The 60,948-nt window shown below is 43.9% G+C and overlaps 1 protein-coding gene across 2 annotated transcripts; it reads left to right on the forward strand.

The window, feature by feature from the left end:
• Positions 1-20,557: 20,557 nt before the first annotated feature.
• Positions 20,558-60,436, forward strand: LOC119374789 (uncharacterized). 2 transcript variants are annotated; one of them, XM_037644982.2, is made up of 10 exons: positions 20,558-20,748; positions 23,147-23,272; positions 24,536-24,658; positions 25,816-25,911; positions 32,240-32,321; positions 35,608-35,729; positions 43,222-43,334; positions 45,910-45,996; positions 50,830-51,015; positions 60,293-60,436. In XM_037644982.2, exons 3-9 carry the CDS (start codon positions 24,587-24,589, stop codon positions 51,008-51,010), a joined length of 753 nt encoding a protein of 250 aa, XP_037500910.1. In that variant the 5' UTR covers positions 20,558-20,748; positions 23,147-23,272; positions 24,536-24,586; the 3' UTR covers positions 51,011-51,015; positions 60,293-60,436. The 2 variants fall into 2 exon arrangements, with proteins under 2 accessions (XP_037500910.1, XP_037500904.1); XM_037644976.2 differs by lacking the exon at positions 60,293-60,436 and having other exon boundaries at positions 50,830-51,111.
• The last annotated feature ends 512 nt before the right edge of the window (positions 60,437-60,948 follow it).

Below are 60,948 nucleotides of genomic sequence, written 5' to 3' on the forward strand. Positions count from 1 at the left end.
CTCAATAACATCTTCCGGAATAGGCACCGCCGCTTCTTCAATGTTTTCGTCGCGAATGCCCATGTCTTTTGAAGGTAGCGCCTTTTCCGTGACAATGTAGGTCAAAGCAGCTGTGACGGCTCCCCTCTGTGACGTTGTAAATATGCGTGGCTCACCAAACATGTTCTGCTGTGGCAGCTGGGGTTCTCTAACGTGCACCTAAATCTCAGCACACGGGCCTCAGGCATTTTCGCCTCCATCGAATTTATATAAGGTGGTCGGGTCTTAAAAATATTGTCGTTGCTAGTAGCGCTGTGTGTGCGTCTTCTATTGCCGAGTGCCGAGAAAGGCAGAATGTCCCCACACGCACCTGCAGTGTACTTCCTTCACCGCTTGCTACAACCGAAAGAAGTAATTAGCACGAGAAATTGGCCGGGCACCGCTGGTTTAAAACACGAAGCGCATGCGGCGACACGCGCTTTGGGCGGTTGGCTCGCGACGCCCTCACGCGGAGCGCGCCGTCGTGACTGTACAGAAAAAGTTCCATTGTACTCCCGGCGGCTGCTCAGGCAGCTCAGGCCGTAAGGGAAGGAGCGAGCGCGCGCCTCTAAGCGAGCGCGCGCCTCTAAACCGGCCGTGGTAAGCAGCGCGCGTTTTCCTTTCTTTCCACCGCGTTGCCTCTCGCTTCTGTGCACGTGCAGAGCTCTCGCGGTGCACTTGCGGCGTCTCACAATGTACCGCTTGCAGTGCGGCTTCAAAAGGATTTTCAAGCTTGACTGGCACTTCCGAAGAGCAAACTTGATAAAATGAGAAAGGCTCGTCAATCACGTTAATGGTGAAGAGCAGACGATCGACGACAACGACGCCCGACTCAAAGCGAAATGCATTTCCCAAGTCGCGATTACACCGTGTAGGATGTATACCTCGAGGTAAGTCTCATTCTGTCATGTTAAAGATGAATAATGGTCCACATGCACTCCGAAATGAAGCCGTACACGCTATCGATGTTCTGCGGTGTGGACTACGAATCATATGATTGTTGTTTTGATATGGCATGCTTACAGTAGCAGCCGTGTACTTTCGTGAACAAACGTTTGCGGCGTGCGAAAAAAAAAAATTATACGGCCATGGCACTGTTTCCTGAGAAGGTTAGAGTCAAGTCCTCCATGCCGCTGGAGAATCACCCGCCGATTAAGACGCGAGGCAGAGCTGAGCTTTAACCACTGTGAAGCAAGATGAACTGCTCGCCTCGTTTTTTCGGCTCTCGCGTCATGCTTGCAGTCTCTTTTTATGATATCGACTTGGCAGGCGTATAAAAGCTTGCTGAAAATGCTCAGACGTCCGTTCCGGCGTGATAAAGCAGCCTTCCCGACGCGTGAATTGCAGGCGCCGAACTTCTGACAATGTGCCGAGTTCAGTTGAATTGAACCAACCGCGCAACGCTAACGGTATAACGGGTGAACGTTCAACAACGACGGGTAGGTCTCACGAACACGGGGAATCAAAACACAAAGTTGCTTCACCTACAACCGTAACTGGACTTTCACAATGCGAGAAGACAGCGAGTAATCATCACTGTAGTCGCTGCGTGCATGCGCCGCGTTACTTACCGATTCAGGTAATCGAAACGAACGAAAGCGATGGACTCAGACAGTCAAAATAGAAGGCGAGACAGCGCTGTCAGCTATCCACGCTTGCCGCCTTTATTTCTCGTGCGACACGCCCGGGAACCGATACAGGTTCACACGTGAATTGTGTGCCTTGGTGTTGTCTGCACTGTTGTGGCATGCCACTAAACCGCAATACTTCGGACCTCGCTTGCGCTTCCGCGGGGTCGCTTCTGCCATCGCAGAAATGGGCAGCCTCGCACAGCAAGCCTCTCGGTTCAATGTGCCGAGCTGACGGCCCCCAGTTACCCCAGTTACCCGCACCGACAGAAGAACGCGTGCGCACGTACGCATGTGCGCTACCGTACCGTGAAAGGGGCTGAGCCGGCCGCGCATGCACTCCAGAGCTTTCCGACAGAGCCGCAGCGCGGCCAGCGCGGCGCTGTCGTCGCGCCGCAAACTTGAGCTTCGGTTCCCTATAGTTGTACCCATAGCGGTGCATGCAGAATGAAGTTTTCGAAATGTGACAGCAGCGCAAGAAGCACAGCCTAACGAGCATAAAGAGCCAAATTGGTTCCGGCTCCGGCTAGAATCCAATGCGACTCGCGCGTGTCCCCTCGTCTCTAGAACGTGCATGCTTGGCAGGGCTATCGCCGGAGGAACCGGTGTGGAGCACGCGTCTCACCCAGACAACGGGACATTGCCTCAATTCCAAGGCAATATCGACCGACTTCTTTCCAGGCGTATACTACCCGGGCACAGCCAGCAGCCGCCAACGAGCTATGGCGGTCACTGCTCGAGTACTTGACTGACCCTGAGGCTCCAGCCATTGGCATCAGGCTTCATGTCGGGCGTGACAGCCAGAGCATCAGATCGCAAGACGCACATTAATTATTATGCCTCCCCATTTTACTGCACTCCCTTTCTTTCTATCCCATTCCTCCCCCGATCATTTACCGCAGGCCTCTATGGGCAAAAACGTGAATAAAGACGCTTTAACAACAGCACCCTTTTCCACGCCTCTACTGCGCTGCTGCTCACGCAAATGGCGTAAAGGCAAAATGGACGCACAATTCGCTCGCTCGCGTGCTTCGTTATTTTATTCACTTACACGAACGCCGCAAAGATGATTGTGGACGAGGCGTAGCTTGCGCACTCACTAATCTTTTTTTCTATATTTTGCGAAGCATATATATATAAGTTTATAGATACAGCTGAAACTCGATCTATAACGAAGTGATTGGGACGCTCGAATTATTTCGTTAAATCGGAATGTTCGTAAAATCGAGAAAGGGATTTTTCGGCTCTTCAAAATCTCAAATTGTAACGTAGCGACAACCAAAAGCTGCCAGGTCATTGTTATTACCACCAATCTACTCCTGCGCGTGTTAAAATGCGCGAGGGTGGCCCGAGGGCGGCCCTGACATGGAGCCTCCCATGTCGGGGCGATGCAGGCCAGAAAGACGGTTACGTGAAGCAATGACGGGCGAACGATATACGGAGGACGCGGAGAACGAATGGAGTGATTGTGCGAGCAGGACGAGCCAGAAAGTTGCAAAAAGTCGATTAGTACCATGAAATTAGTGCCATGGTTAGTGCCATGAAACTAAAGCTATAGGGCCGTGTGAGTAGGGCACCTAGACGTTTTAATGCGATAGTGTTAGGGCGCACGCTCGATGAAAAACCCGTGTCTGCAAAACTGGAAGCAAATCACCGCTTTTTACTCAGGTATTTCTAGGAAAACTTCGTTGAATAGGGTTTGACGGCCAAGCATAGTTCGGTAATTCAGGTTGATGGTAACACTGAGCCCTATATTTGCTGGGGAATCGAATTTTTTTCGTTAGATCGTGAACTTCGTAAAATCGGGTTTCGTTAGATCGAGTTTTAACTGTACTTTAAAATATTTTTCCCGCTGCTTTGCGAGCGCTAATTGTTTCCATTTTTCTTTCAGACAGCCAAATTCAATGTCAGTTATATTAGGGTGATTTTGAAACAAATTAGTCATATCAAAGCAAACAGGCAGATTCTTCAGCGAGACAGACGACTACGATGTAAATGCGCACACGGGACAGGACATGTACTCACCCCCCGCTGTTCATTTTAAAGGAGTGTAGACACCAAAATCTTCTATGGAAGGTTTATTATTTCATGTGGAAGGCCATTGATTGGGCGCCCTCATGACGACCGTCAGTTGCACGATAACATCCCTAGTAATTTAATGCTATACGCAATTTACATGGCGCATTTCACGATTTCGAAAATTCCCGCCAAGTCGACAGGAATAAGTATCACGTGATGGCAACGTAATGAGGAGTACCACATTAGCAAACTGATGAGGCGTATGCTACATTTCACACGCGTGCCTCCGCTTTGCGAAACGCGCAGCAGCGCCTCCCGGCAAAGCGACCACGTCATCGTCGCTATAGACCATTTTCATAATCCGCAAGTAGCTTCCGTGTGCTGCGTATTCGTCCAACTAATGGCGGCACCTGTCGTCCTTCAAATGGAGACGAGATCTTATAGTTGCACGTGCTGCGGCTTGTATACTATGCACGTTTATGTCAAGAGAGCTGCGTGTACATTTTCCGCATCATAGCGCAATCAAACCGCGCTTGAACACGTGCGAACACGGGCTAACTGCATCGCAGGAAAGCTATAGTTTTGCAATTATGAAAAGGGTCTGACGAATCCGTCCATGAGCGTCCACCTGCACACGAGCAAGTGGAGGTGGAAAACCAGTGCATTTTTGATCCCTTGGCATCGAACACTGCTGGGGTCGCGGCAGTGGTTCGGCCGCTATATTCCCTCAACAAAGTCGTCGTATAATATGTGCCGAACATGTCTCCAACGTCACATCGTTTGCAGCTCTCACATGACGTTTTCGCTGATGGTTATCGCGGCAAGTCTGGAAAAGGAGCCACATTTCGTTGCTGGACTTCAAGATTGAAATAAATTACCTCTAAATCGTCTAATTCATCACATGATTTCTTGCAAGCACGCAAGCTCATGCTGTAGTCATTTACCGTCCGGTGTTGTGTGTCTACACTCGTTTAAATACGATCGTCAAGCGCATACAAATACACATACATATGTCTATTTCAGGCAAGAATCTACTTATTTAATGTGATGTACCAACTATATAATTGCCAAGCCAGTTCTTCTCTAGTCATAATAAATATGCAACGTTTCCTATTCAGTTAACGTGTCGCGCTGCTAAACTCGAGGACGCGGGTTCGATTCCCAGCACGGCACCTGCATTTTGATGAGAGCGTAGAGTGAGAACAGCCGTGTGTGTAGATTTAGGTGAACATCAAAGAACTCCAGGTGGTAATAATTAATGAGGAGTCCTTCACTATATATGGCGTGCTGCAGGATCATATCGTGGTTTGGAACGTTAAACCCAGTTATGAACATTTTCTATTCGTGTTGACGCGCCGCGAGCGAAGGCCGTCCACAAGAAAACCATCCACAGCAACAAGGACCACAAAGTCGAGTTATTGCTTTAAAAAAAAAACGAAAAAGAAAAACGAACGTAGAAGACATGCGGCTTCGACAGGCTGAAAAGAAGGGGGTGCTTCGTTTTTCTAACCACCGGAAACTGCGCTGGCCACTGTTTCTGGCCACATTACCTTGTTCCAGTGGATTCCCGGACACTGCGGCAGATGCGGAGATTAAAAAGCGGATCTGGCTACTCATAGGGGTTTATATTTAAAGAATATTTTACTAAACCAGTCACATCAGCAATGACAAAGAAGTGCGCCTACATGGAAAAGAATCGATTATGTAATCTTTCGCCTCAAGATCCCTTTCTCCGTTCAATAGACCCGGGCTTAAAATCAATGCTTTCCGCATAACCTTCCTCGTCACCGTGAGACGCTCTATCATCGACTATGGGGCATTAGAAACAGTGGAACATGTTGTGTTAGAATGCCAGGGACACTGTGAAGAAAGAACCTGTCTCCAAAGTAGAATGTGCTCAACTTCCCGAGTACTTCTATATACCTCGGAAAAATACTTGGTGCTATACCCGCTCCTTCACAACAACGTCAAATTTTCACGTTTTTTTTTCATGTTCCTCGAGGACATTAACTTAATTGATAAACTCTAAAATGGCATACATCACAACCGCTACGTTTAATATCTCACTGTTATATATACCAAATTTTTCCTACCACGACCATATGTATTATCTTCTCTTTTTCTCTCTCTACCTTTCCTGCCCTCCTGCCTCTAGGCTCTTTCTCTCCCCACCCATTCCTCTTACAGATTAGCATGTAGGTGCGTTATATACGCTGGCAGAATTCTGTGTGCTTCAATAAAGAGCTTTCTCTATATATATTGCTACTGAACCGGGAGGTCCACAGAACGCGCGAGACACGCGTAACAAGTGTATGAGCTGCAGGCGGGGACCTCATATATGTGACTACAATAAAAAAAGCTGTTCTAATATTCTGTTCTACCTTGCTTGCTGTAGAGAAGTAGAGGTATATATCGCCTCGCCTACTCCATTTCTCCACGTTCTGCAGCGCGCGCACACACACACACACACACACACACACACACACACACACACACACACACACACACACACACACACACACACACACACACACACACACACACAAGGAAATGGTTACTCACAAACAAAAATAAACAAGTAAAGAAAAACGCATAGCAAACTGAAACAAGTGAAGAAACAAAGTTGGAGGCGACCTTGACTTGGTGTCTGGTAGCGACACTCGCCCGTGGGCGTTCGTGTGCCACGGTGTATTCTATGAGTTCGTGTTTCGTCGCTCTGCCTTAGCGGATTTCAGAGGCCACGTAGAAAGAAGCGCGTGGTTGAGATCTGCTCCGCCAGGTGCCGCAACGATCCCAACTGCTCGCGAGAAAAGCATCTGCTTCTGTCAATGCACTCATTCAATTAATTTTCAATAATTATCCTGACAGGTAATTGGTCCTTATCTTATACTCCGATATTACTGTCACGGACGAACCATGGGAGAGAGCCAGGAGTCCATGTCTTCAACGAAACCAGGCCAAAGAGACGCCCTCTTCGTCTTCCACTCCTACGCGTGTACGTGCCACAGCGGATGGCTCATAACGATGGCATGTGGCGTTATGTATCCAATATAACTTAAGTTGAGCCACCACCATTTCGTACCAGTTTTATTTTAAACGCGGAACATTTCTTAGCGAACCAAAGACCGTATCTATCTATCTATCTATCTATCTATCTATCTATCTATCTATCTATCTATCTATCTATCTATCTATCTATCTATCTATCTATCTATCTATCTATCTATCTATCTATCTATCTAGCCGCCTACGTCTTGGCGCTCTCATGGTCGTCTCCTTAGCTTGGTACACACCAAAAGTGACATAAAAAGACGTGGACGTATGACGGACGCGATTCGCAGGTCATGACATGAATAACGTGACTTCCCTGTCGCGGACATCATAAAATCTGTTTCACTAGTCACGCGCGGCACATACACACATACCGCGGCCCATGGTGTGCGGGTATGCGCCACAAGTGATTCACAGTTTATGTCAACCCAGACTTTATAAATCTTAACCCGACAGTGTGAAGGAGCCCGTGGCACAGAAAATGTGGTGCAGGGGTTGGCGGTGTTTTCGATGCGTTAAATACCCCTAGAGAAGCACATAATAAAAAAATGCCTCCACCTCCCCGAAGGGAATCGTGAGGAAATGCGAATGCATTTCTTGCGCCGAGAGTACACGGCGCAGTAATCGCTTCACTCCATTTATATATACGTGCGAGCGAGCGGACGGGAGAGTGGGGCGCAGGGAGGAGAGAGAGCGAACGGCGAGAGAAGGAGCGGCGAAGCACTGCACCTACCCTCTCCTACACTCTCTCCACACACGCGGGAGCTCCACCGAGCTCCCGCGATGCGAGCGCGCTCAGACGCCAGAGCGCACTCCTCCTCTCCACTCACTCTCCGCTACTCCGCCCGCACCACCTGCTCCGGTTGCTAGGGGCGAGGATAAGCGCGCGCGCTCGCAGCTGTTGCTATGGGAGAGGGAGTGAGAGCGGAGAGATAACACCTGCCGGCGCGCGGACACCGAGAGACGCCTGACATGCCCCGACTAATAAATGCATTCGCATTTAAAATCACGGCTCGAGCCGTAATCGAACCCGGCATTCTGCATGAAAGTCAAGTATTCTACCACGGAGCCACAACAGTGCTTCCAATTGTTTCGGAAAAAGGCCTCATGCAAGCGTCATGTCAGGACAACGCCAATTGGTGTAGCAGTGTCGATTATCCGCCTTCATATCAATGTAACAAACATTACCTCAAGCAATAGTCAAGCGTAGGGCGAATACGCTTACGATCGCTACGTATGATATGCACATCATCGCCTCGTAGCGTGCACTTCGAGGCGATGAAAGTGACGTCGTGAGTGCCGACGTTACGACGTTACGTCGTACTATGAGCTACCTTTCATACGCCAGATCGGTGATATACCGCCAGGTGATACACCGCCAGATCGGTGTGCTTATACCGGCGTGGCCGGTATAAGCACACGATATGCGCACAACTACTTAATTTACATGAAAACGTCGAACCACCTCGTCAAAAATCCGGCATATAATAACACTAATAATTGTTGAGATTTAACGTACCAAAACCACGATATGATTACGAGGGACGCCGTAGTGGAGGGCTCCGGAAATTTTGACCACCTGGGGTTCTTTAATGTGCACCTAAATCTAAATACACGGGCATCAAGCATTTTCACCTCCACCGAAATTGCGGCCGCCACGGCCAGGAATCGATCCCGCGACTTTCGGGTCAGCAGTCGAGCACCGTAACCACTAGCAAAAATCCGGCATAGGCCGCTACACGCTGTCTGCTTCGCATAAAATTGATCCCCACAGTGCGTGGAATCTGCCGGATTTTTTTTTTAGACGACTTTGTCCTAATATTTAAAAAACCGGAAGTAAGTGCTGGACCGGAAGTGCTTGGAAGAGAAACAGGAGTGTCACTCTGTGCTCGCCGCTCAAAAAGACATGGCAGTTGGACAGTTCGCCAACAAAAGTTCGCTTTGGAGCGTTCACACGCACACATTTCTGTCCAAGTTCCACCCACACATTATAGCTGTTACCCACACATTATAGCTGCTCATCACACAAGAGTAGAAGCTTGGGCGAGTTGGTTTTGGTTCATGACGACAGCGCGCGAAGATAGGAAAAAAGGGACGGAGCAGAAAAAGAACGCTGTCTTCCAAATGATCTTTATTTTGCAGAGGAACAAAATATATATGTGCAGGAAAACGATAAGTGCAAGCCTAACCAATACATCGACAAGTCAAATCACTTTTTAGCACTTGTCCAACCCGCCCAAGTAATCACGTTCAAGCCGTGACCGTGCAAGGGATATGGGGTGTTTACGCAGCCGTCGCCTATAGCTTGTATATTGAACATATTGAAGCACCGCGCAACCACGACGCGGACCAAGAGGAAAGAGGAACAAACCACAGCGCTGTGGTTTGTCCCTCTTTTCTCTTGGTCCCCGTCGTGTTTGCGCTGTGTTTCACTATGTTCAAGAACTGTCACCAATTGGCCCAGCTTTCAATTCTGCTATAGCTTGTATACCTTCTCCGCCTCTATAAACTCACAGGTTGGCTGCGACCAAGGAAGTTGCTGCGACCCGTGCCTTGCCACTACCGCACACTGATGAAAAAGAGCGCTGCAACAGCATGTCGCGGCAATGAATGCCAAGGTGCCCCTGCACAGCGCTCTTTTTCTACTCTGTCCCTTTTTCACCATGTTCGCGCGTTGTGTTATACGCCGCCAGACTCATCATAAGCGCTTATCTAGACCAGTGTCCACGAAGAAGCATTTTAGAAAGGTTTTCGCCTTTTGCTGAAGATGCTTTTTAGGCCACGGTCCAAGTAATTTTTGTAATGTGAAGGGGCCGCTTGTCCAAACTTGCTAGTTTTACGGCGGAGCTGTAGATAACAAGGCAATTCGTAACTCCGCGAAAAGTCACCTATGCAACGGAAAATTATCATCATCATCACGAACGACATTTATCTTGAAATATGAAAAAAAAAAGACACCGTGGCCACCCAAACTGAGCTCGAACGGTACAGCTGCTGAATGGGTGAATTGGTTGACGTGACTGCGACTCTCAAAATAATATGAAATATGAACATATCGTAACTCCGCGAACCGTTAGCAATTGCACACTCAAAAGAAGAAACCTCTAGCAAGAGTACGTGTGTCACAGAAATAGCAGGCATGTGCCACAGAAATTAAGCAGACCCCACTATTCACCGTTGGTTCACTAAAAATGAATTGCCACACGCAAGCGAGATACCGCAAGTTAAGCAAGGAAAAGTTGGACTCGCTTCTACAATCCTGGATGCCCGGCATGCCCGCGACCAGGTCGGTGGGCTGGACCTGCCCCGGTCCCGACGAGGATCTGGCTCTCACTCACTCACTCACTCACTCACTCACTTACTCACTCACTCACTCACTCACTCACTCACTCACTCACTCACTCACTCACTCGCTCGCTCACTCACTCACTCACTCACTCACTCACTCACTCACTCACTCACTCACTCACTCACTCACTCACTCACTCACTAACTCGCTCGCTCGCTCACTCACTCACTCACTCACTCACTCACTCACTCACTCACTCACTCACTCACTCACTCACTCACTCACTCACTCACTCACTCACTCACTCACTCACTCACTCACTCACTCACTCACCACGTGTGTTGGACAACATTACGGAGATAGCTAAGGCCATCGCAGAGGAAGACAAGGACGTCGAGGCATAGAGATCCCACGGGCGCCAAATGCCAACGTATGTCACACACACAAATTGGGCAAACCCCACTAATCGCCAATGCATGGTAAGCTAAAATGTCGAGAAATGAAGAATGCGTCAAAAAGACTCTTGCTGCTCAAATGGCTCCTCAAGATCGTGTGCTACACAGCTTCGCTGGTCATCGACCCTCACAGAGTGTAATATGGCTCATGTATTTTTTTCCTCTTTCTTCTTTCGTCTGCGTACTTTGCGCATTCCAGAAGAATGTGACCAACATATTCTTCCTCGACGTACTTCCGCGTAATTTAAAAAAAAACTAAAAGGAAAAAAGCCTTGGAAGAACATACGAAAACGTGAGCCACTTCGTATGAACACTTTGCATATGAATGGGAATTGAAATAGGCACACAAATATTGACAACGTATTTTAAGGACTGACTCTGAAGGTGATTCATGTCAGTACTTTTTTGCTACTTTCTATAGCAGAGGGACATAAGCACTTTCCTGTACTTGTGGCCCAAATATTTAGGACCCTGGGGCGACTCGATACTGTCATTTAATATCGAAAACTGAAAGGGTTAAATTTATTTGATTATACACTGCCAAATGCGAGATGCATGCCTGCACTAACAGAGTTATTCTCTTGTTTAGCGTTAGCGCTGTTACCTTGTTACAATGTTCAGCTGCTACGTATCAGTATCTGCTCTCGTAAATAATTTACGCAGGAAAAGGTTGCCCATATATTCTACTTTATAGCTGTATTTAATGACTCTCAGCTTTCTACACGTTTCTACTTGTATGAGCTTATACGCTTGACAGAAGCACCTACAGGGAGCGTTTTTGGTGCGCATTGCTTGAAAGTAGTGTAGTTTAATTCATGGCCTTTGGAGCCTATATTGTCCTCTTTTATTCATACAAAAAGCAATTTCATGAAAAACATAACTGCTATAGCTTGGCGAAAGCAAAACAATTTCCTGATCCGCGTTGCTTTGTGCTATGCTATGAATTCATGCCATTCATTACCGCATGAAAAAAAAATGTTCCAAAAGCAAGGGAACTCGCACTGCACCTTTTTTTATCACCGCCTTTACTAAACAATAAATTATGACAAAAACACAGACTCCTTGACATGCGAGTGGCATCGTCAGTACACAAATGGCAACAAGACTACCGCATGTTTTGCGCGCAGGCATGTGCCTTCTATTGTTATGAAGCATGCTGTTCCGTGTTAATGAAACAAGTGACGACAGCTTCACCACCTATGCATCATGCGATTTGTGCCATTTGTGTCATATATCACGCAGCACGATTTTAAAAAAACGAGGAACGTCGTTGCGCGAAGCACACCTAGTGCATATTATTCCCAGTACACCGTAGCAACCTGTACTAACTTTTTCGCTAATGAGGTTTAGTTAATTAGTCCTAATTATGTTTCTAACTCGACAAGTACTCACCTAATCATTAAAATGTCAATGAGGCATATGTAGGCATGCTCAAATGAGATCTAACTGCGCTATTTTCGACAGCGTACTAATTGCGGGCTCGCTTTTTTTTTTTTTTTTTTTGCTAATAAAGAAAGCCCGCGAAATCTGAAAAATGACGCGCGACTAGACTGCAGCGCACATCAGGAAGCAGCGTCCTCAAACAGGATCACTGTGAGGTAGCAAGTCAAGACTACGTAGTACGCACTCACCTTTTGCGGGTGGGAGCGTAGTCACGTGTTATGAGTGAGTGAGTGAGTCAATAAACGTTTATTTGGTCCAGCAAAACGCGATTAATCGCGCACCCGGCTAATCCCACGACGGGACCGACAGGTCTAGCCTGCCGGCCCGATCACGGGCGCGCTGGACGGCCAGGATTTGGTCCTCATAGACGGCACTTCGTAGGAGCGCGTCCCACTCTTCCTTGGTGAACTTCGGGCCCAACGACCCGCACTCCCAGAGCATGTGAGAACAGAGATAAAGTAGCAGCCTCGCCATAGGCTGCGCAAGAACTATTCGGGTGAATTTCCGGATATATGTTTTCATATTTCGCGTGCTTTCTTTATCAGCCGGAAATAATGAGCACGTAATTGGTACGTTGCTGAAAATAGCGCAGTTAGATGTAATTTGAGCATGACTACATATGCCTGATTCGGTGAGTACTTGTCGAGTTAACAAAAAAATAGTATTGGCTACTACAGTAATAATAATATCTGGGGTTTAACGTCCCATAACCACGATATGATTATGAGAGACGCCGTAGTGGAGGGCTCCGGAAATTTCGACCACCTGGGGTTCTTTAACGTGCACCTAAAGCTAAGTACACGGGCCTCAAACATTTTCACCTCCATCGAAAATGCGGCCGCCGCGGCCGGGATTCGATCCCGCGACCTTCGGGTCAGCAGTCGAGCGCCATAACCACTAGACCACCGTGGCGGGGTTTGGCTACTACAGTGTAGTGGGAACAATATGCACTAGTTGTGCTTCGCGTAACTTCGTCACTCCTTTTTTTAAATCGTGCTGCGTGATAGCTACGACGCCCTGTATATATGTCATGCCCTGTCATTTATGTTCGTCGTACACTTGTGTCATACCACGCAAATTTCGGTGTATGTAAAGTAAACGATACGACCACGAGAACACAAAGACGGAACCGGATGTTAGATAGATAGATAGATAGATAGATAGATAGATAGATAGATAGATAGATAGATAGATAGATAGATAGATAGATAGATAGATAGATAGATAGATTCAAAGCATTCTTTGTTTGCACAATATCATCATCATCGTCGTCGTCGTCGTCGTCGTCGTCAGCCTGTCCATTATCCACTGCAGGATGAAGGCCTCTCCCAATGATCCATAACCCAACCTGTCTGGACACACCTAACTCGTTGCCGTCCTGCAGGGGCGTAGCCACGTTAGGGCACACCGGGCCCGTGCCCCCCCCCCCCCCCGAATTGTTTTTTGCCATAGCATACAGAGCAGAAAATGACACTCGACCACATCTGCCTGCTCGTCCCCACTACAGATCAAGGAGGTGCCCCCCCCCCCCCCCCCCCCGAAAAAAATTTCTGCCTACGCCCCTGCCGTCCTGCAGGCCGCGCTTTTCGTCTCTTGATAACCATTTCGTCACGCTCTAAGTGACCATCGGTTATCTGTGCTTCTCACGACGTGATGTGCCCAGGTCCTTTTTTTTATGTCAACTAGTATATCGGCTACCTTCGTCTGTTCTCTGATCCTCTCTGCTGCCTTCCTATCACTTAGTACTATGCCTATCATTTTTCGTTCCATCACACGTTGCGTTTTCACGAGTTCCTTTGTTATCCTCCAAGCTATGCACTGCAGCCCATACATGTCAGAACATGCAAAATGCAATGGCTGAACACTTTCGGGTTTGTTATAGTATGGAGAGCTGGGCGAGTTGGTTTGAAAGGGGTCATGAAGCACCCCTTGGGCTGATTGAAAAAACACATCCTGCGGAAAGCTGACACGGCTATGAACTGCTCTGCCAAATATTACAGTCGTGCGCGCCGCGTAATGGCCACAAGCGGAGCGCGAAGTTGCCGTTTCCCCAGGCACCCTCTTTTCAAACAGAGGCCGGTTCTCACTCTCGTCGGTGGGCGGGGCGTCGGTCCGCTGTACGTCGCAAGACCCATAGCATGCTTATTGGCCGATAGCCGACGTAAATCGAGAGCGGCGTTCGGATCAGATGCGCTTCTTGCCGCGGGGTGCCGCCCCTTGCCGGCGCCGCACTCCTCAGTACACGGTAGCCGCACTCGCGCAAGCGAATCACAGCGGGAGAGCGATCGCGTTTCATGACGCGCGCTGGCGTAACTTCTTTCCCCCATGCCATCCCTCCCTGTCTAGCTTCCAGTGCGCTCGCCGGCACGAGAAAAGAGAGAAAGCGCTGGGAGCGTGCGCCAAACCCCCGTAACTCCGCTGATTCTTGACGGATTCGAGAAATTTTTGCGGCAATCGATTCGGGAGGCAGTACACTCCGATACTGAGGCCATTAGATCATTACTTGGAAAAGTGGTTCATGACCCCTTGAAGACATTGTTGGAAACATTTTGGCGCGCACACAATGGACGAAATGTTTCCAATAATGTACTTTCGGGTTTAGTGACAGTGGTCGGTTGTCGGCCACGAGTTGAGAACGTCTACCGCATGTGCACCAGCCGTTCCTTCCTTGTTCTTCTTTTGTATGAGTGGGCTCCCCTGCTAGTACTTAACCTTGATATATATGCATACTCCATGTATGGATTCTGTCTGTCGCGAACACTCGCTCTTTCGCCGGACCACTTAGCATCAACTGTCTTGTCACTCTTCTGCAAATTCATCTTCAACCCTTCTTTAACACTTGCTCTCTTTAGGTCTTCAATCATGTTTTGCCATTCGTCGCCGTCATTGCTGAAGAGTACAATTTCATCTCCAAACTGTAAGTTACTGGGGTACTCTCCGTTAATCATTATCCCTATTTCTTCCCAATCTAGTCGTTTGAATGCTTTTTCCTAACACGCAGTGAATAACAATCAAGAGATTTATCTCCTTGTCTGACCACTTTCTCAATCGGGATTTTCCTGCTTTTCTTGAGGAGTAGCAGGGTAGCTGTGAAATCCCTGTCGATATTAACGACGATATTCACGTGTATTTCAAATACCCCTTAGCGACCCAATATGTCGACAAAACTGCTGGCATCCGTACCGAGTCAAACGCCTTTTCATATTCCATGAATGTAGTGGTGCGAATATTCGAGTTTCGAATTGGAATCGAATACATAATACCTAATCGAATAATTCGATTCGCCTTTCGAATAGATATAGTATTCGTAGTTTCGAATAATTCGACAGGACGAATATCCAACTCGCGACAAAGGCCAATGGTGCAACTTGGTTAGGGTGGGGCGGCTAAAACTATAATGCTAATGTCAGTAGGCATTTCGTTAAAGCTTTCGCCGATATCCTGGTTCAAAAGCGAGTGCGTGTTTATTCTAAAGGAGATTATGTCATTTCCGCACGCAAAAAAACAGATGAGAAAACTGTCAAACTTTTTACAACTTCGCTTCCGAAACGAAGGCACGGACTTCTTGCGCAATTCGGTCGCGCATGTCGCAAGCGCCGTAAAACGTCCCGATTATGGCCCGCGATACCCTCGGTGATTGGTCTCACACGTTAAAATTTGTTCACGCTGTGCAGTCGCCACCGCTGCACCGCAGCACTCGTTTAGAAACTCCCATCGTTTCGGCGCGCAGTTAAAACGCTGCTGTGAACGGGCGCCCGCAGATTTTTGGGCCTGGAGCACTCATGACAATGAAGCACAACATTACCGTTGTCAAATGAGCCGTATTGCGCGACAAAAAAAAAAAATTGCTACCGTGCACCCCTCTGTTAGCCGTTATAAGAGTGCCGCTGCTGACTGGAATGGCGACTCTTCTATAGACTTGCCTGCGCGCCCATAAAAGCTGAAAAAAAGAAAACCCTCCCGAACAAGCGCGTAATGAAGCTGTCACCACACCGTATAGCGTAAGCGTGGTGACATTTCGTTTCATTTCTTTGTTCTTTCTTTCAGTTTTAAATAAAACCTTTTGTATTCTATATTCGATTAGATATTCGATATTATTGGCCACTATTCGGCACTATTCGATTCGAACCCGATTCGAGATGAAATTTGACTCTTCGCGCGCCCCTACATGAATGACATGTAAAGGGGTGTCTGCATGCAACTGATTTCTCAATTATTTGATTGATCACATGAAGGTTATTGTAGTGTATACCTCTTCTGAAGATAGCTCGTTCTCCAGGTTGATTAAATCTAAGTGTGTTTCTTTATCCTATTCGAAGTTATCTTCGTCAGTATTTGGTATAATGATGAAACTGGGCTGATCTGTCTGTAATTCTTCAAATCTTTTACGTCTCCCTTCTCGTGCTTCTTAAATATAAAATATCTAAATCGGCTGTTATGCTATCTTCTCCAGCCACTTTTCCACACGGGAGGGCCTTTCTGACCTCACTGATGTCACATATAACACTTGTGTCACGTTCAACTAGCACCCCCGGTAGGGTGATTTATACTTAAATTGTGCAGTTAAGAGTAGAAGTCCTCTACCACCGTCACTGTCACTGAAATTGTTAATAATATTGTCCTGTTTATCTTTCACTGCACGCTTTGTGGTTCCTCCAACCGAGAGTTTTCTCTTGGCTGCCTTGATGGGGCCGCCCTTTTTTACTGCTGCATCCGTCTCTTTGAGATTATAGTTCCATATGTCACTGTGTTTGCTTTTGTTTATCAGCTCTGACAGTTCGGTAAATTCTAGCTTATCTCCTGACATAGTTACTTCTACCTGTTGTGCCTTTAACGGTATGAGAGTGCTTGCTTACTTCTTGTCTTGGCACTTTGCCTCCATTACAGTTTCTGCTTCAGAAATCGGTTTTGTTCATATGCTTTTCATTTTCTTCTTGTTCTAAAGTATTGTATTTTTTGCCCTCAAGTGCAATCCTAAATTCCTCTCTTTTTACCTTGATTGTATTCAGCGTGGCCTGTTTTTTAGTGTTCAATTTTGTTCTTGCTCCCTGTAGGTTGGGTGTGATGCTCGCTCTCTCGGTTTGTCTTCGTGGTCTTCTGCATATTCATCTTCAGCAGTGCTTTGACGCTTTCTGTGTTTAGGTCTTTTCAATCTTTTTTTTTTTGTTATTCGGGTCGTCGCCGTCATTGCTGAAGAGCACTATATATCGTCTGCAAGGCGCAAGTTGCTGAGATATTCTCCGTTAACCTTTATTGCTATTATTGCGATAGCAATTATATGGACACTCTCCAGAGGTTTTTGCCGTTGGCGTCATCGTCGCCGTTATGTTCCGCATGAAGTGCAAATCGATAACATCCCCCTGCGCATCGTATGTTCTACCCGCGGATAAAAGCGCGCGAGCGGTGGCGACGAACGCAGCTGAAGCAGAGATCAAACGATCCGGCCCATCTCCGTCGCTCGGAGGGCGCATGCGATAACATCACCCGCGTGTGAGGCCTGCCGTCGATTACTACTCAAGCAGAGAGGAGACGCCCCGCCCGCCCATCTTGAACGAGCAGGAAGGGACGGCGGGGGGGGGGGGGGGGGGAGGTCGCTCGAGCAGCTGCTGTGAACTTCGATTCTAAGGGTGCGGTCGCGGTCGCGATCGCTGGCGCGCGCGCTACCTCGGCAGGCTACGCTCTAAACGCGAAGAGACTGTGCGAAATCCGCTTCTCTCCCTAGAGCGGCCGTATTCTCTTACACCAGCGTTTTGTAGAGTTACGCGAGACTGGATCTAAAATAGTTAGCTGCCAGGTTTACTTCGTATAACATTAGAATTTGTTGCTATCGCATTCATTGCTTCGCCCTTGCGGTGAAACTGTGATTTTTTCTTCTTCCCAATCTAATCATTTATATACTTCTACCAAACATGCAGTGAGTAACAATGGAGGGATTGTATTTCCTTGTCGGACCCCTTTATCGATCGAGATTTTCATGCTTTTCTTGAGGAGGAGCAGGGTAACTGTGGAATCTCTGTAGACGTTGGCTATATGGTATTCATGTACGTTTCAAGTATTCCTTGCCGACGCAATGCTTCCAGAACTGCTGGTAGATACAGATCGACTTCGCATGACGAACAACTTCTTCAAGCATGTAAACTGGAGGTGGATATGGAAATGCCCTAACAGAGAAAAAAAACGAAATAGATTTCATAATGCACAGGGATATCCAAGCACAATATGGGACATATAAAGTAGTAAGAAAGATAAAAAGGAGTGATAATGAGTTGGCGAGGGAGAAGATCACACTCAACCTGCACAGAGCATTAACAAAACTAATCACTAAAAAGCAGGTCAACTTAGATGTAATCAGGTTAAAAGAGGAAGGTTAAGAACAAATACAATGTTTTAGAGCAAGAAGAAAATGAAGAAATAGAGGATACGAACGAAAGGCATGAAGTAAGCTTGTTCTCCCAAACTACTACAAAGGCTTATTATAGAGGCCGCGACAGCAGCGACCTTCATATGCAAAAAGGTGCTAGATTTTTGGATTGATAAAGAAGCGACAGCAGGAGAAAGTTCCTACCTCGAGAGATAATATAGAATTTACTCAGCCCTCAAAGATGATCAACAAAAGTAAACTTACACCATCTTCGACAAATCGCACCGGTGCGCACCGGGTCGAACAGGCGCTTCGGCGATTATACGAGGCGGCGCACCAGGGCCGCCAGGTGCCATTTGATGAGGATGGCATCAGTGACATACGAAACTATAGCGCCAAAAAGATGAAGGCACATGGTAAATAAATAAATAAATAAATAAATAAATCTGTGCGGGAAGGACCACAATGCACTCAGCAAGACATATAACGATATTATGAACAATTTCAATGACATTGTGAATATGATAGAAAGACTTCTGCTGTGAACTGTGCAGTTCAAATACTGGGCGAAATTAGAGTCGAACATAACACCGAAGTTCTGTGCGTAACTGCAACGATTTACCAATGACCTTTAAAAACGCCAATATTTTCTTGCAGTCAAAAAAAAAAGAAAAAAAAACACGACATGATATGTTTCGCATTTAAAAATATTTAGCAGTCACTAAGTTTAACGCTCGCCAGGTATATGCTCCGCATGGTATGTATAATTCTCTGGTCGTCGTATTGAAGGTGCCTAGAGTAAACTAGAACTCAATCACAGTAGACCTGAACTGAACGGCAGCAAAGAGCGGCGAAGCATGTAGGGAAATGTGTTTCACCTCCACTAACGTGAAACCTGGAGAGGGGTGAAGCATGCAGTATGCGCCGGTGTTTCCCACAGCAAAATCGCTGCTAATGCGCAATGAGAGACAGAGAAAGAAGAAGAGGAAGAAGAAGGGCCTGACCGAGGTAATTCGCCACATTGTCTTGAGAGAGATTTCTTTGATGAGACACTAGTGGTGCCAAGTCTGAAACCGGGCATGTAGGGAAGGGTGTTTCAGCTCCACTAACGTCGTCGGAAAACTGCGTCGGAATGCAGGTTACCCTAAGGTGCTTCTTCTTCTTCTTCCCTACATGCCCGGTTTCAGTTCCCTACGGCATGTAGGGAAGGGTGTTTCAGCTCCACTAACGTCGTCGGCTATTTGCTGGGCTATCTGTTGCCTTTTTCATTTTTAGTGGACCGGTGGCGAGTAAAGTACCATCACTTTGCAGATATGCTTCAAGAAGTGGTGTTTCAAATAGATGACTTTACCGTAGAGACCCACGTTTGTGTCTCTGGTTTTAGATACGATATCTTGAGCGCCTTGGTAAATTTCGTCGGGGATTCTGACACCGCTGCTGAGCCAAACATAATGTTTTAGGCATTAACGACGACCGGTGGCGAGTAGTGGGACCCAATTTTTAAGGCGCATACTCTTGATGACGACGGCATGACACGCCGAAAAGCTACAGTGTAGAAAAGCCGAGACTACCGAGACCCTAAGGTGTTTGATGATGATGATGATGCTCTTGGAATGATTGGCACCTACCCACTCAGGGGGATCGGCCAAGAGTCGGGCGGATCATAAAATCTGAAATTTTTAAGTGCTAATAGACGTTACAGTATCAATTAGAATGAAGGGTTTTTTTAAAATGAATTCCAGTTTTAGAGTAGACCGTGTTGCATAACCTCCCAAATGGTCAAAATGATTCTGTGATTATGACAATTTAAAAATTATTAGCGGTTGGTGTGTCGAATAAGACGATTTGATTCGCATATGAATTTCTCGATAGTGCCCCAGCACAGAAGCGACAGAAGCCCCAAATGACTGGCAGATCAAGGTGCCGCATTACAATTTCGATCGTTCGTTTTCTGAGAGGAAAACCGTCGGCATTCCAGCAAGAAATGTTCGATTGTTTCTGCCTCATTGCAAAAGGAACATGTAGGAGAGATCGCCAGACCAGCTCTGTAAGAGTTGGGATCCTACATCGCAATCTTGTCATTGCTACTTCTGTCTGCCTTGTTTTACACCATTTTCTGCTCCAAGGGAACTGAAGGTGCTGATAATCTGGTGATGAAGCGAGACTTGGAGTAAGCAATGATCAGAGTTCTGAGCAATGATAAAGGTGTTTCGCGGTTTCGCTCCTAAAAAACAAGCCCGCCAGGAATAATCGCTACCGACGCCAGCGCCAGCGTTTCGTCTAGCGAGTAACGGTAGCGCAGATGTTCTCCGGTAGCGCCCGATCATCGCCATCAACAGATCGCCATCGCTACCGGGGCGTTTAAATTTTGACAAGTGGAAAGCCCTTTGCGTGTAGACTGGATCGACGCATTCCGCTTGCTGGTTTAATGACACAGTGACACAGGCCTCGGCATGGATTCCCCTATGGAAGCTCTCATCAAAGGTAAGCCGTTTGCGGTGCCATCAAACTCCCGACATTATGGAGTTGCATAATGGAAGTCAGTGTCTGACATACAGTTTAAACTCGATTAACGAAGTGATCGGGACCCGCGAATTCGTTTGTTAAATCGGAAACTTTGTAAAACCGAGAGAACGACAAATCTATTGCCTAGTGAAAAAGCTCGTGATTTTCGCCTGCGCGCGCTTCTTGAGCAGCGGGCAGTGAAATCAAAGCGTCCTCGGCACCCAAGTGTGCCCGAGCAAACCGCCACAGAAGGTCGACGGCCTCCATCACCTGGCTTGGTGTGGCCACGGGAGCTTCGACAGTATCCGGATCGTTCGTATCTTCGGACTCGTCGTCGAGAGCTGTTGTGTCAGTGTCCGCGCCTACTTCGGCATTCACGAAGTCATCGAAGTTCTGGTCTGCGGCCACCTCGTCACGCCGACAAAGCGCTTCCCAACAACTGGGGGATGCCTCTTCAGTTTGTTTTTCATGTGTTTTCTGGCTACGCTGGTTTAAGACATTGCGTCGCAGTAAGTGCTACCTACCCACATAGGTCGGCAAAAAATGTGGAGCTCACTCAGACTCACTCATGAAATATATTTTGCCCTTAGAGCTCACTCGGACTCAGACTCACCAAAAATTTTCCTCAACCGGACTCACTCGAACTCAGACTCCCTGAAATATTTCTCAGTCTGACTCACTCGGACTCAAAGTCACCAAAATATTACTCACTCGGACTCATTCAGACTCACGGCTCTGAGTCTCAGTGAGTCTGAGTGAGTTGACTCGTGAGTCCGTTAGCGTATAATTAGCTTTTTCGACCATGGTTTCATTGCTCTTTAAAACCAATACTTCGCATAATTGGTGCTCCACTTGGTGCCTTTTGATCTCGTGCCTTCATATATGAGTTATCAGTGGTTGCAATCTAGTAAGGACATTTTTATTGAAAGGGATGACTCACATGAGAAATTTTTATCAAGAACTTCCTGTAAAAGAGTTTGCGGGAGCGAGGTCAACCTGCCCCCCCCCCCCCCCCTCCCTCCCCCCTTTCTACATAACTCACGCCTCTGATTAATAAATACTGAGCTGGTGTGTGAACGCTAGTGCTTTGAAGTATGTGTGAGACGGCGGGAGTATAAACGTGGGCCTACATACGGCTGATAGTAATGCTGAAGTTGTGTAGATAGAACCATAGGTCTGCAAAAAAGTGTGGAGATCACTCGGACTCACTCAAGAAATATATTTTGTGCTTAGGGCTCACTAGGACTCAAGACTCACTAAAATTTTTCTCAGCCAGACTCACTCGGACTCACTCGGACTCAAGCTCACCAAAATATTACTCTCCCGGACTCACTCAAACTCAGACTCACCATGATCTGAGCTTGAGTGAGTAGACTCAGGAGTGAGTTTGCCGACCTGTGCCTACCCATCACTGTAGCTTTTTTCCCCTATATAGTAGTTTCACATTTTATGTGGCTGCACACGGGGGATTTAATGGTGGTGCCAGGCCTTCATGATTACGGTCCAATGTTGATATCCATGGTGCTTATTCCCAGACACATTATATCAAATAGTTTTAGAGTTGGGTGCCCAGGTCTAGGTTTCGTCGGTCTTAGGTAAGCGCTCAAATTTTAGAATAGGGCACCCGATGCTTACGCAGTGGCGACAACCCAAGCTGATTGCATTAGCACTGCTCTGGGTACCGTATTCTAAAACCTTCAAAAGTCGGGTACAACTTAGGAAGTACATAGAGGCCCCACCCAGATGACTGAAGCGTGGCAGCCGATCATATCCGCAACTAAAGAAATAGTCCCACTCATGCACAGCCAATGTTCTCCAAAGGTGGGGGTCACCGGGCGTTCGGCACATGATGTCACTCTGGAGTGCATGCTCATTGGGACAGGCTTGTGTACATCCGCCTTTGAAGAGTAAATGCTGCAGACTATTTAAGTTGCTGAATACCTGTCCATAATGACGTGCTGTTTAATTGCACTCAATACTTGCGCAAATTCCAATTTCCCGCATCGCATGACGAAGTGAGCATGAACTGCCAAGAAAATTTCTTTAAAGCAACACTGCCAGCTTCCGGGGAAATATCCACTCCCTTTTAATTAATTTCCATGTGGTGAGCTCATAGATTAAGTCTCCGGTCGTACATGTTAAACAGGAGCTTACAGCTTCCTAATTCTGTATTGTTGTGTTCTTGAACATGCTTGAAATATAAAATAGATGAAAATTAAAGAAAAGGGGCACCGTGCAAGCTATATGTCATTAACTCCTGGCTCTACATGAACTGAGGCAAAAATCACTGCAAGTGTTTCCAACATTTTTATTCTGTGCTTCTACATTGTCCTGCCTAGTGTTATCTTTAACTAATGCTCTTGTTTTCTGTTCGTAGCGATGATGATGGGCCGCCCTGATAAGGCCGAGGACCCTGGCTCTCAGTTTTCACACTTTGCTTGAAGACCTAAAGACAGCAGCGCCTCACCTTCTCAAATCGGACACTTACCAAGAGTTGAAAAGGGTATGTAGCTGTGGTACAAGTGTTTTTCTCTGCATGGACAGAAGAATGCTTGTAGGAATGTTTTGCTTCAATAGAAGCTTGTTGTAAATGAGTGTCTTTCCTATCCACGAATTTTCTTCTTTCTAAACTACTTCAGTGCTCACTTTCGTGAAAGGGACATCACTTACATGTTTGCCTGTGATGCCTTAGTAGCCAGCTGTCACCAGAGGCTTAGGTGCGCTCACCCCTGCCACTTTCCTGTTACCACACCTTCTGTGTCACTCATCCTGAGCAAAAAGCTCTCTACATTTTTTTACAGTGATGAAAATAAATTTGCACTTAGAAGTCCTTTTTTTTTCTGCATTTAACACAGTTGTGCTGAATGTGCCACCCTGGTAAACTTGCTCCATGCACCAGTTGTGAAGCTCTGAGCGTGTAACACAAATCCTTCCGAGCTGACAGCTGTCAGCATGCATATCATCTGAGAAGTTTGCCCATTTGAAGAGCTCTGTGGGCCCCCAACCTATATCTGACTGCTGTGTCACCAGCGATTCTACCTTGGGATGCATGCACATTTCTTACGCAACTGCATGTTTAACAGCTATCAATATTTAGGAAGTATGTATTATTGAGCTCTAATTTGATATTATTTTCCACATCCTTGAGTAATAGAGTAGTGATTAGTACTGTGCAGTAACTATAACTAGTGCAGTAGTTTATTTCAAGAAGAAAAATATGTATAAAACATCACTGCAAGTGCAAACATTATTTAAAAAAAAGAATTCAGCATTTAAATAAAACGACGTTGCTGCCACACAGCAGTGTAATTCAGAATCGCAAGTTGGGCTAGTTGGTGGATGTTCTTCGTAAAATAATTGACAACGCAACGGGTTAAACACTGACAGAAAGAAGAAAAGGACACCGCGCTGAAGTTCAGCGCGGTGTCCTTTTCTTCTTTCTGTCTGTGTTTAACCCGTCGCGCTATCAATTATTTTCAGATGAACAGCAGTGTAATTTTCTGAGTAGTAACAATTTCTTTTCTAAGCAGTCACTGGTGGTGCCTGCATAAAACAAAATTTTCACATTCTTGCTTAGAAGATCTGGTTTGTTATGTAGATTACAGAATCTTACTGCTTATGTTCATGGTTGTGGGAGTAATCTCCTGCAGCCATATCTGAATTATCAAAATTTTTGTCGCAAGTTTCAGGTGATGATGCAACTTTTTGAAGAAGCTGCCAGTTTCCCAAGTCATAATTCTGCTGTGTCTTTATTTGTGTTTTAAAGGCTGAACTTGATGCTGCAGAAGCACAACAACGATATGAAGCAGCTCACGAGATGAAGTGTGTGTGGAAGGACATTCAGCACTCCTGCCACAACAAAGATGGTTTGCAACTGATTGACAGTAGTGTATGGAAATGAAATCATTTTCTTCTTTTAGTAATGTTCATGGTACTGCTACTTGCCGCTGCAAAATGTAATGTGAGGCTCTCTACTTGAAAGAGTGATAAAAAGTGGATTAGCACAAGTTATGCACTCTGTGCCCTCTATTCACTAGTGTTAAAAATGTGAGCAAGTGTATTGCACTGGTAGCTGCAATTTAGTCATAAAGCAAAGTTTCCAGGGGGGCCAACCCGTTTTGACAGTTTTATTTCTTCTTATGTTTTCTCAGTGGCTCAAGTGCTGCTTTACTTCCATTATCACTGGAACCGTCTGGTTATAAGAACAAGCACTAGCCAAGTGAAAGGAATCCTTACATTATGCAGACCCAAAGTGAATAAATTGTGCATCATGTGCACATTGGAAAATGTTGTGCACAATTTTCGCAAGATATTTTGCAGATTGTGTAAAAATCATTGTAGCAACACAGCTATCTGACCTAGTTAAAATCAGTTCATGCTTATGAAGTGCGAAAAACGCACGGGGACGAAGTAGAGATACACACAGGACAAGTGCTTTCTAACATCTGGTTTTATTATGAGAAAACTCAGACTTCTTATACAAACAGATCTGAGCAAAGCATTTCTTGAACAACATCAGTACACATAGCGAAACACGTGAAATGATGTAATGCTCACAAAAATGCGGACAGTAGCAATCTCTCTTTGTCCAATATGGCAATGGAAAGATGACTTACACACTGATCTTCGTGGTGCATAGGCATCATGTGGTGATGTTTTCCAATGCCATTGCAGTGCCAGAACGCACAGCTTAGTGGACAGAAGAAAAATTGAGCCGTGGCCGGAAAAGATGCTTATGGTACATTCGGCTGGGTGGATGCACCCAGCCACATGTACCATAAGTTAAAGGGAATTTCAAATGTGTGCATATATTTCTGTATCAATAAAACTGTTGAGTGGGCATTGTGTGAACTCAAAATTCTTCTTTTCTAAGTTTAAAGTTGGCTTTACTGACTTCATTTAGTGATTATGCTGGGTAATGTGCTTTTTTCTTGGCAGGAGGTATATCAAGGCATTATTCATCAAATTATCGTTCATTATTCTGACATGTGCTTGCACGTTGCAGATGTATTGCTCATTGTTTACTGAAATTGACTTTTTTTATAGTATCACAAAGAAGCTGAGAAGGTGCAGGCTGCAATTGTGCTTTCTGAAGACCCAGTTGGAAGGCTTTTGGGTCTGGAAGATTGTGACCTAGATGAGGCAAGTTGATCTTGTTTAAACTTTGCACTTTTGTGCTATTTTGGGTTGCCATTGTTGGACCTTACCACATGATGTGCCACATATGATGCCAAACATCTTACTTGCAAAAGGGTGAGGAAATAAGATGTTAAAATTTTGGCTATGATCTGTCATATCTGGCATTTTAGCTACAGCTGGTGTCATGTCTGCAGCAACTATAGCTCTAAAATAAATAAATCCTTGAGTTTTTGTTTTCCTTCTGAAATATGCTTGGTAGTAGTGAGGCATGCTGCTTGCAAAATGCCAGTGCGAACTTAAGTTCTAAGGTTCTTACCACTGAAAAAAAAAAGACTCCAGACCAGCACGTAACACGCAGCACAGTCTCAGCGTAAGCTGGAGGAGCGGCCTTCTAGGAGCCTGTTGTAAACTCTTCTCAGGCACTTAACACAAGCACTGAGCATAGAAAGTAGCGGTTTGATGTCCGCACATTTATCTAAATACCATCAGGTGTGCTTTGTGATTGGAAAAGTTTGTTGTGAAGGATGCCACGGACCATTTGGATGCCACGGCCATTTTGATGCCACGGACCATTTGGTGTGCAGTGTCACAGGGTCCAGATAACACCATGGCAAGATAGTGGCAAACAAGGGAAATGGTAGTCTGTTCACTGCTGTCAATGCCTTAAAGTTCCCACGTTAACCGGTTTATAGAGAAAGCTATAGCTGGGACACTGGTGTTGAATTGTGGCACAGCCCTTTATATCGGTTAGGCAGCTTTAAAGTGCCCCCGCCCTCCCCATTTTGAATTTCATATGACATGACACATGGAGTTATTTGACACGTTCTTGATGCTGCTGATGAGGACCGTGATGATAAATTGTGGCTGAGCACTTTGTATTGGGCGGTCAGCTTTTAAAGCGCACACCCATTACGCATTTCATTTGGCGTGACACCTGATGCAATACCATGCACCTGCCACACGATGCTTGCAACTGCTTAGCTGAACATGAGACCCCTTGGGCGATAGAAAGTCGCTATTAATGCTACTCTTGCTGATAACGAATTGTAGCGTAGCTGTTTGAAATGGGCAGGCAAGTTTAATGCGCAGGGAAGCTGTGCAGTTGAACTGCGTTGACACTTGCTGCAAAACTATGCAACTGCAATGTGTGCACCTATGTTGTGTGCACATGTGGCCCCTCATGAGGTGGGAGGCCATTGCTGATGGTGCTGCTGCTACTGATGATGATGAATTATGGTACAGCCTTTTCTAATAGGCAGGATTAAATCATTCATCGATTGCACATTTCACATGGAGTGACACTTGGGTATTTACTATGCAACTGTAGGGCAATATTTGCGTTCGTGTAGCTGCACATGTTGGTGCTACGGCCTATGATAATGATGAATCATGGATGAGCCCTTTGTAATGGGTGGGCAGCTTAAGAAGCACCCCTTGGGCTTGTTGAAAAAAACACATCCTGTGGAAAGCTTACACGGCTATGAACTGCTCTGCCAAATATTACAGTTGTGCGCGCCGCGTAAAGGCCACAAGCGGAGCGCGAAGTTGCCATTTTCTCAGGCGCCCTCTTTTCAAACAGAGGCCGAATCTCACTCTCGTCGGTGGGCGGGGCGTCTGCCCGTTGACGTCGCGGATCTGCCTGTTTACGTCGCAAGAGACATAGCATGCTTATTGGCCGATGGCCGACGTAAATCTAGAGCGGTGTTCGGATCAGATGCGCTTCTTGCTATGGGGTGCCGCCATTTGCCGGCGCCGCACTCCTGAGTACACGGTAGCCGCACTAGCGCATGTGAATCACAGCAGGAGAGCGATCGCGTTTCATGACGCGCACTGACGTAACTTCTTTCCCCCGTACCTTCCCTCCCTGTGTAGCTTCCAGTGCGCTCGTTGGCACGAGAAAAGAGAGAAAGCTCTGAAAGCGTGCGCCAAACCCCCGTAACTCCGCTCATCCTTGAAGGATTCGAGAAATTTTTGCGGCAATCGATTCGGGAGGCAGTATACTCCGATACTGAGGTCATTAGATCATTACTTGGAAAAGTGGTTCATGACCCCTTTAAAGGATCCACTCGTGAAGCAATTCACCTGGTGTGATATGTGGTGCAATACTATGCATCAACCGTTCACTCTGTGAGGAAAGCATTTTAATGCATCATCTGTGATACAGCATGCACTTGTGGGTTTTTAGAGCGCAGCTCTTAGGTGCCCATTCCTGCGTTGAGCGGCATCGCTGTTGTTGGCTGGCATCAGCGTAACTGAGAGTGAACGAGGACGAAGGAGAGTGAACGCGGAGTCTAGATATCACAAAGTACTGGTCTCTAACCTCGCTTTCTCCCTCCGTCACGCGCGCTGGCCCCTCGGACAGAGCTCGCACGTATGCAGGGCTGGCACGTGCACTGCGGCTGGCTTTGCTTGTTGTAATGGGGCTGTCGGCGTTTCGCTTGGTTCACGACGCCTGCAATGCACAGAGTGGTGTGTGTAGCACTCAAGTGCTGGCAGTTTCTGTGGCAATATGTAGTGAATGTTACATTGCTACAACTGTGGAGAGCCAAAACTGCAAACACAGTTGGTGTTGCCCCAACATGAATCTGCACTCAGAATTTGCATTAGGCAGTGTTGTAATTGTTGGTGAATTTTTTGGCTTGGGAGAACAAATCGCTTTCATTGGTAGAAAACAAATTTGCTAGTGGATTGATGTATTGCACAGTGTATCATGTTTAGAGCCACTGTTCTGCTGCTCATATAAAAAAAAGTATGGGCACCATCAGTTGGTGCTGCTGTCAGTGCTCATTCTGAGCACTAATAGCAGCAAGTTGAGGGGACTCTCATAGAAGGCTTTTTTGCTCCAGCTCTTAATGGCCGAGTAAATGTAACTGACAATACAAGTTGCAGTGATAGATTAATGTTTGAGAACATCTAAAATGGCAATATCATCTACAACAGCACTTTAATAATGGAGAAGTTAAGGTGGTCATGAACCACCCCTTGGACATGGTCAGAAAACACGTCCTGCAGAAAGCAGACACTGCTATGAACATTTCAGCCAAATCTTGCAGTTGTTCATTAGGGTGGCTTGTTGGGCAAGTTGGTACATTGTTCTTCGTAAGGAAATGCCAGCAGCACTAAAGAAAAGAGAAGAAACTGAGCCAGGAAAAAGAGACAGGAACAGGTAGGATGCTGGACTAACAACTGACTTTATAGATGGGTATCATGAAAAGTGAAAACACAACGCAACATGCAACAGGTGGTGGCACTGTGAATGTTGTTCTGGTGATGTCAGCTGGGGGTATTGCCTTTGTGTACTACACTCCAACTGGAATAACAAAATTTTCATTCGCTTTCTTTAATATGCAAGAGCGAGAAGGAAAGATTTTCTGCCATTTTAACCGCACGTTCTATAACAACTTTCTCCAACAGCTGCCTATATCTATCGGGGTTTTTCAGTTTTTGACTATTTTTTTTTCCGAGTGTTGATTTCATAAACTTCAGTAGTTTAAGGAAAATAAACTTTTTTTTTTTTGCATTTGCCTTGCCTAAAAACGGCTGTCGTGGTCAGTGTTACGACCTCATGACTCAGTCAGCATGTGCTACATATTTGCATTATTGGGCAAATCTCAAGCATGAACTTCATGTACTACTTAAGGCAGGAGCAAAGGGAGAACCCTTCATAAAGATTCGGCTGTTCGTTATATTCCCTCTTTCTGATGCACACCAAACTGATTTAGGTGGAGGGTCCAAGCAGAGACCTTTGTCACGTGCTTTTTTATAGGCAGCGGCACAGTGGAAATAAGCTTAATTTTCCTAGGCATGTCAGCATAGTGGCCACATCATTACATAACATTACTTTCTAATGTTGCTTTGCAACGTAACTTTGTCACTGTTTCTGTCTGTCCTTCTACCGGAGACTCCAGACATATTACGACTGCCGGAAACCTGTGAAAAAGTGGTTAATAGTGGTTTTAAAATGTAAATGGTGGCATTCCACTTTAGTTCAGTCTACTTTAGATAGCATTAAAACTGCCTTGTTGCGGTGCATTGATAATACACTATCTTACAATGTTATTTTTAGTATCAAAAGCAGATACTGTTCTTGTTGTGAAAGAACGTGAAGTAAACATGGGATCTAGCACTCTGCAAAAAGTGTTTTACGCTTTTTTAGTTTCTTCGGTCTGTTCTGCCTGCACCATGCCTATTCATGAAACACTGTTGACCCATCACTTATTTAACACAGCATTTTACTACTCATGAAACACTGCATCCAATTCCACATTTTCCTATGCTGCTGCTGGAGCACTGAATTTGAATAGTCATTTAAATAGTAATTTGAGTAACACTGAAATGAAGTAGTCATGCACAGCAGTGACTTACTTAATTTTCTGAGAATGAAATAAAATTGCTTCAGTAATGTTCTTAAAGGGACTGACAACCGGCCTGAACATGTAAGGAGTTCCTAGCGGAAATAGAAAAACCATGACATTCAGTGACAGAATCGAGCGTTCTTTTCATGGGTATAGTAGGATTTATATTTTTAAACTGTGTATGAAGGTTGTGAGAACCGGTATGTCACGCTGCCTCGTGGGCATGCCCTGGTGCGGCGCAAAAGAGTCATTCGGACTTCTGTACGTAGTCTGCTGTTGTTTAGGCGCACCATAATTCAAGCTTAAAATTAAAGTCTGTATGTTATGTATCCCAGCTTTATTCTATGCTTATTATGAGGTAAAATGAGCCGACGCTGAGAAGCGGCGTTGCCTACTAGTTGCCAACTAGTTTAGGCTCTACTAGTTGCCTTCGCGGCAATTAGTAGAGCCTAAAACCTGTTTCAGGCTGCGGCGCATGTGCACAGCATACCACAGTGCGTGAATGCGTACCACAGCTATGCAAGCTTGATAAACACAAGCTTACTTTCATATAGATATGGCCTCACTTGTTTGCCGGCATGTGTACCACTGTTTACAGCTTGTGTTGGGTGCTTGACTTCATTGACGCTGCAGCTAGAAAAATTCTGATAAAAATGTTTCGTGGCGTTTTTCGTGTTAGGTTTAACACTTTGATTAGACACCTTATTGTTAAAGCTTTATGTTGCTCTAAAGAAAACGGGGAGCATAAAAGTTGGTTGGCAGTCTTAAATGCTGGATGGTGCTGTACTCAAACATTAGGTTTATTACAATGCAGAGGTGTTAGTGCCATGCTCACAGGCATGCTGCAGTAAAGCTGTTGTGAGTGCACAGCAACCTGAAAGCAATATCTTCGTTGGATATTAACGCTGTATGTGAATTTCTGCTCAAGGATGGCTATCGCACAACTTGAGGAAGGATCTACTCTAAGCATGGTTCTTACAGTCTACCATGTGGCGACTTTGGCGACTTGATCTTGTGGGGAATAGCCATTAGATTACAGTATACCCTTTGTACAAACTTAAAAATCAAGATGTTAAAAAATCCTGGGCAGGGGAGGTAAAAAGACACATTAAGCAATTTTAACTTAGTGAGCATGCGTACAATTCGATAGCGTGGTCTCCCACGTGACATTTCACGTAGCCAAGACACTACTCCAACTTCCCAGAGCTAATACCTACACGTAGACATACTTCCAATTATGTCGAAAATTTACGTGAGGCAAAAGTTGAAATTATACCGCAGACTCATTCTTTCAGAAGCAGCGAGCACGCACATGAGCAGCTGCAGCAAAGATTGACCTCTAAACTTGACCTCACTGAGCTTCTGGCCCCGTACAACTCGTGCATCAAGCTATTAACCTCACTCATAGAAATTCGAGCTGCCGACCTCATTTGAACCTCGCCTCACTTTGTGAGGTTGAGGTTAAATTGAGTTTGACCTTCCTGTGTGGGAACCATGTTAGCCTGCCCACGTTTAACGGCAGGTTGATGTTAAGTGAGGTGTTTTCCAGTGAAAAATGTGCCCATGTTGGCTGTGTCTTTTGGAAATGGTCGCTAAACAGGGCAGCATTTCTTTTGAAGAACCAGTGAACACGTCACCTAAACTGATCCTTAAAGTGCATGGGATCAGTATACTTTCTTTTACACCATTTCTTCCGTTTTTGCAACTGTTCTTATTATATATCACAGGTTTTTCTAGAACTAAATGCATGTTTTTATAGTCAATAAATAGTATAATGATGACTGCACATTGTATCATGTATATATGTGTCAATTTTTGTAGGAACACAGCCATGCATTCAACCTTTCGGCCAATCGAAGTTCAGAAACTTTATTTAGACTTTGTGCTAAGAAAATAAGGTGTCATAAAGTTTCATGCAGTGCAAGTCGGAAAGAGAAGTTGTGACTAAAGTAAATGCTTTTACATTTCTTTTGCAGATGTTCATCCATGATTTACATCGCGCAGTTTTAAAGCACCTCCGGCACCGTGATTCGAGGATAAAACGAAAGTTGAAGGCCCGTAAGAACATTTTCACAAAATGAGATTTTAGGGGAAAAACTAAATTGTCATTTACCTGAAAGTAAAATGAAGCGCCAAAGGAATACTATGGCATGTTCCTCAGACGAAAAGAGAAAAATATATATATATGGGTCATTGCATGCCAAGTGTCCCAGCCATGGTGTCGAACAACACAGATTTTGCTGATAAAATTTGTGCCTTTTCGCTGTAGCACATTGAGCATTGTGGCAAAGAGTCAGCATGAAAAAACATGTTTCAGTCTTGTGGCACCTTCTCGATTTTCGCTCACTTTTATTAAACTGCATTAAATAAATTTATTTCAAATTTATCTTTGGATGTTGAACTTCCAAAACTGCGCTTGCACTGCTACAGAGGTTTTGTTTAGATGTCCTGTTATAAGAATCCCAAAGTCTTGTGTTCCACTGCCTGCTACATATTTTCAAAAACAAGGGAAATCCTCAAAGTTAACAATTTGTTATGAAGTATTAATACTTTAGGTATGTTTTAAGTATGATTTTTAATACATTGTCTAGTAATATCTAGGTATGTATATACATTTTCCTGTGTGTACTAATTGTGCATGTGTCATTGTAGCACGATGTGCTAAGAATATCAGAAGCTGTTCTCTGGTGTATTGATTTTCCATTGGGACCTCAAAACATACTCGCAATGTAATGCAAATGCAGTAGTTGTAACCATGATATCAAAGCGATAAAACTTCGAACTTTCTCCAGCCACTGACATACACCTCACATCTTGCCGCCACCTGCACTTAGTGTCAGTTGCTCGCTGTGTGGCATAGTGGCAACACAAAGAATTTCCATATGCATTCTGAGGGCCAACTTCAAAAATTTCCTTCCTTAAATAAATTTTGATGAGGCTTTCTTCACTACTTAGCAATGAAGTGTTCTATCAAATACCACATGCAAAATATTTTTACTTGGATCACATCAGGACGAAAATACAGCCAAAAATGCATTTTCTGTGGTGCCTCAATTTTTTTCATGGGAACTTGGAGCATGTCTTTTTGCCTGTAAACATTTTTGTATGAAAGTACACTTTCCTGAAAGTCATACGAATACTTAGATTGACCAGAGAGCCAGAGAGAGCACGAGTTTCTTTAATAAAAAATTATTAACTTTGAAGACTTGTTCTTGAAAATATGTAGCAGTCAGTGAAATACATAATTCCGAGATTCTTATGGTAGGACGTACAAACAGAATCTTTGTAGCAGCACAAGCACATTTTGGAAGTTCATCATACAAATAACAAATCTTAAATAAATGTTCATATTACAGAGTTTAACCCTTTCCCTACCGAGTGTTTTAGCGAAAAACGATACAGAAACACCGATTTTTTTTTTATTTGCCTATTTGATTCTATGTGTCCTCAAACAACCTAAAAAAACTATTTAAAGGCGCTTTATTCGCAAGATACAAGCGAAATAATTTTTTTGAAAATATGCAGAGGATTGGCTTCACTGCACTGCACCACGGAAAGTGCCCTAACCTCTCCAGTCTTCAGTGCAGTAAATATCTCTTTGAAATTTAAAAATAATGCACAGGGACAAGGGACCCCGTGAAGAGCCTTGGGCGCAATGGTGAGGGTTTGTTTACATCTATCGGTGTCCACTGCCAATGTGTTGGGACGCCGTCGTCGTCCGAATCCGATGATTTACAAAAAATATACTGCTCTGTGTATAGTTGCTGCTACACTTGCAGAAGAACTGAAATTATTCATTCCACAAAGCCTTGGCAGACAAGCGTTTTCTTCTCTTTTTCTGAAAAGAGCTGCTGCCTGCATGCGCGTGCCAGAGGAGCATGCCATTTTCTAATTCCGGTTACCAGAATTTAGTCCTTTTTCGACCAAAATGTATGTTTTGAGCATGTTTTTAAATTTTTTACTGCACTCTCTATTCAAGCCAAAAAGAACTCAACAAATTGAATCAGGGTAGCTTAATTGTGGTGTCTCCAAATGCTTCTTTCAATGTGGACGAGCCCAGCTCTTCTTCAATAGGGAAAGGGTTGATAAATGTGAGGAAAATTTCAGAAGGTGCCACGGGACTGAAAAGCTTTTTCATGCAGAAATTTTTTTTGCCACAATGCTTCATGTGTTACAGCAAAAAGCCATAAGCTTTATCAGAAAAATTTGTTGTCTGAGCACCACAGCTGGGCAGTTGGCATGGAATTTGTAGCTATTGCTTCTTGTTGAAAAGTTCCACAGAAACTCCTTTAACACGACAGCGTTAAAGAGCCTGTGTCACAGAACATGCGGTGTTTGTGTCAGTGGTGTTGTTAGTGACCGAAAAATCGGCGTTGTGCATGAGCGAAAAATCCCGATGGATGCAAAGAATAAAAATTGGGGTTCAAAACAGAAATTAACCCAGGCATTCTGCGTGGCAGTCAAGTGTTCTACCACAGAGATGCGCCAGTGCTTGAAACATTTTTGGAAGAAGACCCTATACAGGCATCGTATTGTGGGAGGAGTCATGCTAACAGACGTAACAATACGTGGTAGAAGCGTAGAATCTCGTGAGGCGTCACATCATGTGATTTAAGAAGAGAAGTTCAGTGCAAATCAAGATGAACCAGTGGTCCGTCTTGATTTGCGCTGAACTTCTCTTCTTAAATGCAATGTACCAACTAGTCCCAACAAAAGTTTTGCACCGTGTGAATTCCATAATGAGTGGGTGGTTGAAAGCTGCCAACCCATTTTAAATTGCTGAGCTAGAATTGATCATTATCAGCCACAGCATCAACAAGGTGTGTGTCTATGTAGGTGCATGTATTGCCTTACAGGTGTGTACAGGGTAATTTGCAACTTTAATTGCAGTAGGCACCCTAAGAGAGTTTACAATGGCCAATGTAATGTGCACAGATGTTCCTTCCCTCACAGCATGGTTGAGGTATCCACCGAGAAGTGAACCATGGCAAGTGAATTAGGATGCGATGTGAATGGGGCTGCTAAAACTATCGCGTTGCACTCTTAAAGGCAAAGCTTAAGTGTCCAAGTTTTTTGTTAAATCAAATATGGCTCATTGTGAATTAACTCTTGTGATGCTTTCGAACTCCAAATTGTATTTCCTTATGTAGCAGTGATAGCCGTGAGGTTTTGTCTTGGGAAAAATGTTGGAAAGGAAAAAATATTAGAAAAAATAGTCTGCTTCATAAATTTTTCTAAATGTTGATGATAAGTGATAAGTGAGTTACACAGTTGGGGTGTTAGAGGCTTACCTTATGTCAACCAGGAACCTACGTATAACACTGCTCTCTTTTTTTCTTTCAAGCCAAGAAGTATTTGGGCGTGGGAGCCTTGGCCGAGGCATTGCTTGCAAAAATTCATGGCATTAAAAACTCAATTGCAAACATGAGGCTCTGGCAACAAGAATGCCTTTTTAAACTGGAGAAGGTTTGTGCCTTTTGTTATATTTTCCTCATATATAGTGTTTACAGCTCATATTTATTGTTTACAGAATCCAAAGGAATGGCTAAACTGTGCATCCAGTTTTTGTCAAAATGACAACGCGATTGTGTTATGGTCTACCACAGGATCACTGGCATAGCCAGGGGTGAGGGTTCACCCCCCCCCCTTCCCCGAAATTTTTCAATTTTACAGGAGTATATATACACTTACACATACAAACACATGCATGAACATAAATAAAGTATGGTTGAACCCCCCCCCCCCCCAAAGAAAAAAAACATTTCCGGCTACGCTACTGCGCAGCATGCTGAATAAGCTCAAGTAAGAGTTGTAGTTGGGTTTCCTGCAGAAGTGGAAGTGAACTGCTGACTTATCTCTTTCGTCACTTATACATACCTGCCAAGTCTCCTGGATTACCCGGGAGACTCCCGGATTGTGAACGTTTCTCCCGGTTGTACGGGTCATAGCAAAATCTCCCGGAAATCCAGCTTTGCCCCGCGCGTCCAGTGCATTGCGCGCCCCATGCGTCATGGTGACGCGAGGTAGGACATTTCGCGTACAGATGCGCTACACACAATTTAAAAATTGATCCTAAATGTGTTATAGGTTATATCAGCCGTTAATATTTTGTAGATGATGTGTTTGTGTACACACAAATCTATCCCACAAGTTGTCTCGCCTTCAAAATTTTGTGTCACTACTGCTTTAAGTGGAGAGCCCAGCACATAAAAGGGTAGCAGTTACCGATGTCTGTCGAGATAGCGTGTTCGCCAGCGCTTGCGACCGTCCCCATCTCAACGGCACCCCTTATGGTCTCTTGCCCGACGAAATAACTGGTAAGCAAGCGACGACAGGCCTCGCACGCGGAGCGATGTTATCGCATGTGCCCTTCGCGCGACGGTGACGGCCGGGTCGTTTCATCTCTGCTTCAACCGCGTTCGTCCCTAGCGCTAGCACACTTTTACTCGCACGTGAAACAGACGATGCGTAAGCGATGTTATCGGTTTGGACTCTGTACAGATCAGCGGCGACCGCAAAATCCCGCTGACAGTGTCCATATAATTGCTATCGCAGTACCCCCCCCCCCCCCCCGTTGAGTAGATCTCCCGGGATTCCGTTTCTCCAAACTTCACTAAGTTCATCATAGTCAGCGTATCCTATGTCCGCTGCAGGATGAAGGCCTCTAGCAATAATTTCCAACCCAGTCTTTCCTGCATAAGCTGATTCCATTTTGTGCCTACAAATTTCTTACTTTCATCGCTCCACCCAACCCTTTGTCATCCTCAGCTGCGCTGCCATCTCTTGGTATCCATTCCGTTACTCTGACTATCGGTTATCTGTCCTCATGACGTGACCTACCCAGGTCCTTTTTCTTAATGTCAACTATAGGATATCGGCTAAGCCTGCCTTTTTTCTCTGATCCGCTCTGTTGTCTTTCTATTTCTTAGTGTTACTCCCATCATTTTTCGTTCCATTGCACGCTGTATGGTTCTTAACTTCTTACGTTTATTCATTCTTCTCCAAGTTTCTGCCCCAAATGTTAGAACTGGCAAAATGTAATGATTGTACACTTTCTGCTTTGTGACAGCGGTAGGTTGCTGACCATGAGCTAAGAATGTCTACTGTATGTTCACAAGCCCATCCTTATTCTTCGATGAATCCCTTTTACATAAGTAGTCCCCTATTAGTATTTGACCTAGATATACATATTCCTTCTGCAGATCTTAGGGTCTGGTTGTCTATCACGAACTCTCGTTCTTTTGCCAGACAACCTAGAATTAATTACCTTTGTCTTCTGCTTATTTATCTTCAGCTCTACTTTACCACTTTCTCGGTTTAGGTTATTCAATTATTTCTTGCAATTCATCACTGTCATTGCTGAAAAGCACAATGTCGTCTGCTAGCCATAAATTGCTGAGGTATTCTTAACTAATCTTTATTCCTATTTCGTCCTAATCTAGTCATTTAAATACTTGCAGTGAATAACAATGGAGAAGTTGTATGCCTTGTCTGACCCCTTTCTCAATTGGGATTTTCCTGCTTTTCTTGAGGAAGAGCAGCGTAGTTGTGGAACCCCTGCAGATATTGGCTATGGTATTCTTGTATCCTTCAAGTACTCCTTACCAGAGCAATGCCTCTGAAACTGTTGGTATCTGTACAGAGTGAAATGCCTTTTCATATTCCATGAATGCCATGTGAAGGGGTGTCTGCATACAGCTGATTTCTCAATTATTTGATTGATCACATGAAGGTGATCGTAGTGTACTTCTTCTGAAGACATCTTGTTCTCCAGGTTGATTAAAGCCAAGTCTGTTTTTTATCCTATTTGAAGTTACCTTTGTGAATATTTGGTATAATGATGAAACTAGGCTGATCGGTCTAGAATTCTTCAATTCTTTTACGTCTCCCTTTTCGTGCATTAGTAAAATATCAGCGTTTTTCTAACTCACTGGTACAGTTGAAGTTTTAAGGTATAATGTACAGGTGTGGCCACTGTTAGAGGTAACATGGCGCATGTGGCCGCGCTCCTTGGACCACCAAGCGGGCACCGTGCGAAGTATTGCGGTGCAAGCGCACTCAGCGCCAGAGGCAGAGTTAGCTGTGTGTCATCTGCTACGGTTCCTCCCACTTCCTCGCACGCACTCTGGTAAAGCGCACACGCCATCTAGGTCTCACCACTCGCCGCAAAGTGGGAGGAACTGTAGCAGACGATGCGCAGCTAACTTTGCCTCTGGCGCTGATTGCGCTTGCGTTGCAATAATTTGCGCGGCGCAAGTAGGAGAGAGGAGGCGCACCTCAGCATCTTGTAATAATTGTTTTGTTATTTTTGTTTGTTCTTTTCGATGCACACGCTCGATCGAAGCTAACCATTGGCGCCGTGATTTGGTGCTAGCCCTTGAAGACAGTAACGCATGCTTGGTGTAAGCGCTTGTTTGGGACAGATGGGTTATGCACAAAACTTTGGTGTCATGTGTGATTTATACAGGTTGTCCTATGTAACTTGAGCCAAGAATTTAAGAATGAAAGGCTCATCGGAAGTGAATTGAACCATACGCTTACCATTTGCACTTTATTTTCCCCTTATCTAACTCATTAATTATGTTTAAATACCCAGATTTTAAATGATTTAATTATTAACTGAAGACCCCAGGAATGAACGATGTTATGGAGCACCTTCAGAAACTCCCTTTTAAAATGTTCCCTTTACCATACGTCTCACGTTGTCCTTTTTTCTGCATTTGAAAGAAAGCTCACAAGAATATGAAAAAAATCCACATGACTGAGCGCTTTCACGCTACTATTGTCCTGCTCTCAAATGTTTAATTGGTGAAGAAGGCTGCCTGCAACGGCACTGTGGCAATGAAGAAGCGGCAGAGTGTTTTTATGGTGGCCGGCATCTGGGCCTGCAGCTTTTGCGGATGACGGTGCAAATGCATGCTGCTGGCCGAGCACTGCTAAGGCGATAAAGCATCCGTGAAATGCTGCAAGCAACCTGGCTCACCAATTGAACGCTTGAGAACAGCACGACAGCAGTGTGCAAGTGCTCTGTCACATTGCTTTTCTCATATTTCACGGACTTTGTTTGCAATGCGGAAAAGAGGAAATGAGACGCATCGTATGGAAAGCAATTCAGTCAGTGGTTTTTGAAGCTGCTCTACAACTCTGCATTCATACTTTAGGTCTTCAGCCAATAATTAAAAGGTTGGGTAATTAAATATAATTAATGAGTGATGGGGGAAAATAAAAAATAGCCAGTGTAACTATAGGCTAGTGCGAATAGCATACATTCGGTTCAATTCGCTTATGATGTTGCCCATGGGCAACTTTGTCACTTTACACGGATGAGGAGGACTGGACAGGCGCTGGAAAGGGGCACAGGAATTGTTTCTCGAAATGGAGCGTCTGCACAGCATGCAGCACTTTGATATTCATAAAATGTGATTGCCACGGCTTTCTGCACGAATTCGCGAGCTTGTTTAGGAGATGTAAAAGAAAAGTCAGAGCCTGTTTTCTGGCACTTTAAAGGGGCCCTGCAACATTTTTCCAAGTAATCATCGAATGGCTTCATTAAAAGAGTTTATTCTCACAAATTGACTGCCGCAAAAATTTTTAGAATCCATCAAGTACGAGCGGAGTTACAGTAATTTGTTGTATGCTTCAAGCACTTTCTCTCTCCTTTGTACCAACGAGTGTCAGAAAGCTACGCAGGGATGACAAGGGGCAAGAAGATGCATCCGATCATTAGTGCACGTCATGCCTTGAGCACTTTATTTTCTTTTTTTTTTTTATCTTCAAACGCGCCGCTTACTTTCAGTGTGATTGCGAGCGCGGGCACATGGCGGCATCTTGCGGTGGCCGCGGTAACTGTGCAATTAATGGTGCTTGAATCAGCCAATGGCGGTGGACTTTGGTTTTATGGTGTGGTCATTTGAGTTTATGGCAGAAGAGGGAACGGTTTCTAGCTGCCTTTGAGAATCAATTGTAAATTCAAGGCCGCGTGCTGCTCTATAATGTTTGGCTTGCGTGTTCTCAGGAGCCTCGACTACTGACCAGCAGCATTTTCTGGCCATGCTGAAAAAGTGTTGCAGGATTCCTTTAGGTGCTATCCTAAATTCCTCTGTTTTTACCTTGGTTACATTTATGGTGGCCTGTTTTTTAGCGATAGATTTTGTTCTTGCTCTCTGTAGGTTAAGTGTGATCTTAACCCCTCCCCCTCCCCCCCCCCCCCCCCCAACTTACCTTGCTTTTTACCTTGCCTTCTACTTCTATGTCCTTTGTTGTGCTTGGATCCCCACACATTATGAAATATATTTCATTATTTGTTTCTTCGTAAGGGTTTTTTCATATCCACTTGCAATTTCTATGCTTTCTGAAGGTGTTCATTATGCAAAGTCAATTTTCTTTTGCAAATTCCATTAGAATTTCACCTCTGTCTTTCTAGAGTTGATGCCATAATTGCCTGTTGCTTTTTCTTCCTGATTTCTTTCTACTTTCACTTTGAGGTCGCCCATGACTGTGGTGTACTGGGTTTGTACCTTTTACATTGTTAATTCACTATCCTTACAGAACTGTTTTACTTTCTTGTCATTATGGTAGGATGTTGGAGCATTCCCATGTATTACTTTCAGCTTATACTTCCTAGTTAGTTTTATCACGACTCCTGCTACCCTTTCGGTAATAATGTAAAATGCTTCAACATTACCTGCAATATCTTTGTGGATTAGAAGCCCCACACCATACTCTCTCATCTCAGAGAGCCCTCTGTAACAAAGGGTGCGCCCATTAGTGAGCACTATGTATGCATCCCCATTTCGACCCTCACTAAGGCTGTTGATATCCCAGTTAAATACTTCTAACTCCTTAAGTAGCTTCATAAGTGTAGCTTCGCTAGAAAGCATTTAACATTGCTAGGTTCGGCTTTCATTGGCAGCCTGCCTGGATGCTGTGGTTTTTGTATCCTCTGCTGTGTAATGATTCTGACCACCACCGTGGTCAAGTGTTCTGCAGCTGCTGGAGACTGAGAGCCAGGAGGTAATTGTAGGCATTGGGTTATAGCTGTTTTATAAGCATGGGAATGTTGTGAAGCATTTTTTTCTTGCTGCTATACTTGGTATTTTGTTTGTTCTTAAATATTTTGTGCATCAGGTATATTGTTCAGTAAAAAATGTGTAACTGTATAGTCCATGACTGCAAGAATTACAGTGCACATAAAACTGCACCAAAAGTGCCTGCATGAGCATAGTGCTAAATTCGTTGCAAAACCTGCACGTTTTACAATGTTTGACCCATTATAGTTGTGAAAGCTGCTGCTTAAAACATTCAAATTAACTTACTTAGTGCACATATTCCTAAGCATTACCACTAGCAAAGATGTAGAAAAAAAAGGGGATGTGTTGTAGTTTGGTTTCAGTTTTTAATTAACAGTGGTATGTTACAACGGCTACCTGACGCTATTTGTATAGAAGCTGCATCCGCATTATTGTGCGTAGCAGCAGTGCTAGTGCTGTAGAAAAATTTCAAAATTCACATATTTTCTGTCCTAATAATTCAAATTTCTATTTGCCAAAGCTAAATGCTCGGTTCAAAGCATTTATGGTGTTATTGATGTTTCATTAGCATGCAGTAGACCTTCTTACCATACTTGCGGCATGGCATCTGGCAGGATTTACATTACAAAACATGGATGTGCAGCTGAAGACGGTGATAGTTTGCGAAGCCATCAGAAGGTTCATAATTGTACATCTTAGCCTTGTCAAAGGGGCCCTGCATTTCAATTATGCATGTTTTATTGTATTTTTGCTTACTAGGAGGCTTGATGATGACGGAAGCACCAGTGAAAGTGGCAAAAGCAAAACATTTCATATTTTAATTTGTTTCTGAAATCGGTTTCCGCGCCGACTACAGCATCATGCTTCAGCAATTTCTGGCAGCAGATGTGACATATTATGCTGAAGGCGTTGATTGCTTGGGAGTGAAAGATATTTAGCACATGCTTATGATGTGCTTACTATGAAAATTTTTAAATGAAAGCATTCTATGCTTTTTAGAACTACAAGAAAGACACAAGTTTATGCATTACAATTTCATTTTGTGTGCAATTGACATGAGCACTGTACAATGGCCTGAACAAAGCGCAGTCTTCAATGTATTGCCCTTTGCATTTCTGCATCAGGGGAAAACCATTTATTTTGCTGTGGTAAAACTCCTGATTTCTCTGTACTCTCAGCCTAACTATGTTATCTGCTGAGGTCGACGTAGTTTTTAGCTGTTGGTGTAACGGCTCACATGGTGGTAATGACGCCGTCAAAAAATGCAGCAGTAACTTGTAGGAAGGCCACCATGTGCAGAAAAGTTCTGCAATCTGTAAGCCGCATTTTGAATGGAACCAGCATGCCACGTCACTGGGTGAATGAAATGTGAAAGGGTATCCCAATTTCTTGTCTGCTTTTATTTTAAATTTGTAAGTTGAATAACTTTTGTTTGCATGCGTCAATCAAAATTCTCTCTGTATTAATCTCGGGACAAGACAAGGAATGTGCTATAGTGAAAATATCTGCAGCTAAAATTTGGGTGTAGGACCCCTTTAAATGAGAATTTATTTTAGAAGAAAATTTGCTTAAATTGAAGCTTGCAGATCTTGGCTTTATTAACAGTGAGGTCAGTGTGTTATTAGTCATTCATATCTCTACAGCAGCAACTTTCTTGCCACTTATGTCAGTGGACCTTTTGCCACAGTCTAGGGGTTGGTGGCTCCAGAGGTAAGCTTACATTGACTAACACTGCTAGCATTGTTGCTCAGGTGTGATAACAGTTTGTGGTATGTATAGTGTAATTTTTCATCTCTCTCTTACAAGATGAACGCAGCACAGCAGAATGAATGTTTTGCAGTAGTGGCATCCTTTATTTTTATTCACATGCATGCAATGCAGTGTTTACATCCTGGTATGAGTTTTACTTTCACACGCTCCCTTTTCAGATGTTACGAGAAATCACCACAATGAGACGGGAATTGCCTGAGCTGAGAGAAAAAGATTATTCATTTTTGCAAGAGTTAGAGGAAAAAATTATAGAAGGGCTCATTGAAATAGGGTAAGTAATGCGAGGAAATATCGCTTCAGTAGGCTAGAAATATTGCCTATGCCATGAATTGATTGAAAATGCCCAGGTATTACTGGAAAACAGTAACTGATTGCTGAGGTCCCTCATGTAGGTCTTGCAGTGGCTGCTCAATGAAAATTCACAACCAGCACTCCCACAGCATGAAATCGATGGTTTGACGAAGCATCGTGGACTACTTACTGTGCTTCATTTTTCACTGTAGAGTGCTTGGCAATTGAAATGCGATAATTGTCCCATGTGATGGCCAGTGCATTTTGCACCACCTCTGATCACTGGGCCTGAGGGTCAGACATTGTCGCAATGCCAGACCAAAGCTCTCGCTTTACTTGTATACCAGAATTAACCAGCTTGGGGTCCCCTGCGCTCAGCTTTGGCACAATAAGCACCAGATGCCATGCGGGCCACTTATCACGTTTCAATTGTTGAGCAGAGCGCATTCGCATGACACACTTCTCCAGGAAATGTTGCAACTATGCTTGCAAACAGTTATCCTTAAGTGTGCTTTGTTTTTGCTGTTTCTGGGTAGGGCAATTAACAATGTCACAACCATCTACTGGCACGTCTACTGAGGATATTCAGTGCGCACAGACTTATATGCATGTGCAACAGAAACAAAGCAATATTGCGTACCCACTGTGAAAGAGTATTAGCCAAGAAATTTCGTTCCACAACAGCGTGCTGTAGAGTTACTGTTTGTGGTAGCCACACCTTATTGGGACTAAACTACAATGACACCCAAGTTCTGGTTCTGTGGCACTTTGAACAACCTTAACTATTTGGATGGAGGCCTACACCAGTGTATTCTTCTGAGCACTTGGGTTAAAAGAGGAATTAGTGGAACTGAGTGCTAGTTTTTAGCCATGTTGACATAGCTGAGCTTACTCAGTAGCAAGGTCAGGACTTGACTGTGGTGGGTGTTTTCAGTCTATTGTTGACATTGGGGGCGGGGGGAGGCACTGTCCTCCACTCTGCTTATATAAATAACTTCTTGTTTTCAAAGAATTAATAAAGTTTCAAGCTGTGTTCTGGCACCAAAATACTGTGTCCATGCAACTGATGCTTACCTTGTACTCACAAATGCACCTTCATTTGAAGCATTTTCTTGACTGCAACAAATAAAGGGCATTATCATGACTGAAGTAGACACTGCACTTCAATAAGCAGAGGGTGAATGTTGTGTCCAGTGACGTAATTTTTTCTTAAGAACCTCTTAGAGTGTAATCAGAAGGCAATGGTCACTGCAGTCAAGGAGTGGTTCTGCCTTCCTGAAGAGTCATGGAGGAATATTGAGTTAAATGTGTTGTTATTTGCCATTGTGACCGTCAGTTGTCCATTGGTACCAGTCCAGCATAAGACGCATCTGAACAGAATGTAGAACTGCAAGGAGTAACCCTTCTCTCTTTATTTCTTGTGGCAGCCCTTGTGCATGTGAGCTCAGTGCTGATCTTTCTGTGTTCTTTTCTTCTCATCAAAGACGTGAGATATGCAGGGCATCGCCTGTTCTCACCCTTGTGACTCATTGCAATTAGACACTATGACCATACTGTTGAATGCTGAGTGCATTGAGCCATGTGCTGTGCCAAATCGTCCTCATTCAATGATATAGAGAGAGGCGAGGGGATGCTCAAGGAGAAGCGATCTTATTGGGGCTTATATTATGTGGAATGTGAAGATGTGTGGCAGGATGGTGAAAATGCTGATTCAGCTGCACAGAGGGAAGCTCATTGTGCACTTGGCATTCAACTGCATAATCATGGTGTGGCCTACATGTATGGCACTAGCCTTACTGATAGGCCCATAAGTGGTTAGTAATGCTTCGTGACAACCACTGCAGCTTATTGTGATGTCTTCTGCTATCTGCTTTGTGGTTGTGCTTACCACGTATTGAACTGATCACATTAGAATAGTTATTGTTATTATAGTCTACCTGCTAAATAATTTGAGGCTTCATAGTGTTACTTTACAGGCAACAGCAACGTAATAAGCAAAAATAGTGCAGTACAATAATTGTATGTATACCTCTTTAAAAATGCATCGTACCAATCTGGCACCACTTGTTTTGCTTTGGGGGTCATTTAAGTCACAGGTCCCACTGAAATCTAGTTGAATGCATATGCTATCTCAAAAAGAAAAGAAGGCTTGCTAGGAATCAGCAGCAATGACTGGCTGGTCTTTTATTTGTCACGAAATGGTGCACAGTATTGTCCGCTCTTAGATGGAACAACCGCTTTGTATTTGACTATTGATTAAAGCTGAATGGGATATGAAAGTTTGCAGGCTTTTTTTTTTTTTTTTTTTTTTTTTGCATAGATGTATCTAAAGCCTTCTATCGGCCACATTGTTTACAATAATTTCAAACAAATTTTATTTATGCTGGATTTATTTTCAATTTTATGTTCCCGTAAAAAGTAGACTATACTGTAAATTAGTTTTGAGAACATGACATTGTACACTGTTATGTCTGAAAGTGATCCTTCAAGAACAGTACATACAGTAGCCATGCCTTCAGTCTATTTGCCACTGAATCTTCCTTTTCCATTTTTAGAGATGTGTTAGAAGAAGAACTGGAACGTGCATTTCCAGGTAAAGGTCGAATGGGCAAAGCTATGGAGATACTCATCCGTAGGATTAAGTGAGTACCTCCAAAGATGTCTGTGGTGGCAAACTTGTAGCAGCACTGTACATGTCGCAGGTTTGCCCTTAGTGGTAGCCACATTTCAGTGTGACTAAATCTAATAGACCTTTTCACAATCACGTGACTCCCTAGCATTGGCTGGCTGAAGAGCCCGGGTGAAAGTGCACCATCTTTGCTATCATCTGGGAGTGGCTGTCATGACAGACATGAACATCATGAAGAGTTTTTTTGCTGTTTTAGGTCAGCAGTTGGTGTGAACGCTTCCTGCTTATTTCCAATGCATGTGAATGTTCGCTCATTGTGGTTACATACGCAAAAAATCAGGTATTTCAGCGGTTCCTTTTGTTGTTTTTTACTGATAACATGTCGCAAGGACAAACATTTCCTTAAAAAAAAGTTTTGCACTTACCGTAGCTCCATCCATCCCCAGACATTTTAGAAAAGTCCTGTAGTATTATAGTCATGCCCTTTGGTATAGCACTTCCCACGAAACACGAAACCTCTATAAAACGTTTTATAGAGGTTTTGTGTTTCATGGGTTGGCGTTGTTAGTTGTCTAGTTTGCCAAGAAAAAAAACTGGGAATTTGTCTTTGTCAGTGCTTTGCAAACACCCCCAACCAGTTCCTAGAAGCCAATCTTGAAGGCAAGATACTTTGCCTCAATGCAATGTGCAGACATGCAAAATAAATGTCCATATTTGCATAAAATTTGCATATTATGGTTCAAATCATTCAATGTAGCAGTAAATATAACTCATTGTTCCATTAAAAAAAAAAACAATGCTCAGTTGCTTTTGTCTGGGATCCTCGCACCTTGTTATCCTAAAAAAATGAATGCTATCCTTATTTTGGCATTTTCATGGTGGTAAAGCATAGCCTTCGAGATGGCAAGTTCACCGGCCACCTTTTTTTCTGCTTCTGCCGTATGCTGAAGGCTGTAAAATTCTTGTGAAATGCTTGCTGAATGTTCAACAGTATACACACTGGCAGGTCCGAACTGATAACGCAAAAGTTGAGCAACAGCTTCACAAAAAATATTCCACACGACGCCTAATATTCCTGTGGACAATAGCTACACGGTGCACCCTCTCACCACACTGCGCCACCAGGAGAAAGGGTGGCACTGCATGTTCGTGAAAAAATCCATTGCATTTAAGTGGTGAGATTTTAGGTCACCTTGAGCAAACTCAACTAGTTGGATGGAGGCCAACACCACAATATATTGGTACATTTGTGGTGTAGGCCACCTGTGGTATTACTGAACACACTGATAACTCTTCTACAGAAATTTTACTGGACACTTCTTTTGTCCTTTTGGGATATTTTGGATATTCACTCTGGATGCCTGTTATATATATCTTCGTACTAAAAAGCAGTGCTACTGAATGTCCACGGGATGTCTGGATTGTCTTTTAGAATAGATTTATTTTAGGCATTAGCCTGTTGTGAAGCACTTGAGAAAGCTTCCTCTATATTTGGTTTAAGTATTGTAAATATATACCTGAAAATTTTGGCACAATAGACCAACTTTATGAAAAGTTTCACTGTTACAAATAATGCTGGTACGTAGTAGCAGTTCGTAGTGAATTGAAGGGCAACTATAGGTTGAAACGGGGTACTTTTTTTTTAAATTTTAGCATCAAACATTGCTTTAACTGTCAAAATGCAGAGACAAGGAGGTTAGGGTATAAGAAAGTCACTGATGTATTCATGTAGACACATAAACTCACAACCATTCTAGTTCAAATTTGCAGTGGTGCTAGCCTGGGCATTCTGCTCTTAACTGCCTTGAGCATCAGCTTCTGCAATGGCCATTCTGCTTGTTTGTCGAGAAGATTCTTGCTATGGAACCTTGCTGAAGTTTCTAAATGGTGCAAGGTCACACCCACTTATATGTTTGTGCCATGCCTTAAGGCAGCCCTGATAAAATATGTAGAAATAAAAAAGATATGACTTCTGGCATCACTACGCCTGCAAGACAGATGTGCATGCATGTGCTCTAAAAATGTAAAAAATTTCTGTTGCATCTAAATTTGTCTGCTCATTCGCACTCATCTGTACTCACATCACCGCATTGCGTTCAGCTTACCGGTTGAAGTTCACTGTTTTTACATGCAAGAAGTATTTGTTATGCTTGCTTGTGTCACTGACTGAATGTGGTTAATTAAGTCAAAGTTTTGCTCTTGGAGCATGTAACAATATTTGCTAAACTAACATTTGTGTTGTAGCTTATGTTTGCAAATACCCATTTTTCAATTTATTAGATGTTACCGAATGTCTACCGTTGCAGTTCTTGTTCTTTCTCGTCCGCCAAGATGTTGTATTGACTTTGTGGTGTAAACTTAGCGACATCTGTCATTGTGAGTGCCATCGTCAGCCTCTCTCATGTCTACTGCAAGATGAAGGCCTCTCCTATGATCTCCAGCCCACCCTGTCCTGCGCGAGCTGATTCCGTTTTATGGCTGCAAGTTTCTTTATTTCGTCGCTCCGCCTGGCTCTTTGCTGTCCTTGGCTGTGCTTCTCATCTCCTGATATCCATTCCATCACTCTAACTGACCACTGGTTATCTGTCCTTCTTATGACATGACCTGCCCAGGTCCGTTTGTGTTTTTAATATCAACTATAGGATGATGGCTACTCCTGTTTTCTGATACACTCTGCTGTCTTCCTATCTCATAGCATTATGCTTATCGTTTTTTGTTCCATGGCATGTTCCATGGTGCTTCACTTCTTCTTGAGTTTCATTTTATTCTCCAAGCTTCTGAACATGTGTGTTAATAGTGGCAAAATGCAATGGTTGGACACTTTCCACTTTAGTGACAGTGGTAGGTTGTCAGTCATGAGTTGAAAGTGTCTGCTTTATGTGCACCAGCCCATCCTTATTCTTCAGTGAATTTCTTTTGCATGAGTAAGCTCCCCTGTTAGTATTTGACCTAGATATGCATAATCTTCTACTTATTCTAGGGTCCGCTTGTCTATCATGAACTTGCACTCTTTTGCCAGATTACCTAGCATTCATTATCTTTGTCTTCTGCATATTCATCTTCAGCTCTACTTTAAAACTTTCTTAGTTTAGGTCTTCAATGGTGATTTGCAATTCATCGCCGTCATTGCTGAAGGGCACAATGTTGTCTGCAAACTATAAGGTGCTGAGATATTATCAATCAGCATAGTGTGACATTGGTCATGTAATCAGGCTAAAACATGCCACAACACTTTGGTTGCTGATGTGCAGATGATGCACAGGGGCTGTTATAAGGAACACTAAAGGCAAATAATTATGTCAGAGTGCAAGGTGAATGTTTGAGAACGCCTAAAACATCAGTATTATCAACAGCAGTGCTCTGCTAATCAAGAAATTAAGGCAAATGTATGACACAATATGCACCACCAGTGGGACATTTTAGAATGAGCCCGATGACATCAAGAGTCCCAAGTACAATTAATCACTAGTACTCAAACTACTTGTAATGAAAAAATAACATTCCGTACATTACAAGACGTAATAAAATGCTGCTTGTGTGTTTCTGTTTCATTCATGGAAAAAAGAACTTAGCATTACCAAGGAGAATGGCATGGGTGGTTTAAAAGCTCTGTTTTCACCGGGCTCCTTTCCGGTCGCGCAGTCGCATCTCAGTGGTAGTTTCATTATCACACACTTGCGTGTGCTTTGCATGTTCATGAAAGTCGCTCTAGCGGAAAGTTCGACAAAATGCTGTGTCCCTGTTATGTTGCCGGATGCCTGAATGGTGTGTGCCGCTTGAGCAACAGCAGCTGCAGCAAAGAAACCAACGTGACTTTCCAGTGGGTGCTGCAAATAAACCCCTAAGCCGAAGTGGCCAAGTGCTGTGCCTCTGCGACAGTGTGCTAAACAACCAAGAAATGTGCGTGTGTGCTCGTTGCACTTTCGTGCAGAGGATTACGAGATCAACTGCAACTTGGGCAAGGCTTGTAATGTGCCCTTCAGAGCAGAAACTGCAGCATCGACTGCTGGGCAGTAGAGATGGCCAACGTTGGGCAAGGGAAATGCTACGTCAGGAGGCCCTTTCCAGGCGGGCGACTTGAAGTGCGCTAACGCTGTGCGGACCACTAGAACGTGACTTTCTTTCAAAATAGGCATTTCCTTGGCATCAAACAAGCACTACGATGTTTCTGAAACGTTATTTCAGCAATCAACGTGGACTTAACTTTTGCCTTTAGTGTCCTTTTAAAGGCCACCTCAGCATGTTTATGCCTTGATCATCCTATTGGTTGCATTTGGACTCATTGTAAATATATCTTGTAAATAGCTTGGTACTACATCATTTATACATAACATTGTTGCACGCCTCCTTGGAAGTCACCATTGTCATCGAGCCACTACTTATATAAGAAAGGGAAAGTAGACCAATAGGAGCCGTTGGCGCAGCTTTCTTCCCCTCGGTGATCCGTTTACGCTCCCCGAGCTTGGCACTGAGTAAAGCCCTCTCAACTTTTGCATGCTCCTCGACTCTTGTCAGCTGTTGAGATAGAGAAAACACATCGAAGGAGCCAATGCTATTCATTCTAAAACCAAGGGGACCCCCTGTAAAAAAGGAGAATTTTTTATTGATCTGTTCAGAAAAAGTTGAGAGTTCCCAGCTCCACTTGCATTCGTGATGGAATAAGTTTGACATAAGAGATTGGAATAAAATTATAGTGGAGTAGTTTTACTTATAGGGCACCTAAATTGAGTGCCCCACAAGTAATTGGAATTATCGGAAGTGCGTTCAGCTGAGTACTGCACAATACTGCACCTGTATCCTTGCATACTATGATGGTGATTTCTAACAGTGTGTCATTACTTTGCAGAGTTCAACTTCTGCATAAAGTTTCTGAAGAGGAGAAAAAACTGCAAGAAAAAGAGGAATTACTTGACAAGTTTGAAGACCTCTGGTGTCCAGAGTTCGAATCAATGATCACTGAGTACAAGAATTTGTGTCTGTTACAAGAGTCGGTGAACGACGCAAACAAGCTTGCAGTACAAAAATAAAAAAGGTGATTTTTATCGCAGTGGATATATTAGTTTGAACCTGTACATGTAAAATGTCAAACATTTTTTAAGCTTCTATAATAAATACTGCTGGAATCCTTCCCTTAGCAAATAGAAAAACTGATTCTTGAAAGCACGACATGAAAGTGCAGCGGTACTGGTTCTCTTTTTTTCTTATGTAATCATGCAGTTTATGTGCCATTGAACTTGCTTGTACATTTTATATAACAGTATCTCCTTTCTTCTTGCTTTGTACACTTGTTAATCATTTTGTGCTGGTGTCAAGATTAATAGGTTCCAACTTGTTATTGTATCCTCAATGTACATACGTGAAACAGCTGCCTTGGCAATTAAAAGTGGCTGGCAGCTCTGTATCTGAATAGTAAGAAATGTTATAGACAGCATAGCATCTTTTATTACCAAGTAGGTATCTAATTTCTTCCAAAGGGGCCTGAAGCACCTTTCTAAGGAATTATAGTGGACAACGGCAGCAGTCAGCTTGTTGAAGACTAAACTTTTTATTTGGGCGAACCTGTGCCCGGCAAACGAGAAGTCAAACTACAAGCAATACATGCTTACACTGATAGCGGCGAACAGAGTGTGAGCCGTTGATAATCTCAACCGCGGCAAGGCGTGTCGGCATTTATACATGCGGCATTGAACGTTCGAGCCTTATTGCTGGTGGCCGCGTTAGTTCAAGAATAAACTCAGCTGTTTGCGTTTGCGCGCTCAAACCTAACAGATGATTCTAAAATAATCTCAAATGTTCCCAGAAATTCTGACGTGGTTTGTGCAAGGCAGCAGCTACACTTGCAATGGGCCAGTAACGTAAAACAGAAAGAAAGGAGCGTGTGTGGCAATGGAATGACCTCACTAATGTGCTAGGTTGCCTTAATATTAATGACAACTCACAGACAATAATGCCAAGGAAAGTATAGAGGGTGTTATTTGTAGTAATTAGAATATAAATGTGAAGAAAGTAAAGTGGACGAAAAGATAACTTGCCACCGGCAGGGACTTTGGCATTATTGTCTGTTGTCATTAATATTGTGTCTAACAAAGAAAAACGAGCCCTTAAAAGTCACCTTGGTTGCCTTAAGAATCTCATGCTTTAAAAATGTTTCAAATCTTTCAAGTATGGGCAAATACAAGTTACAGGTAATCATCACATGCTCCAAGCTCTCTTTCTCTTCCTTTGCCAGCTCATGCTCACTGGAAGCTACACAGGGGTGGGGGGATGACAGGGGGACAAAGCCCCACACAAATGATGTCACCTGCGCAAAGGCCCCACACAAGACACCGAGCATTACAGCCTGACATGCGACATTATTACACATGACATGACATTATCGCACATGACGCCAAGCGTTACGGCCTTGACCATTGCTCTCCTCTTTTGAATGTGTTGGCTGGTTGTTTCAGCTCAGGCAGGCGTAGGGCTGATATACATGGTGGCTGTAGTACCTCTACTGTGCAGCAGATAAAGCGACATGCAACTGTCATGATGGAGTGTGAACTAGCACGTTGCTGTCTGGTCAAGCTATGAATGTGTGTCCTGCACCATCTTGACTGACCGGTACCATGTGGACCCAAAGGAGAATTTTGTGCGTTCTTAAAGGGACACTAAAGGCAAATACTAATAATTTATGTCAGAATGAAAGGTCAATGTTTGAGAACGTCTAAAATGTCAGTATTATCAATAGCAGTGCTCCAGTAATCTACAAATTAAGGTAAATGAAGGACACTATATGCGCCACCAGTGGGACGTTTTGGAACGAGCCTGATGACGTCCAGAGTACAAATTGTCACTAGTATTCAAGGGACTTACGATAAAAAAAGAAGATTCAGAGCATTGCAAGACGTAATAAAATGCTGCTTGTGCGTTTCTGTTTGATTCATGAAAAAAAAAGACTTGACATTACAGTGGAGAACGGCGCAGGATGTGCAAAAGTTCCGTTTTCGCGGGGCTGCGCTCCGCTCATGAGGTCGTGTCTCGGTGGTAGTTTCTTTATCATGTACTGCTGCATGTGCCTTACACACTCATCAACGTCGCTCTAACGGAAAGTTCGACAAAATGCCGTGTCCGTGTGATGTTGTGTAACATGCCCTTCAGAGCAGCAACCACAGCGTCTGCTGCCGGGCAGTAAAGGCGGGCAACATTGGGCAAGGCAACTGCTACGTCAGGAGGCCTTTTCAGGCGTGCGATTTGAAGTGTGCTAATGCTGTATGGACCACTAAAACGTGATTTTCATTCAAAATAAGCATTTCCTTGGCACGAAACAAGCACTACGAGGTTTCTGGAATGCTATTTCAACAATTAACGTTGACTGGGCATTTGCCTTTAGTGTCCCTTCAAAGTGTGGTTTGCGGTGTTGCTGGAAGCATTATTGAAGAGTTTTAATGTTACAGAAATTTCCAATTCCATGGATGGCACCAAAGATGACATGGTTTACGAATGTGCTTGCAAACTCTGTGTCAGCAGCAGTGGCAGCTAGAGCAGTAATGAATAGCCAGCTGCTTGGCGTGCATAAATGAAATAATGCTATTATGAAACTGTTAACATTGACTGTCATGGTAGTGAATGGGCATGGTGTGATGCGGTGGATTTTATACTCGTTGTTGAGGAAGAAGTTAGACGAAAGGGTTCAGCCCTTTGTAAACGGCGCACCTCATCAAAACCTTGAAAAATAGTGTGGCCTTTAAAGAAGTCTATACACAGTACAGTGGAACCTCGTTAATGCGTACCTGCCGGGAACGCCGCGTAACTACGCACTAAACGGTAGTACGCATTAACCACAAAGTAAAGATTTGCATCTCCTCGCGTACGCCATCGCCGCCAGCAAAGAAATAAATACAGTGCCACAGCAAATATTGCCTAAAGTACCCATTGCAAAGCCTTTTCTTTCTCAAAGTGGAGAAAAGATTCTGGTACTCTCGCACAACCGTCCGATAGTGCCGATAGCGCGCGGTGGCGACGCCAAGCAGCATTTCGGAACTATTACAGGGTCCGGTATACGCAGTGACCAACATAGCGACAGAACAGACAGTGTCGGCTTTCCGCGATATATGTGCGTGCGTCTGTACCGCGATCTGCTCATAAACGAAAACTGACGCAGTTCCATTGCAACGCGGTACGGCTGCGTGGAGCCGATCGTCTCCTGGCTAGTTGCGTGCAGCGCGTCGCCTTCTCGGCTCACGCCGTCACTGCCGGGCCGCTTGCTGTACCGCACGCGCGCATTTGTCGTGGGAGTGTTCTTCGTAGCCACTTCACTCCAGACTGTGCACAGATGCGGCGAGTAACTTGTTCGGTTAACGCGGCGATGACGAAATTCCTGCAAGCGATGCGCACTCCGCGACGCTGTAGCGGTCCTGGCAGCGAACGGCAGCGCGTTTGGGTGGTCGCCCAATAAAAGCGTGCAGTATGGTTGCAACAGCGCTATGCTTGCTGTACCGTACGTGTGCGTTTAACGTGATAGCGTCAATGCAAAGGTTTCTCGTCGCCCGCGACCAGCAACGCTCAACTCCGCAACAGCGAGCTGCTTTCTTTTCTACAAAGCGGCGCGCGCTTGAACACGGCCCCGCGCAACGAGGCGGCAGCGATCGGCGGCCCAGCGCGTTCAGGTTGTCGCCTATTAAAAGCGTGCAGTAGGCTTAAAGTGGTGCTGCGCTGCACGCGTGCCCGAGCAGATATCTGAAGATACTTATTGTGATAAGGTTGTCGGCGATAAGTCATGCTGGCGCGTTCGTCGGTGGCCGTCACCTTCGTTCTTTCCCGCTTACCCGCAAAAGCATCGCCACAATCGCGCGGAAGTCGGAATCAGTGATCGACCGATACGCACTTCTCGAAAAGACGGAAAACCTTTGGCGGCACATTGTGGCGTCGGGAAGTTCAGCGGCGCAGTAAAATTTTATGGCACAAAACGTTATCACGGTACGCAGGGTACGCACTAACCGGTAGGCGTAGGGCGAAGTACTACGGCTTAAGCGGTCAGCGAATGCACTGGGCTCTATGGGACTCGGTCGGGGATTCGTCGCAACTACGTTTTAACCGTTAGTACGCTTAAAGCGGGTACGTATTAACGAGGTTTGACTGTAGTAGCCAAATCAAGATTTTTCATTTTGAAGTGCTTCCAATTAGCTTAATATGCAGTGGTGTCTGCCAAGGCTTGCGAGACGCACATGTGAGGTGGCACCTGGTGCCGCTTCACATGAATGTAGGAGGAAATGAAACATTAACCTTTTGCAGCCTGAAACTTTTACCCCCTTTCCAGCCATTCCGGTCCAAAAATATTTTGTCAGTTTGAGTACTGCGAAAAAAACACAACTTTGCAAGAAAAACTCAACGGATATTTATTTTTGAATTTGACTTTGTGCCTAAGTTTTTCAATGATATTTGCGTAGCATGTGGTGCCCAACTGCAGACCGTTGTGGCCTTGTTGCATTGTCAGGAGGCGCCCGACAACAGGCTGCTAAGGTTTAACTATTCCCTTACCATGCCACTAGGCATTGATCACCAGCGAATGATGTTCTTTAGGGCCTATTTTAAAGGAACTGCTGCACACGTCGACTTGATAGCACCATATCAGTGATTGTACACAAACTAGAGTTGCTGTTCCTGCACAGTTCACATTTTCATCTTGTGGCAGGAATTTTTAACGCGAGCCCAAGGGTTTCATTATTGATTGATTTAACTCAAAGGTTGAAACGCACGTGAGCAGCGTGTGATGATGTGTGCGAGCGGTGTAGAGGCAGTAGAAGAAGACAACAACGAAGATGAGACTCTGCACCCACTGAACGTGGTGCAAGGAAGACTCAAACCAATGAGCGCCATCCACGGTGGTTCGGAAGAACGTAGAAGAACCATAGAAGAACGGCAGAGCACGAGAGAGAGACGTGGCCGGGAGAAGACTCTGCCCAGGGCGCTGGAATAGCAGCCAGCCGTGTACCTCGCTGAAGGTTGCTGCAAGCTCCCACCTGGCACCACATCAAGCTTCAAGCTTCGTCCCGGTGCGTGTCGTTTGCAGATTGTCACAAGGACGTACGACCCAGGCCCACCTGCGTCTCCACGACAGAGACCGAGCTTTGGCTGACAAACGCCGAAAGGGCGTCCGGCCATTGCTTTCCACCAGATCCGACATCTGCCGCTCGTCTGCTGTCGTCGCTTCTTCAATGCCACCACATCAGCTGCCATCGCCACCAGCACTTGTGAGCCTGTCCCCTACGGCGTCTGTCTCTGTTTACACCGAATGGTGAAACTCTTTCCTTGAAAACTTGTCACCCTTTATTATGCACTTAATATTTTGCTTTGTTTGCTCTTGTGCTATCTTTGCTGTTCTTGTGTTCTGTAAATATAATGTGTGCGTCTTGTTCGTAAACAAACGGTTTCATTTCTTTCTATGACTGTAATGTCATCGCTCTTTCTTTCACTTATGCGAATCGTCTTAGCTTCGTAACAGTGCAATTGCCTTGACATCCGAAACGACATGCACTCTCAAAGAAAAGCAGTTTTTGTTTGATCCTGACACTGCTGGAAGCAATCTCTTGGAATCTATTAGTAGTGATGAGTCTACTTAAGCATAGTTAATTTTATTAATTATTTGTTTGTTAATTTTTTATTATCTGGTTTGTAATTACTGTTACTTTCCCAAAATATCTTTGAAATTTTCTTTAAATACGCACATTTTGGTACAAAACATTATGCTCTAAATATTTTTTTTTTTTCTGGAAAGAAAAAATGTTTAGTAGTAGAATTAGTAAAACATTTTGTTGGGCAAGTTGGTTCATGACTTTAGAAAGAAAAAAAAAAGTAGCGCAAAAGGACCAAGGATGACACAAGAAGTGAGAACACAGGACCGCTGCTTACTTCCAGCTGTGCTTTATTGTCGAAAAAGCGAAAATTTATACACATCACAAGACCAGCATTGCCTATCCCCTTTGCGATAATCAAAACAAGAAACACATTCACCAGGACTCCCATAACAGCCACCTTACAGCAATGCACCATCATGAAATCATGCACACGTGTGTGACAGAGTTGATCACACAACCCAGATATCGTATTAGACCATGTTTTCTCTTTTTATTTATTTATTTTAGCAAGAATTTATTTATTTATTTTACCTTTATGAACAAGGCACATGTGCTGACAGGGCGACTAAAATCCTAAATCAAAAAGGGGAGAAAAAAACTTCAGAATAAAAGAAACATAACATTGTATAACGCCAGCTGAAATGTGCGAACATAAAACAGTTAAAAATGACTACAACGACCCATAAAAATAAAACAAAGGTTTTGCCTAAATGAGAAAAAACGTGATAACTAGAAACATTGCCCTGCATTAGAAACATATGTTGGAACAACAAGCAATAAATAGCAATAACAATACTTAAATAACAAGGCACTATGTCAATTAAACATACCTGCACCTAACAAAAAAGCAAAACTATTATAACAATACTTAAAGGGCGAGGCACTGCGTCAAAAACTAAACAGTTATACATGTCCTTCCTGATCGTGAAGTGTTAATAACTGCGTGCTAACGCACTTGTCACCAGACTTCAAAATATAAAAGGCGTCAACAATTTTCCTTTCTTTCCTATCTTGCACTGCGTTCCTTTCACGTTAGGTTTTTTCTCTTTTTTTTTTTTTCTTCTAAAGTCCAGTAGGACCAGGCAAAGATTTGAATGTTCCACTACACGTCATGTAAATATTCTTAACTAAAAAAGTACTTGATCTATGGTTATAATTTTTAAAACAAAAGTTTCCAAGTAATCGTGCAATGATTTGTACGTTTCTGAATTCCTTCAAAAAATTTTTTGCCGGATATGTTACTTCTTTCTCGAAATTTATTAGAAATCTTTGAGGGATTTTTTTTTAATGAATTTTTTCAAGCCAGCCAACGTTACTTATCTTTTTAAAAATAAACACCATTTGAAAGCACTTTGTTTTATCTTCACTTCGATATACTGTATGACACTGTAAACCTAGTAGTTGTACCACGAGAAACTCAAGCATACAAAAAACAAGAAAAAACTAATTACGCTGTGGTAAGGAAAAAGTTAAGGAAAGAACTGTTGATAGAGCCTACGAAAGCAAATATAAAATACTTTTTAATTTTTTATTACTATTTTTTGACATAGCAGACGTAACTTTCATTTCTTTAACTATGATTAGCAATGAAGTGTACTCAAGAAATCTGCCACTGCCTAGTGGTGCAATTTTCTCCTGCTCTCTGCATAGCTGATGACATTGTGAAGGATAGAGAGCGAGCAGATTTTGGCCATTTTTGCCATGAGATTCATAATTTCTTGCTGAATGCAGTGCACTAACATTTGGCCACATGTTCACAGATACCTCACCTGCAAATAGGCTACATTTTCTTAGTGTGTTCAAGAAGTGTTTTAGGGCCCCTTTAAGTTGTCATCCTTGTGATCACTTGATGTTCTGTTGCTGCCGGATGCCCTTTGAAGCTCTACTCTGATCCATGTGTGAAGCAGGCCTGTCTAAAACTACACAATATATTTGAAGATGTGGCAATATTGTTGTTTAAAGTGCCTCGAACCATCCTTTGCAATATGTGAAGTGGAATTTGAAGATCAGTACCCCTTCTGTCTGTTTCAAAGGACATTATTTAGAAGTGCTGGCAGGCTGCCACTTGTGGTCTTACTGCAGCCACAGGGCAGTTGTATTTTATCAAGAACTATGTGCACATATACAGGGTTGGCCACATCTAAGCTGAACACCTCATTAGTATTCAAGCTGGTAAAACTAGAGCGTTTAGTCTAATTCATGAGTTAAATGCATAGGTCGGCACACTGCTCATGAGTCGACTCACTCAGACTCGGATCGAGCCTTGAGTCTGAGTGAGTAATATTTTAGTGAGTTTGAGTCCGAGTGAGTCCGACTGAGAAAAAATTTAGTGAATCTGAGTCCAAGTGAGTCCAGTTGAGGAAAATTTTGCTGAGTCCGAGTCCGAGTGAGCTCTAAGGGCAAAATATATTTCATGAGTGAGTCTGAATGGGCTCCGCATTTTTTGCCGACTTATGGTGAAAGGTTCATTATATGACGTCTAATCATGGTGTCGATAAACACAGTAATAATTTTTCAGATTATGTACTAAACATCAGCTGCTATGTTGTCTTGATTACTAATGAGCTGTTCGCCTTGGATGTGAATGTTTCTGTATGTACTCTTCGCAATCACCAGAAAACACTTTCGCCACTTTTTTGCACATTTGGGCACCTTGGTCAGAGTCTCAACCTGAAAGGTCATCATAAGTGAACCATGGAAAAAAAGCAAACGAAGTTGTGTTAAGCAGTGAATTGATGTTTCTATGATTCCTATAGAGGGGATTGAATGAGTTGAAGGAGAGCGAAAAAACATTGCACCCTTTAACATCTGCATTCCTATTAAGTCCTCATTAAAAACGCAGCTTGCACTAAGTCGCGCAAGTCTAGGTCACAGCAGAGGTTGTGGGCACATTTCAGCTTCTCTTGTAAACCATCTGTACAGAATGCTTGGGCAGTCATTGAGTGCATGCTGGTTCATGATGATGATAATTTTCTATCTACGATGCACGGCAAACCTCAACCATAACAGCTCTGCTGTAAAATTTCTATAGCACGTATGTGCCACATAAATTGGACAAACCCCTCTACGTTTCAGCTTCTTTTGTTAACCATCTATACAGAATGCTTGCACGGTCATTGGGCGCATGCATGTTCATGATGATAATAATTTTCTATCTACGAAACACGGCAAACCTTGACCATAACAGCTCTGCTGTAAAAATTTGGGGAATAGCACCTCTTACAAGAAGTGCCACACTCATTCCACTGTATTCCCAGGTTCCAGGGAAAGGTGTTTTAGGGCCCTTTTGAACGGTTGGCTTGCTTTTAATTATAATGGTTGTAGAGTAGTATATGTAATGTGCACCTGTATCTAGGTTTTCATGAGACCTAAGGAATTAGTAAAGCACCATTGAGAGCAGCACCTTTTGCTTCCATTCTGTACACTAGCTTCTCAAATAATGCTTTTATTTTCTGCTTAGTTTTATGTATGTGTTGGGGCAAACTAAGAATATTTTTGTCATAGAAAGTGCCACAGCTTTTGCTTCATTGCTGGATTTTATGGACTGAGCTACCACTGCCATATTTGTGGCAGTAGCGGTAAGAGTAACTGTTATGACTGTCTAGTTGAATTTGCAATGTTGCTGTAGATTTTTCCTACAGGTTGTTGTCATGTCTGAAGTTGTGTAGCCCTTCGTCATAACTTTTTCTTCAGGTCATCAAGAACACCGACGTAAAAATGTTGCACCTGTGAGATTCCCTTCTGAAGAGCGACACTCAAGACCAGTTGTGCTACCAGGACTTATTTTTTTTTGCTGTAGAAAAATAAGGCTGTATTTTTTAAAATAAAGGTATGAATATGGACATGTTAAAAGCAGCTATGACTTGGGAGGCAGCTATTGCAGTGCATGAGCTGCCAGGAACTAGCATTAACAAGCTGACGGAGAGAAATAAAGCACAAGAGGGGAAGTGTAAGCAAAAACTATTAAGGTTGCACAAGTACATACTATGTTATCGTACATATAGAAGGAGCAAAGGTACCTTGAAATTCTGCGTTCAGTGTTCCAGTTGGTTTGTTTATGGTGTTTGAAATTCTGAAGCTATACTTATGGGCTGCCACAGTGGTGGATTATGGATCACTGATGTTGACAAAATCTCACTACACAGGCCATTTTGTATTCCTAACCCTGTGGAAAACAGCTGAGAACAGAACTCGCCTCGTACTTTGACAAAAAATGCCGCTACCACTAAGGTCACATTTTCAAGCTGCAGTGGCAAGTGCCTAAGAAGTGATGACACATTTTACATATGTTAATGTAACATTTTGCCATGAAATATTTGAGATTTGGTTTATTTCCATCACATCAGTAC

The sequence above is a fragment of the Rhipicephalus sanguineus genome, chromosome 1 (assembly GCF_013339695.2).
Source record: "Rhipicephalus sanguineus isolate Rsan-2018 chromosome 1, BIME_Rsan_1.4, whole genome shotgun sequence".
Classification (NCBI taxonomy): domain Eukaryota; kingdom Metazoa; phylum Arthropoda; class Arachnida; order Ixodida; family Ixodidae; genus Rhipicephalus; species Rhipicephalus sanguineus.

Bases quoted from the DNA above. Each gene is read 5' to 3' on its own strand.
- LOC119374789 (XM_037644982.2), top strand. From the start codon at position 24,587: ATGAAGTGTGTGTGGAAGGACATTCAGCACTCCTGCCACAACAAAGAT. The intron at 24,659-25,815 runs GTATGGAAATGA...CTTTTTTTATAG, and splicing joins TGCAACTGATTGACAGTAGT to TATCACAAAGAAGCTGAGAA. The intron at 43,335-45,909 runs GTAAGTAATGCG...TTCCATTTTTAG, and splicing joins GAAGGGCTCATTGAAATAGG to AGATGTGTTAGAAGAAGAAC.